Source organism: Lissotriton helveticus, chromosome 11 (genome assembly GCF_964261635.1).
Source record: "Lissotriton helveticus chromosome 11, aLisHel1.1, whole genome shotgun sequence".
Classification (NCBI taxonomy): Eukaryota; Metazoa; Chordata; class Amphibia; order Caudata; family Salamandridae; genus Lissotriton; species Lissotriton helveticus.
The window spans coordinates 620,358,466-620,430,554 of NC_136072.1; positions in this window are offsets into that span (position 1 = coordinate 620,358,466).

The window sequence follows — 72,089 nt, forward strand, 5'->3', positions numbered from 1 at the left end:
ATTCATCAGCAGGTTCGAGAAGCGCTCCCAGATAACTCTATTGGAGAGGCTCATGATCTTCGTCCTGGGGACCATGTGATGATCCGATCGTTCGAGAGATCCAGCAGCTTTGAACCAAGGTGGCGTGGCCCAGAACAAGTGTTGCTGGCAACTCGGACGGCTGTGCGAGTCACGAACAAGAAGCGGTGGGTGCATTCAACTCATTGTCGCCGTGTCTCTCCGGATCTGGTGAATCCCGCTGTGCTGTCTGATTATCGAGACATCTTGGATGCAGAGAAGAGCCCAGCCACTACGCCTAGCGAATCGGAGGGAGCCTTCCCGGACCACATTGTTTCTGGTGCAGCGAAGTATAATTTGCGGTCAAGAAAAGCAGTTGTTTTGTGCGAGACTGGTTGAGTTACCGTTCTGAGGTTTGCGAAAACGGAAGCCGAGAATATCAAGGGGGGGGGATCAGTTCTGTCCAGTGTAGCGACACCCGTCTTGAATCTCGGAGAAGAAACCAGCGGCTACCTCGGAGCTCAGCACTCATTTTATTTTTAGCTTTATTTTTGAATATTTTTTTTTTTTTTTGAGACTATGGCACCTACTATGATGAGAAACAAAAAAATTATTGGTGCTGTGATTTTTGTTTCGACTATAGTGGTAATAGCAGTAATAGCCTGGATCGTAGAACGATTGATTCCGGCGAGAGAATATTTACTGCCTACCACTCCAATCCCATCTGAACATTTTCATTTTACTCTGCCTTATCATGAAGAGAGACATAGACAGACTTATTTGAATAACAGCTTTATTCAAATTCTACATCATACCCATAATATGACGAACACTTTGAACTGTTGGGTATGTGGAATGTTGCCTGGACATCAAAAGAAAGGAGGAACTCCACTTATTCCTCTTCCGTTCTTTCATAATGGTTTTTGTAATGCTTGGTACACTCTTTTTTTTACCTTAAGATGGCCAACAAAGGGTGGACTACTTTTCCGGCTTAATAAAGTTTGTTATAATGACAGCGATGGTTCTCCACAAGCAGAAGGAACTAAATTTGAATGGGAAGAATATCGGCCGGACAATGTATCTTCACCTCGTATTTTCACTAATCAAAGAATTGCAAATATGTCTAGTTTATATGTGATTACAGTTATTGATACCAAGGCCGACCTATGTGTACGAAATAAAGGTACTATTCCGGTAGGGAAAAGTGAATGTACTACTACTCTAACATTTGACACACCAAATGGTATTGCCTTTGTAGCCTCACGAAATACTTACTTTATTTGTGGAAATAAGGGCTACCACCGTCTTCCCATAGGGTGGCTAGGAACTTGTTATATATCTTTTGTACTACCTCCTGTATTTATTGCCCCGCCCATGTATCATAACGATTTTGTGTTATATCATGATTTCATATCAAATAGAGTAAAGAGAACATTAGAAATTGATAACATTGACCAAACTGACACCTCTTTGCAGCAATATGTAGACTTTAATTTAGGCCTATTTTCATTTGTAGGTGCTGCCCTAAATAGTAGAAAAATAAGACGGCTAACATGTATTGTGGAAGCTGTTGCTAATGAAACTGCCTCTGCCTTAGGGAACTTAACTGAGGAACTCCAAATTACTAGGATTGTAACGCTCCAGAACCGACTGGTTTTGGACGTAGTATTAGCTGATCGTGGGGGTGCATGTCGCATTCTCGGTAGTAGTTGCTGTGTATACGTCCCAGATGATTCACCTTCTGTGTATGATGCCATTTCTAAATTACACAAAATTGCTGCTGAAATACATCCTGAAAATGGTACATGGACATTTTCAAATTGGTTTTGGACTTTGCTTAGTACCTGGGGTTGGAAACTATTGACTATTCTATGTATGATCATTGGAATACTCTTCTACCTTTGTTTATGTGTTCAGTGTGGCCCTACATTATGTTCTGTATGTATTACTGCTTGCATTCCGTCCAAACGAGCTATTGCCAAAAATGAGCAAATGATTAGCAAAGAGATAATGAATATAATGTTAATTAATACTGATGATGAGTATCCTGATTACTTCCGTTATGAGGTAGCTTCAGCTAAATGCTAAAAGGGCCGTCTGTCGTAATTTGGCAGTGATCAGGTTAGCATTTGCTTCAGCTACACAAACTTTCACTGTTAACTTGCCCATGTTTACGGAGGCCATTTTGTATTTCTGGCTTCCATTTTCGGTGAACGCGATGCTTCGTGGTCAGCATGCCCTTTTGTCCTTTCTCTTGACCGATGACCATTTAAATTTGCCCAGCACCTGGCTATATGGTCAAACTCGCGCATGCGTGCTCGAGCATTTTTCGAATAGTGAATGGTCACCTCTCAGGAATGTTCCCCAAACTGACCATTGATGCTAAACTCCTCCCACAAGTTGGCTGTGTTCCAAAAATGCCCTTATATGTACCTAAAATGTGTAAAGAGTATACTGCCTACCCTTTTCCGTTTCTGTCAAACTGTATAAAAAAGGCCACGCACCGATGTTCGGTGTGATACTTCTTGCATTGCCGAAGGGTGCTGTAAGATTGTACCACCACCCCATGGGGTCTTAATAAACTTGTCTTTTTGCATTTCCAGTTTCCGTGCCAACTTCCATTCTATGGTGTAGAGAGTTTTTTGCAGAGTATGTAGATCTGTTGAAACCCAATACCACACACTCACCCATGAATTGGGCACATTTTCCATAAACTCAATGCATTGTAAGACCAAGCAGCTTGTCATAAGAAAGAATGCTAAATGCGAATCCCCAGTCAAGTGGGTAGACTTTATGTGTGGCCTAACCCCTACTTCAAGTATTAAATCTCCAGGAGACATATTTCACCAGGAGCATGGCAGTGGCAGCCTTTGGTCACAGCTTAATTGAGAATGTTAAAGCCACAGAATTTACCGTAATCAGTAGATCTACCACTAATCAATCAATCAATCAGCTCGGATATGTAGAGCATGGCTCAATATCCACAAGGGTATCCAGGTGCTATGTTCTTGCTGGGATCAGTCGAAGAGCCAGGTCTTGAGTCACTTTCAAAATTCGATAGGGAGGGTGATATACGGAGGTGAAGTGGAAGGTCGTTCCAGGACTGTGTGGTGAGGTAGGAGAAGGATTGTCCTTCACTGTGGCTTTGGCGAATGTGGAGAGTGTGTGCAAGGGCAAGGGAGGCAGAGCACAGGTGTTTGGAGGGTTGGTAAAAGTTCAGTTGATGGTTGATATATGCTGATCCTTGGTCATTGAGTGCCTTGTAGGGATGTCTGCGTCTTAAATTGGCATCTTTTCTGGATGCGGATCTAATGGGGGTTATTGAGGTGGGGTGTGATGTAGGTCTGTTTTAGGGGGTTGAGGATAAGTCTAAAAGCTGTGTTCTGTATCATCTGGAGTCTCTTCAAGATATGGGGTTTTATTCCAGCGTAGAGCCAAAGCCCAGCTGGCTGGTGACTAGGGCTTGAGTTACAGTTTTTCTGGCGCTGATGCGAAGCCATCTGGAGATCTTTTAGAGCATGCAGAGGCTGTGGAAGCAGGCGGAGGAGACTAATGATTTGATTGACCTGATTTTACATATAGACCAGCTTTAAAAGAGTTTCCTGTGACTGTTGCCACTCCTGCTGTGATTTTGCAGTAATCACTTCTTGCTGTGACACCCACGTGCTGGCCCTCCTACGCTACCCTATCGGCAACACTGGTCACTATGTGAAGAACAGATTGGGTCGGTTGCAAATGGGACTGTGTTATGCTTCTAATGTATTGCGCCCAGGAAGATATTACTGCATGCTTACCTAATACTGTCTATGACATCTGGAAGTTAGCTGATAGACATGGAACAATTGATTTATCTGCTTGGTGTATTTACTCCGTTTGATGAAGTTTGTTAAAAGAGAACACAATGTAAGAAGTGACCTGTACTTTTTATTCTTAAAATACTACTATACAGTAGATGTAATGTATGTTACTTATGCTAAAATCAATAAAAATCAATGTTTTAAAAAAAAGAGCTCACCGATCTATTAACAAACCTAAATCTAGAAGGACATATAATGGAGCCCATCCACATTAAAGGACACACATTAGATCAATTATGGACCTCTAACTTTCCGGTCCACAACCTATTGGTACAGCCTTGCGCATGGTCGGATCACCATCTCATTTATTTTTTTCTATAGATGGTCTATCTATAGTTGAATCTCTGAGCAACACAAAACTATTGACCAGAAATTGGAACTGTGTTCGACTACCTGAGTTCCTCCACACGTTGCAAAATACTCTTCCGTCCACAACAAATAATGTTAATGAGCTGTAGAGAGCCATCTCCAACTGGCAATTACAAGCATGTGAGGTGCATGCTCATTACAGAGGGAAGAAAGGTCACTGAAGCGGCATGAAACCTCTAATTGGTTCACTGAGGAGGTAAAACTTATAAAACTTAAAACACGCCAGGCGGAACAGAAATGCCGGAGAAGTTATTCTTCTACAGAAAATAAAACGTATGAAAAAGCACTTACTGACTACAAGGCTGCTACCTGGGTACTTAGCTCTATTAACAAATCCAAAGATATTTTTAAAATTGTCAGAGATCTTTCTAGCCCTGACCGAATTACGCTGGCCATTACCCCCTCCCAGGTCTTATGTGACGAGTTGAACACTTTCTTAATTGAAAAAATCAAGGCCATCCAGAACTCTATCTCCACCAGCCATCTGGAATGGAAATGGAATGGAATGGAAATCACATAAGCAATATGAAAATCCCATAACGATGTCCAGCTTTTAAAATATTACCCCACATCAGCTGGTAGAACTCAGAAACAAGATACAATCTGGGTACCCCAATGACCATTGTCCTGCTAGGATACAAAAATAACTACTTTCTCATTTCCCGGCTAGCTTTTTCTCTCTCCTAAACACCTCCCTAGAGCAAGGGGTAGTCCCACCCACCTTCAAAGAGTCAGTGTTAGTCCCATTACCAAAGAAGGCTGGAGCAGACCCCAACCTCCTGAGCAATAACAGACCTATCTCGCTCCTCCCTTACCCGGCTAAATTTCTGGAGGCACATGTTGCAAAACTTTTTGCGCCTCGTCGAAGAATCTAAATTCCTGGATTTTCATCAGGCAGGTTTCAGACCATCGCACTCTACCGAATCAGTTATCTTGAGTGTCATGGATGATCTGAAGGAAGGAGCAGATAGGGGGCCTACACATGCCTTGACCTGTCCACTGCATTCAATACCGTGGGTCACTTCATCTTAGAGGACAGAATGGCAGCGGCAGGTCTGAGGGACAGGGCTCTGGATTGGGTGCTCTCATTTTTAGTGGAACGCACCCAGTCCGTTAGACTGGCACCCTTCAATTTATCTTGGGTCAATACCACTTGTGGGGTCGCTCAAGGGTCATCTCTTTCCCTCCATCTGTTCAATATAAATATATGTCCTCTGATTCAAGCTCTTCAAAAAAGGGGAGTGAAGGTATATAATTACGCAGATGACATGCAGTTGATTTTCCTGATTGATGAAACGAATGACTCCAAGGATTTATTCCACCACACTATGCTTTTCATCAAAGAGTGGATGACTCATAATTATCTCAAACTAAACTCTGACAAAACAGAGATAATTCTCTCTAACAACAGAATACAACAGTGGACACCTGCACACTGTCCAGCTGCACTGGGTACCCCACCTATACCCAAAAATTCTGTAAAAAGTCTGGGTATCAAGATAAATGCTAATCTATCCATGCAGGAACACATTAACCTGGTTTTGTCCTCATGCAATTATCAATTGAGGACCTTTAAGAAAATTAGGACATTTGTCTCCAGGGAGGCAAGCATAGCTATCATGCTTGCCCTGATAATGTTCCGGCTGGACAATGCCAACGCCATTTATTTGGGGCTCCCTGCTAATCAAATTCACAGGCTACAGCTTATCCAAAATCAAGCAGCTAGGCTAGTCTATCAGCAACCAAGACAACTGCCACACTAAGCCGCTTATGAAGCAGCTACATTGGCTTCCAGTGATGCAGCGGTCCATGTTTAAAACTGGATGCATGGTCTTTAACACACTTCAAGAAACAGGCCCCAAATTCATATCCACTAAGATCTCAAGATATTTACCCAAACGGAATCTCAGATCAGCCACTATGAATATGCTGACTATTCGGAGATTCAAGCAAAAGAGAATGGGTGGTTCTCGCTTTTCGGTACTTGGCCCCACACTCTGGAATTCCTTGCCAATAGAAATCAGATTAACACCTGAGTATACCAGGTTTAGGAAAAAACTGAAAACATGGTTATTCACGCTAGCCTACTGATAGAGCCCCGGAAGACAGCTCTCCCTCTCCTCATAGCGCCAAGAGACCATTGGTATACATGCGCTTCATAAATTCCCTAAACATTAACATAAACATGACCCATGCCCCCTAAGATTTACAACTGGCAAATCAGTACCACACCCCCTACTTGTCATCAGTATTTAATCAAATGCTTATGCAAGGATCAATTCCTAACATCTGGAAACAGGCCTGTATCCTCCCCTTTATTAAAAAGACAAACCTTGACATTAGCGATCCTGCTAACTACCCTCCAATTTTGAAACTCCGGCTTCCGGCAAAAAATCATAGAGAAAATAATCAATGTAGAACCCTCTAATTTTATTTCTGAAAATCAGCTCTTAGACCACAGTCAGTTTGGCAGTTCAGAGCAAATCACAGCACTGAGACTGCTTTGATAAAAACGACGGAAGAAATACGAATGACATTAGACAGTGGAGGGTATGCAGCTCTTATTTTGCTGGACCTGTCCGCAGCGTTTGATACGGTGGACAGTGGCCTATTGATCCACCGTCTGAATGCTGTAGGGATTAGAAGAAAAGCTCTCACTCTACTAACATCCTTTCTATCAGGGAGATCCCAAACTGTACATTTAGGTCAGGTTAAATCCTCACCGTGTACCCTGCCTTTTGCGGTCCCTCAGGGCTCCTCATTGAGCCTGACGCTTTTCAATATCTCTGTTTCTGAACTTGCTCTCTGATTCGAAGTTTTGTTTTCTTTAATAACTTTTTATTAATCATCATCAGCTTGTCCAGTACATTACAGAGGGAGTAATAAGACAGGCCACAAGTTGACAATAGATAAGATCAATCAGTACAAAATATCACTTGGAAGGTCTAGGGCGAAGGGGGGTCATCACTATCAAAGGAGAGGGGCGGCTGACATATGTCCCCACAATAGGAATTCCACAAGGCCCATACACGAGTCCACTTCTTAGGGCAGCCTCGGGCCACATATTCCGTTTTTTTCTCTGAACATTGACCAGTCCGGGTCTTTCTTCCATTCGCCCACCTCAAGAGGCTTAGATGCTCCCCACAGCTGTGGAATATTTCTCTTAGCGAGCATGAGCTCCAAAGTGACCCATTGTGTTAAGCAATCATTCAGATTTGTCAGCTCCCAAATATTCAATAGACATCTACGAGCTTCTAGGCTGAGTTGCGTGGATAATACTGTGTTAATGATGTTGTGTACTTTGCGCAAGTAGTGTTGAATATTGTCACATTCCCAAATTATATGCATAAAAGTACCCACCTGGCCACATCCCCATCTACAGTCCACCCCAGTCCATTCTCCCCATCTGTACCAGCTGGGGTCCTGTTACATAAATCCTATGGAGTACTTAAAACTAGACTAGTCAGAAGCTGGTTGGTAGTGCCACAACTCTAGGCGATGAAACGGCCTCCTGCCATTCCTTGTCATCAATCTCGATTCCATCTCTGGACTATTTCTCCTGAAGCGACTGGAGAGGGTTTGGCATATTGTTTATCAATATTTTATATATCAATGAGATAGTGTTATCCAGGATTTGACAGTCTAAGACTCTGTCCTCCAATGGGGAGGATTCGGGAAGGGTGGTACCACACTGTAGATAGGAACGCAAAGCGTGTCGGACCTGTATGTAATGGAAGAATTCTGAGTCAGCTAACTCGAATTGCTGTTGCAAGGTGGCAAATTACCTTAACATCAGTTTTGTCCCAAAGATCCCATATATGCGAGAGACCTAAAGGGTCCCATTTGTCAAACCCTTTGCTTTTCCACAGGGTACCCAGTTGTTCTGAATCCCATAACGGGGTCGCAAGAGTAAGCCTGCGATTCCATCCAAGGCTTTTAACGGCTGTGTGCCAAACATGGACTGAGTGTTTGGTGGGGCCTGTGAGATTAAAGCGATGTGGTTTGGAGTAAAGGGCTCTATTATAGTTCACACCCGAAAGGAGCCATCTCTCCATGTTAAAGCCTGGATCCCAGGGAGGCGTGTAGGTGCCATGGTTGATGGCAGCTAGATGGCCCACCCAATAATATTTTTTTATATCAGTGAGGCTAATGCCTCCGTCATACCAATTTAAGGTGAGCTTACTAAGGGAGATACATGGCTTTCCACAACACAACAAGTCATTCTGGAGCCCCTCCACCTCCCTGAAGTAGGACGCTGGGACCGGGTCTAAGGAATTCTGCAGGGCATATAAAAATCGAGGCAAAGACATCATTTTAAAAAGTGCCGCTTTTCCCAGTAGGGAAAGCGGGAGCAACTTCAAGTTGTTTATGTCCTTACACAGCCTAGTCAAGGGGGGGGAGTAGGTTCTGGGAGTAACAGAGTGCTGAGTTCAAGGAAAGAAAAATCCCCAGGTATTGGAAGCCTTCTGTACAAATTTTTATTGGGCATCCCGTCATTGGGATAGGCGGCTCTCCAGCCAAGGCGAACCACAGGGATTTACTCCAATTAATAGAGTTCCCGGAGGACCTACAGAAAATAGCAAGAATATCGACAACAATCAGGGACCGCCTCAGAGAAGTCAGATAAAGTAGGATATCAACCGCTTAGAGTGAGATGCGGTACTCCCACTCTGGGGACCAGCGCATGCCCCGAATCATCGGGTCTCTGCGTATCCAGACTGCCAGCGGTTCCAAAACAAGGGCAAACAGGAGGGGAGACAGCGGACATCCTTGCCGGGTCCCCCGACCCAACTCAAAGATGGCAGATTTTTGTTATTAACTACTACTTATGCTAGCGGTTTAGCATACAGAAGCTGTACCCATTGAATATTTTTCGGGCCAAACTCCAATTTCTCCAGGACTGCCCAAAGATATGGCCATTCAATGCAATGGTGGCATCTAGAGAGACTATTACAGCTGGTTATATGATGGAGGCTGCTCTGCCTAATACTCCATGCACCCTGCAAGTTAAGCGCTGTGTTACAATGCGGGATGAAACCAAATTGATCTGGATGGACTAGAGTCTCAATCACTGTAATCAGATGGTTGGCCAGAAGCGTAGCCAAAGTCTTGGGCTCCGCATTCAGGAGGGAAATCGGTCTATATTACCCACAGTCAGTTCTAGGTTTCCCCTCCTTATGAATAGTGATGATGGTAGTCGTCCTCTGGTATATAGGTAGGAACCCGTTTTCCCTTGAGTCCTTATACATAACCCTGAGATATGGGGCCAGCCTGTCCGGTTTAAGTTTGTATAGTTCACCTGGAAGCCTATTAGGGCCAGAGGCCTTTCCCGATCTGATGGACCTGATTGCCTTCGCTATTTCTTCATTGGATATGTTACTATCTAAAAAGTGACGGTCCTCTGCCAAGAGTTTGGGCAGCGTTATGTCCGCTAGCATCTGACGGGAGTCTTCTACGGAATAGGGAGCTGTTGAAGAGTAGACAGCGCAGAAGTGAGCAGCAAACTTGTCAACAATACCTTGTGGGTCTGTAATGGGGCTACCTCCCTCCCCTCTGAGTTCCAGCACTAGTCGGCTTGCCCATTCTTTCTTGTCCAACCACGCTAGCAGTTTCCCGGCTTTCTCTCCCACCTCATATATTTGTCCCTGCACAGCTCTTCCCAAGGCCTTTGCCTGGTCAGTCGCCAGTGCTCTATATTCATATTGTCAGAGCTTTAAATAGTGGAGTTTATTGGGTGTGACCTCCAATTCCAGGTCTGTTTCTAATTGGCTAAGTTCTTCCTTAATGGCACTATCTCTATGTGGTGATCTTTCTTCTTGCCTGAGATTAGGGTTAGGGCTTGACCCCGAATCACCATCTTGATCGCTTCCCATAGCGACTGCGGGGAGTCTACGGATCTCTCATTGTCATTAAAGTAGTTATCTATTGCTATTCGGAGTGCTTTGCGAATTTTGGGATCTCTGAAATACCACGGGTTGATGGGGCCACCCGTCCCACCTGTTTATAATCAAGAACCACGTGAAGCCAAACTGGCGAATGGTCAGAGATACCCCAAGTCAAATGTTTAATCTCATGGATGTGAACAATCTGAGATGCGGGGACCACAAAATAATCTATACGGGAGAGGCTCCCATATGCCCCGGAATGGAAGGTGTGTTGCACTGTGTTTGGGTGATAGGTCTGCCAGCCATTCACCAACCCTAAGATCTCAAGAAATTCAGGAAACCAACATGAAGTGGGGCTCATTGCTCGGGGGGTATGGCGATCTAGCTTGCTCGACACAACTGAGTTTAAGTCTCCTCCCAGTATTAACAGACTCTCTGGAATAGTCAGTAATATGGTCCCAAAATCTCTAAAGGTGGTGGCCTGTAGGCCCGGCGGCACAAATACCGAAAGGAGTGTGATGGATCGTCCCTCCCATGTGGCTGAGACCCCAATATACCGTCCTCGTTTGTCTGTCCAGGTTGCACGTACTACAAGAGGAAAGGATTTCCTTTTCATAATACCAACCCCTTGCGAACTGGAGGTAAATCCTGCATATGCCAACATTATGTAGCATCCTCTACGTAGGGCTTTGCATGCATTTCCAATGAGATGGGGTTTTTGGAGCAATACGATATCGGGGGCCTGACGTTTGATGTACTGGGGAACAACACTGCGTTTGATCTTGTCCCCCAACCCATTGACATTCCAGCTTAACAAATTAATTCCTATGTCTCTCTGAGCAGTCATGACTGATTAGGCGACATCTCTGCTCCCGTTACAGGAGTAGCGGCGTGAGTTTTGACCAGCTCTGCAGGAGTTGCTCTAGGTTTCACTGATGCAGTGAATATAACCAAAACCAAACAAAACACCCCCACCCAACAACCCACCACCCCGCTGCCCTGCACTCTGGGCCTAGAACTGCCCATTAAAAACTTGCAGAGTGCCTGTCGCCCTTGAAAGAATTAAAAGTAGAAGAAAAGGGGGAAATAGAGCGCTCCGCCTCTCATAGCACCCTCTATGTAGGGCTTTGCAAGCATTTCCAATGAGATGGGGTTTTTGGAGCAATACGATATCGGGGGCCTAACGTTTGATGTACTGGAGAACAACACTACGTTTGATCTTGTCCCCCAACCCATTGACATTCCAGCTTAACAAATTAATTCCTACGTCTCTCTGAGTAGCCATGACTGATTAGGAGACATCTCGGCTCCCGTTACAGGAGTAGCGGCGTGAGTTTCGACCTGCTCCGCAGAAGTTACTATAGGTTTCACTGATGCAGTGAATATAACCAAAACCAAACAAAACACCCCCACCCAACAACCCACCACCCCGCTGCCCTGCACTCTGGGCCTAGAACTGCCCATCAAAAACTTGCAGAGTGCCTGTCGCCCTTGAAAGAATTAAAAGTAGAAGAAAAGGGGGAAATAGAGCGCTCCGCCTCCCATTCTCCAACAAGTTAAGTGTACATCCTCATTTAACTAAGTGTGTCAAGTCTAAGAGTGTCTACAACCGTGAAGGATCAGATGAAGGAATTCCCACCCAAAACCCACCCGCCTCAGGCCCAACATACTCAGTCAGGAAAAAATGTCGATATGGCCCTCTCCTCAGGCAGGGCGATTGTTCTCGCTAGCCCTTCTGACGTGGTCTCTTAGGCTTCTCCTTCCACGGTGCTCGATCCATTCTGCCACTGCCTCAGTGTGCTAAAAAAAACAGGCGCTTCCGTCTGCTTCGACCCAAAGATGCGCTGGAAATAGCATTGAATATTTCTGTCTCCTGTCTCTAAGCACTGTGGTCCAGGAGAAAGGTTATGTCTGCTTTCTCATAGCGAAGGGGGGTCCCCCATCCTGGCATTCTGGAGGATGACATCTCTGTCCCTAAAGTTCAGAACTCTGGCCAGCATCGGCCACGGGGGAGCGCCCAGCTTGGGATTGCCGCCCGGGACCCTATGTGCCCGTTCGATGACAAAGAACTTGCTGAGGCCTTTGGGCTGGGGATGCTTCAGAACAAGGTCCTCGACAAATAGGTCAGGGGACTGCCCCTCCAATTTCTCTGGAACACCCAGGATCAGGAGATTGTTGCGCAAGTGGCCATCGTAATTGTCCAGTATTAAGTCAGTGAATTTGCAGAAGTTTTATAAATCGCGGTCTTCTCCTTGGAGCTGCATGACATCTCTGACTTCTCGTTTAGCTTCCCCAGATCCGGCTTGATGAGATTCACGTCAATAGCCATGGTGTCAATTTTATGTTCAAGAAAGATTTTGATTCCAGTGATAGCATCCATGACGTCTTTCAGTGACAACTCCTGTTCCTCCTCACATGTGCAACCCTGGGAGGCCCCTCCGGATAGTCAGCTCTGTTGTGATTCTTTGGGACCAGTGTAGAGGTCTAGTTTGTTGGTTTGTGCTTTGTGCCACCTTGAGTCCCCGGGCCCCAGAGCCCTTTCTCCGATCCATTGCGCAGCTTGGTTGTTACTTAGGCTTCTCTAGGTTACACAGGGTAGGCGTCCGCACAGGTCGCAGGTTGCACTCTGTTGTACATTGTTTCTTCATGTAATATGGTTGCCTGTTGTCTTAGTCCTTTCTTAGTGTTCTCTCATTCTCTGTCTACCACAATGCCTTTGTATGTTCTGACTTCCACCTGGAGAATTCCATGGGTGTCAGTTGGTGGTCTGGTCAGCTGGCGAGGTTTTGTACTCAGCTGTGTCCTACATTAAATCTATATGTAATCAACCTGAAGTATCCTGTCATCTGTCCGCATCAATCTACAACATTTTGGCGACGAGGATGGGATACTTCAGGTTGATTACATATAGATTTAATGTATCAATCTACAACACACTCCACGGGCTGGCGAATCAGTGGACCCACAAGCCCCAATGGTTCAAGTGTAGGGAGAGCCAACACAGTCACAGATATCCCACGGGGAGCTCACCACCACGTAGTGAAGCTGCGGGTGCAGAACCTGGTTTTAGGGTTAAGATACAAGCCTCTCTAGGCCCGGAGCAACCCCGCTCCTGGGTCAATACCGGCCCTCAGTCTTGCACTCTCTCTGTCTGCCACGGGAGGGATCCCCATCCGCCTGTCCCAGTGGCAACAATACAAAGGACCGCCTCTGCCCCAGCTCAAGCTGCTGCTCACATGGCCGCAACTCTTCCCGGGTCTATGCCGGTGTTACTTGCGTAGCTGCAACACAGTGGGCCCCCCATTCAGAACACAGTAACCACTGTCCCAAATTGCCTCAGTGGGTTGGGGGGATTAAAATGATGTGCCACCAGGCCTCGTGGTACCTTTTTAGTGCTCGCCGAGTTGAGGCCCACCTCGCGAGGACGGCACTGTACCTGAGCCCCTCCTGCCGGACAGAGCGTCGTCACCGGGCCTCATCTGCCTACGAGTCCCGGCGGGGCTCCGATGCTCATACCGTGGCTTGCAGTCCTCCAAAAGAGGTGATACACTCCAGACCTCGCGTCGGTGCCTGAAGTCCCCGGCCCAGCTGAGCCACGCCCCCGGCCCCCGCTGCAGTTCCCGTAACTTCGGTGCCAGGTGATGGATGCGGGCCGGAGCGGGCGGGATGGTGACCGCTAACATTCTGATGGACGAATCCACCCTCGAATGGTGCGGATAACTGTGCCGGATAGAAGTTTGGGAAAGGTCGGGCGACGGAGCTCTACTCTACGCTGCCATCATGGATCGCTGCTTGGCCTTGCCTCTCTGAATAGAAGTTTTAACTTGAATCCCACATCCTATGCTGATGACACCCAGCTGGTGATTTCTGCGGTGGATAAGGAAGATAACCATTCTCTAAAACTACATAACTGTATTACTGCCCTGAGTAGCTGGATGAGCAAGCACTGCTTGAAATGGATTCAAGCAAAACAGAGGTGTTACTGTTTGGTAACCTCTCTACAAACTTGGTCTCCTGCCTGGTGGCCAGGTAACATGGGCCCACGTCCTATTCCAGAAACAAAAGCCAAGAACCTAGGCTTTATCATGGATTAGAAACTCAACTTAGAGACCAAGGTGTCTAAGGTTGTGTCTTCCTCTTTTTTCACCATCAAAACTTTAAAAAAGATCCTCCCCTTTTTTCCTAGCACCACCAGGAAAATTGTTGTATCCTCACTAGCCTTGTCCAAGCTGGACTATTGTAATTGCCTATATATGAATCTTCAGGCCAGATTACTTAGGAAGCTGCAGGCGGTACAGAATGCTGCCGCCAGATTGATCCTGGATGTTACCAAATATCAGCCGATAGCGACAGGCATTCAGGATCTTCACTGGCTCCCGGTATGCCAACGAGTCAAATTTATTTTAAAGCACTCAGCATTGCTCACAAGGCTCTGCACAGAGAAGGTCCAACATTTCTTTTGAATACATTTAGTTGGTACTCTCCAAGTAAATCTCTTCAATCTGCCAATGCCTGCTTGGTTACCACCGTCAGAATCAGAAATAAAGGAGCTGAGGTGGTAGGATTTTCAGTCACAGTACAACCAGGCTGTGGAACTCTCTTCCACTATATCTGATGACCATACCCTCCCTTCTTGCATTCAGAAAGCAATTTAAGACATGGCTTTTCAGAAATTAGCTATACCTCAGTGCAGTATGTTTATGATCCTGAATGCACCAAGTCACCTATGGGTATACGTGTGCTATACAAGTTTCAACAAAATAACATAACACAACAGTCATTGACTAACAGGCTTCATATTAAATGAGAACAGTGGTTCTGTTGAGAAATTCATTTGCATTGAAGAATATATTGAATATATAGTTGTGGAAAAAAGACTTTCATGTGAATAATCTATCAAGAAAATGAATTCTAAGAAAAACACAAACAACTGACCACAGCAAGTGGGTAAAGGCAAATCTTTTATATTTGACCTTTCCGTCGGTTTGATTCTCAATGTTTTTAAGGAGCTATCCAAAGCAAACAATACATAAACAAAATGTACAGGGGGTAAGTGAGTCGGGACTGGTGACTGGGTGCTCAACAAAACATTTTTATACAATACACATACTTGTAAACATACATATAGAGACAATAATTCAATCAATAGTGTCCACTTTGAATAACATTTGTTTCAAACTAATATTTTATTTCTCTTGTTTGGTTGAAACTAAGGGGTCGATTAGGATCGCGGACGGACTTGAGTCCGACCCCAGAGTAGGAGGGAACGTCCGCATGGGCTGCGGTGTTCGCTCCGTGCAGATTAGGATGTGACCGCCAGGGTGGCGGTCACATCCTCCATCTTTAACATTGCGGCGGGTGCAGCTTCAAGCTGCACCCGCCGCAATGTTAAAGATGCATGCATCGCATTTGCGTGCACAAAGCGGCAGGCACCGCGCGGTGCCTGCTGCTTTGTTCACGCAAATACAGGGGGGTACCATAGGTACCCCCATGTGCATCCCCCACCCCCCCTTCACCCAGGGGGCCCGCAACAGGCCCCCGAAGTGAAGGTCCGTATGCTTTTCCAAGGCTGCCTCAGATGGTAAAACATATGTCATGTGAGCTAATGTGATCAGGGCTACGCATACCTTTTTAGATTAATTTCGGTCTTCAACAACAGCTGGTGGGAAGATCCGTGTAATTCTGAGGCAGTGACCTTATAGTTCACAGTGTTTAATTCTCCCTAGAGGAATTCACGCCTCAAACAATTTGGAGTTTGTCCGCTGACAGTCTCCACCTACATTGGAAGCCATCATTGTTGATACATCCACCTTGTTACAAGGTAAGCCGCCCTAAGCAGCGAGATTGATATTAATTCAAACACTGACACACACCTGAACTTGACCTGATTTATTTTACCTTATAGGCTGTCCTTCTTTCTTACAGTCTTGAGGAAGACCCGCCTTTAGATGCACAAAAGTCAGCGCATCCATCTAGGGTCGAAACATTGACGTCCTGTTTATGCATCGGCCCACACATAATCTCAACCAAACAAAAGAAATAATATATTAGTTTGAAACAAATGTTATTCAAATGGACACTATTGATTGAATTATTGTCTCTATATGTAAGTTTACAAGTATGTGTATTGTTTAAAAATGTTTTGTTGAGCACCCAGTCACCAGTCACGACTCAATTACCCCCTGTACATTTTGTTTATGTATTGTTTGCTTTGGACAGCTTCTTAAAAACATTGAGAATCAATCGATGGAAAGGTCAAATATAAAAGATTTGCCTTTACCCCCTTCCTGTGGTCAGTTGTTTGTGTTTTTCTTAGAATTCATTTTCTTGATAGATTATTCACATGAAAGTCTTTTTTCCACAACTATATATTCAATATATTCTTCAATGCAAATGAATTTCCCAACAGAACCACTGTTCTCATTTAGTTAATTCACCCAGGTTCTGAGGGTTACCCATTACTCTTAATGGTAACAGGCTTCATCTAGCACAACAATGGATTCATTTTATCTTTATCATAGTTAAAAGGAAGGGATTATGTAGCACAATAATTAAATCAAATTGGGCTGTGTAGTATTTGATAACTAATTTGTCTGTGTCACCGTAACAGCTGACCTGATATTTTGTGGGTCAATATTTGATAAACAATTATACCGTAGAAGTGAACATTATTATGAAGCATTCCGTAGTAACTAGCATGCAGGCAACAGTGACAGAGCACCCTTTCCACAAAACTGAAGATCCGTCAGCCCAATTTACACACAGGCGGACCTTATGGTTGTCAACGACGGAGACTACTCAATTGCCATCACCGACATACTACTCCTACAGCTCGATCAAGTAAGGGCTGTCAGAAGTTTGGTGATTCAACCACCCGCCTGGTTTAGAGTGAGGTTACAAAGGCCAATTTTCACTGCCCATTACAGGCAAGTAAAACATGGCTGGATTAGGCAGTGGAAACTGAAAAAGAACCCCTACACAATGACAACTCCCATGTTGTGGGGGTCATTAGTTTTTGCGTATTCAAAAATAAAATCCTACTTTGAAATTTTGTTTTTTAAAATACAAAAACATATCAAAATGTTTACGGAGAGTATTGTCATTTTAACAGTACAGTTTGTCAGACATTAAATATATTTGGGCAGATTTACAAGAACTGACGCATCTCTGAATTTTAGCAGAGATGCGTCAGTTCAATTGAGTCACGCAAAAAAAAACTTTGCGCCACCATGGATGCATCGGATTTACAATGCAGCATACTGTGGCACAAGGATTGACAGATGCATTGCTCATCTGTTGCCGTAAAGGTAACGCATTGCTGGAGTCGTGTCACAAGCAAAATACAACTCCAGCAATGCATGAGGATGCCTATTCATATTGTGCTGCATCACTTTTAACGGAGTGGAATCGTATAAGTGATGCCGTGAAATTTAGTAGATTTCACTGCGTCACTTTTTCAAAGCATTCTTGCGTCAGAACGCCCACCCTGCATACATTATACCTGGCGCAGGTATAATGTGACTCAGGGCTTTACAACGTGATGCATCTCCCTAGATGTCTCACGTTGTTAATGTGTTGCAAAGTGGCACATTGTTTACAACGCAGCGGTGTAAAAGTATTGCAAGGGGCTTGCAAATCTGCCCCCTTGAGAGGAGTCGCTGTGCCAGCAGTTGCTGCCAATGTTTAGAGACCTCTGCTGGATGGGAGGACCTCATGAATGACTGCTAAGGACCCTTAATATTGGTAGAGCAAAGTTACCTCTGTCCGCTACAGCCTAAATCAGGCCCCTGGTATTCCTAAAGTTAATGTACGCATGGATTCATGTGTAGCACCATATTGTGCTTCCCAAGAACTTCAGAGCACTTGAATGTTTGCTTCCACAACGAAACACACAGGCAGTGTATGCGACTGTAGGACACTTAGATCTAAAATTGATGATAATGCATCAGAGCAGATGAACAGGAAATAGTTTTGCTGATGGGAGGTAGCACACTAAGTACAATGCTTCAGTTAGATGCCAGAGGAAATCATTTAAAGCAATCTATTCTCATTCAAATGATCAGAAAACAGGCTGATATATTTTTAATAATAAGAAAATATGTTCAGAACAGTACAAATCGGGTTTAAAAGGGTCTTCAGGGTTTAAAAAAATGCAATTGGCTCTGATGTTGAATTAAAAAGATGATAAAGAGATATAGGCCAAAGTCACAATTTGTAGGGCCTATTTAGAGGGTGTCAGTAACAAGACACCTGCCAGAAATAGATGGATTCCTGAAAGCCAATCTTGGGGTTACCCTTTGTTAGAAACTGGGTTATAGGCAGACTGGGGTGTGAGCCCTGGTCGAGCAGCAACAATAATCGAAGTCAGGGTATGGCACAAGCAAACCCAAAATGAACCTGTACTCATCCCCCTGTTAGGTAAGGCACAGATTAGTCAGGGTTAACTTAGAGTCAATGTGTGAAGTATTTGTGCAACAGTACAACAGTGAAACCACCACCCAAAATGTATCCCACACTAGGTTATAAAACTAGAGCTTCATTTCATAAATATTGCAAGACCAATACTATAAAACTCAATTAGTAGATCAGGTGATATTGAACTGTACCTTTTTTAGAGAAAATAGCGCCAAAAAGCCAAAAGTGCCAACTGTGGATATCTGGTTGCACCGGAACGAAACAGGTCATAGGTTGATTGTTTCTGGTCAAGGAAAGGCCCTTGCCTGGCAGTTCAGGCTGGACTGTTCCAATGAGGAGCAGGGTCAAGACTGATTTGCATTGGGCATAGCGATCAAAAGAACAATGGATTAAACCAAGATCTATTGACTGGGAGTGAGTAGTTGAACAGTTTTAGCACTCTATCCATCATCTTGTTGTGTTTGCTATAAGTCAATGTTACCATGGTTTCGGCAGAAAGCACAAGCACTTTAGCACTGGTTAGCAGTTGTATAGTGTGCTGCGCCCTAAGGCCAGCAAAAACGAAGTCAATAAAAGCAGGAGGTCTGAAGGCAAAAAGTTAGAGGGGAAGCCACTCTAGGAGGCCAGGTCTAACATGCTTCCTCATTTAGTGGCAGATGAATTGCTGTTTTTCGACTAACCTTAGCCAAAATGTACATATTTTGCTAAAGGCAATTTTTACAAAATTCTCTAAAAATGTTGCAAAATTACATAAAGTTGACGCAAGGCTGGACGCTGGCCATAAAAATAGTGCTAGATCATGAATGAATGATGCAGGCCCATTCTGGGATAGGATGAGGACTCCAGCCTGCTCCTGTCAGCCTATACTCCTACTCACCTTTCTCCCAGTTTTACCATTTACTACCCCGTAGTTCTCTTTTGCTTTACTTTTTAACTTTATGTCCTGTTTCCCTGCTGGTGATAGTGCTTTTATTTTTCATTTTTGTTTAACTATTATCGGTTAGTATCACACCCCACCTGAGTCATCTCATCTTAACAGACATAATGTGGATTAGACCCTGCCCATTGGTTAACATTGCTTATTTGCTTGGTGTTCCTGTCACTCTCTTTTGTCTGCTTCTTATTCGTGTTCCACTTTATCAATCCCATTGAGCTTAGGCGCTTTACTGTGTCTTTTGATTGGCTGGGTTCTATGCTTCTACAGCTTTCTTTTCAAGCAGAGCATTTTTCTTATGAATTAAGAACTCAATGGGAGTGCATGTACTTTCCAACTGTCTCTCTCATGTACTTCTCTTTCCCTGCACTTTGTTTTTCTCTTAGTTGCCCATGTGCTGCTCCCCACCCTTATGCGTGTTGCATTTACCCTGGGGTACTTTCCCCATAGCTTGCTCACCAATGTGTTCCCCCTGTTTGTTGCAAGTTGTTCTATTTCGCAAGCTATGCCCATTTGTTTCTGTGCTTTATGGTTTTAGTTCAGATTGTCAAATGCAGAAATATTCTCTGACATAAATATATTTTCCTAAATATCTTTTACAAAAATATTTTCCCACTGGGTGCAGATTTCCTCATATCAACTTCAATAGGGCAATAGGTTTGTAATAATGTTTAGGAACTTGCATTTATTTAAGATTCTATTCTGACAATGATTTTTTTTTACAATCTAATTTACATCCTCTCATCTTTAAATTGCTCTAACAATATCATTCTGAAGCCACTTGAGGTATCTATGAAGGACCGTCCTGAGCTCGCACAGATGTGTTGATATCATACTGTGTTGCTCGGAAAGCTCTATCCTTTTGCCAGAAATGATCAACCTTTATGTGCAGCCTGTGAGAGTCCTGCTATCGAACAAGGGTTTAAGAAGCCAACAGTATGCAGATGCAAGCATTTCTATCTGACAGTCTCTTTTGGCTACATTGGTTGATTGAATGACTGCTACATTACAATCTTGGCTGTCTAATGCCTTCCTCAAACTCAACCCTCCTGAGAGGGCGCTTTTTCTCATTTCCATCGTTGTAACCAAAAACATGAACAAGGCTTGCTCTACAGAAGAATCCTGCCACTACTTTCTACAACAAAAAATTACCAGACTCTGAAAATAAAATAAAATAAATGTAAATCCGTATTTGGCAACCACATCGAAGTAAAATCACTCTTTGAGTTTCACCACTGCCCCTTCCTAAATTACCTCAACCACAGCTCTCCTGCTTTGCATTGCGTCCCTGTACTCCATGTAACTCTCAATCTATCACCCTTCCCCTTTCCGCTGTGAACCCCATCTTTATCTTCTCTCTATTGTCTTCTTTATTACCGACTATGACCCCTCCAATGTGCAGTGTACCATTGCTTTGCAGCTAGGTGTGCACCTCACAAGTCACAAGCATACTTACTCACATGCATAAGGGAAATGAAATGTAATATAGATTGTAAGAACCTAATGAACTATGTACTGAAACATAGCAGGACAATGAAGAGGGTGTTTAGTCTAAAATAAGATACAAGCATTCCAATAAATAACAATACATGAATTGATGTACAAATAAAGGTAACAATATATGGTTTTACCAACATCTTAGCATATTCTATTAAATCTGGGTAGACTACATAAAAAGAACTCCTTGCAAAATGTCTCCACACATATCTGAACCCCCATGGCAGTGGGGCATACTCTGGTGTGAGTGTCCTTATGCAAAAGCAACAATTGATGGGCAGAATGGTGGACAATGCAAACATTCACCACCAGTCACAAGGACCTTGGTTAAATCCATCACTCTTTTGCTCACCACACCACCCAGTGTGGACCCAGCCATATGCAAATCAGTCTTGACCCTGTTCCGTGTGGGAACAGTCCAGCCCGAACTGCCAAGCCAGGTCCTCCCTGGACCGGAAACAAGCATCCTTGGACCGGATTATGGGCAACACCCTTCATCAGCCAGGCTAGCTTGAACCCTGTGGTGTAGTGAGCACGGCCCACATCTGGGCATACCCTTTCCACTTAGGGTGACATATACAAAATGAACAATTGATGGGCAAAATGCTGGACAATGCAAACATTCACCCTCAGTCACAAGGACATGGGTTAAATCCATCATTCGTTTGCTCACCACACCACCCAAGTTTGGACCCAGTATTTGCAAATCAGTCTTGACCCTGTTACTTGTGGGAATAGTCCAGCCCAAACTGCCAAGCCAGGTCCTCCCTGGACTGGAAACAAGCATCCTGGGACCGGTTTCAGGGCATCACCCTTCATCAGCCCAGTTAGCTTGAATCCAGTGGTGTAGTGAGCACTGGACCCATGTCTGGGCATACCCTTCCCACTTAGGGCGACATTTACAAAAGAAACAATTAATGGGTGGAATGCTGGACAATGCAAACATTCACCCCCATTGGGTACAGGGTCAAGACTGATTTGCATATGGCAGGGTTCAAACTGGAATGGTATGGGGAGCAAAAAAACAATGGATTTAGGCCCAGATCTCTGTACTGGGTTGAATGTATGACATTTTTCTGCATTCTGTCCATCAATTGTTCTTTTTGCTGGTGTGAGCGTCCAACAAAATCCAAATCACGATTCTGTATACTGATGAAAGCGCACACTCCAAAGTCATATCTAGAAAAGTTAATTTATTTCAATAAGTGCATGAGACAAGACCGGCTAACCTGGTGCCTTTCAGTGAGACCAGCTTGATCATGGGTGAACAGCATACAACATAAAATGTTCTCATCAAACCCTCGACACACATCAACAAGGACTGTGGGAAGTAGACCTAAATACTAAACTGGTGGTTGCCATCTTGTAGCATGTTAAAGTGTGAGCAACATACAAAGAAAAAAAACCAATATTTTCTGCACAAAACAATAACAGCAAATAACAGAAAATGGCACATTTATGTAGCTAATGATCTAGTGGTAAAGATGTGTTTTCAGTCATTCACATACTGACCAGTTCTTATGATCCAAACGCATAATATAAAACTGCTGCATCCATTTTGAAAGTATTACATATCGTAGACATTTGGGTGTACATTTATTGATCTAGTTTCAGGGCTATTAACTTACCTATCTTCTTCCAATGTCGTCGACCGTGCAGATATTTGTAATGTATTTATAGGGATGAAGAGCTCAAGAGCACCTATAGCTGGAATGGGTCCTCCAGTGCCTGCAAGTAAAACATACAATGATGGATTCCTATGTCAGTTACTTTGCTTTAGTCAAATGAAAATGTGGGTATATCCACAGGATTTAGATGATTGTGCCTGTAGACACAAAATATTGTGATTTGCCCTTTAAATTTTTACTTCTACTAGTGCATTGCTCTGGCATTAAAGTCTACTCCGACAGTAGCGACTCCAGGAGGGAGTGCTGCGGGGCGGTAGGGCGGGAGGAGGGGCAGGGTGGGGTTAGTAAACTCCAATATCCGGCCGATCGGAGTTAGGTAAAGATATAAATAAATAAAACAAATTAGATTGTGCCATGCAACACCAAATTCGTTTTTTTTTTCTTTACCTAAATCCGATCGGCCATATGCCGGAGGTTACCAGACCCCAAGCATGCCCCTTCACCACCCCACCCCACAGCACTCCCTCCAGGAGCCGCTACTGTTCTCCGATATGCTGCTGAATCATCTTGAAGACTGTGGAATTATCCCAAAGATGTAGACAGAATTCCAAACTTGGACTCAAGCGATGCACAATGTAGTAGTGTTAGCTTTTGAGTGGCATGCACTACAAGAGACTAATGGGCTGTTGTGCTGTTCTCTAGTTGGTTTTTCTACAACGTTCAACAGCATAAACAGCAATTAGTTGCTGTTAGACCTGCCATTTTTGGCATGTATTTCCCCTGTCTCTTTTGCTTCTGACCTCCTGTTTTTGCCTCAGTTCTGCATTTCGTTTTTGCTGGTTTTAGAACTCTGGGTACTTTACCACTGCTGATCCATGCTAAAGAGAAAGTGCTCACTGTGTAAAATATATCTTTAATTGGCTTATCCATAATTGGAATATTTAATTTGCTAACAAGTCCCTAACATGTCCCTAGTAAAGTGCACCAGGTGTGCCCATGGCCTGTAAATCAAGCCCTACTGGCTTTGCCCCACTGATTGTGCTCCCAGCTGAGTAGCAGCGCAAGCATATCTCAGACCTTCCCTTGCAGTGTCTTTATGTGCAGTTTCAAACTGCCATGTCGATCTGGCAAGTGCCACCACTGTATGTAAGGCACCCCTAAGGTAGGTCCAACCAAGCCCCATGGGCAGGGTGCAGCGTATGTAAAAGGTAGAACATGTACTGGTGTGTTGTACATGTCTTGATAGTGAAATAATGCTAATTTTGTTTTTCACTATTGCAAGGACTATCTCTTCTTTGTAGATTATCTTTGGAGCTGCCTTGTAACATCTTGCAAATATAACTTCAAATTGGAAGATATGGAGCTTTGGAGTTTAGGGTCTCTGAACTCACAATTGAAAAACACATCTTTTAGTGAAGTTAGTTTTTAAATTGTGTGTTTGAAAATGTCACTTTTAGAAAGTAGGCCTTTTCTTGCTTCACAATTCTATGCCTCTGCCTGCCTGTCCAATCTAGTGCTGGGTTTGGTTGACAGTTGGGCTGTTTGCGCATTCACTCTAGACAGTCATGCAGAGGGAGCTGATGTGTGGCCTGCATAACCTGATGGCCATCACCAGGCTGATGTGTCTTCCTGAGCTAGAGCGGTGGGTTTAGTTGTCACTGACACCTGAATAAGGCTGTCAGGTCAGGAAAAGGCAGAGCCTTGTGCACTACAGACTTTTCTTTTGAAGTTTGCCTACTTCAAAGGCAGAAACTGGTATAATACTCGAGCTGGGATACCACAACTTCAGAACACTTCTGGACCAAAGGAAATTCTGCCAAAAAGAAGAGTTGGTTGCTGTAGGAGAGACGGACACTCTGCTAGTTGTTTGTTTTGCTGGCCTGCTGCTTGCTGCTTCTGTATTGGGCAGCGAAAGAACTGGACTTTTCTTTCTGTATCCTGCTATCAAGGTTCTCCAAGGGCTTGTGTCTCTGTGTCTCCTGTGAGGAAGTCTCAGGGTCATCAAAGACTACATCTGCAGGCCCTGTACTCCTCTGCTGGGGGTTCTGACCTGCCAGGTGGTGCCAAATCTAATTCATGTGCCCTTGGAGGTGGCTTGGCTGCAAAGAACCAAGAAAATCCATGTAGCGACTCGCAGCACCTGTTTTTTGGATGCAGCACTGCCATGCGGTTGAAAAACCAAATCATTGTTGCTGTGCAGCTGCAGAATCTTTGCAGCGAGTGCCATGGGGCTGAAAGAACACCACAACCAGATTCCCGAAAACCGCATCACCAATATCCATGATGCACGCTCCAACTCTGGCTCAGGCCCTGCTGTGCCGCTGAAGAGATCGATGCATCACCTGCTCCACAGTTGTGAAATTGATGCAGCATCTGTCCTGCCACCACCGCATCAACACAGCATGTCTGGATTTTCAATGCATCATCCCTGTGCACCAAGTTCTTCATCAACGTCGCCCCGCAGTAAAGAACCGGGGCTGTTTGTCGGGATATTGACACATCATCTCCCCTCACATCAAGTAACTGATGCACCAACTAACCTGACAATAAGGAATGGACGCACCACCTCCCCTGCACTTCAGTAAGGAACTGACGCATCACCTCCCCTGGCAGTAAGGAACCGATGCATCATATCTCCTGGTAGTAAAGAAACTGACACATTGCCTCGCTTTTCTGGCACCTCACCTCCCCTGCACCTGTTTTCATCTTTGATTTTAATGCATCTCATGTACTTTGTACTAAAAGTGATGCATCCACATATTTTTTTGAACTGAACAGTTTTTACCCTTTTAAAAGTGATATATTTACTGATGTATGTTGGATTTTTGTCGTTTTGCTCTTGTTTCATTCAGATAAATATTGTCTATTTTTCTAAATGGGTGTGGTGTCCTTTTGTAGTGTTTTCACTCTATTAATGTGTGTGTTTGCACAAATGCTTCACTCATTGCCTCTGAGATAAGCCTGACTACTCACTACTCACTCACTGACTACTTTGTGGAATTTTGCTCTTTGGCGGATGGGGTAGCCTCTGGCTCTCCCCTTGATGTGCTTCCACATAAATTCTGGAAGCTGTTCAGGGATGAACTTTTTCCCCCTCTTTATGCTATTTGTTGCCAGTCTCTCGGGACTGCCCAAGTCCCGGCTAACTGGAAGCTTGCGGTAGTCTCTCCACTGTTGAAAAAGGAATCATTGGACCCTTTGTGCCCCGCAAATTATAGACCCATCTCATTGCTCCCCTTTCCGATTAAAATCATGGAAAAAATGGTCACAAAACACCTGTCCAGTTTCTTGGAGGCCAATGACTGTCTGGACTCGGCGCAGTTCGGGTTTAGACCAGCCCATGGAACAGAATCAGCCTTGGTGACTGTTTTGAATGACCTTCGCTCGCGTGCCGACCAAGGCCGAGCAGCATTTCTTGTGCTGCTCGACATGTCGGCAGCGTTCGATACGGTCAGTCATGCCATCTTGATCAGGAGACTGGAGGAGGCTGGGGTGGCGGGCCTGGCCCTGGATTGGCTGGTTTCGTACCTTGCCAACAGACATCAGGTAGTTGCACTGCCCCCTTTTAAGTCTTCCATCAAAAGGGTTGAGCAGGGCGTACCACAGGGCTCGGCCGTCAGCCCCATCCTTTTTAATCTTTACCTCCGACCCCTGATCAAGCTTATTAAATCTTTTGGCATCACAGTCACCAACTACGCCGATGACACGCAACTTATCTTCTCTTTTGAGGGTAAGAATGCAGTGTCACAGGACTCCTTCCATCACTGCTTGGTCAGCACGGCGGAATGGCCGTGCAATAACTCCTTACAGTTTAACAGCTCTAAGACTGAGGTGCTTTATTGCTCAGCAGACCGTACTCCTCGTCCTCTTCCGCAAGATTTCTGGCCTTTAGCCTGTCAAGGCACGGTATTAGCGGCTGAATCTGTTCGAAACCTGGGAGTGACGATGGAATCTAACCTTCAACTGGACGGTTTTGTAAATAAAACTGTGTCCACTTGTATGGTGCTGTTGCGCACTCTACGGAAGATCCTCCCATTGCTCCTAACCCACGCCAGACCAGAAGTAGTGCGGAGTATCATCCTAAGCAGACTAGATTACTGCAACGCACTGCTTCTGGGGGCCCCTGCCATCTTGTTGGGCAAATTGCAGCGGGTTCAGAATTTTGCTGCAAAATCGGCACTCTCTCGTAGACGCTATGATTCCTCTTCAGCGGCACTTAAAGGTCTTCATTGGCTGCCCATACTCCAGCGCGTCGAATTTAAGGCTTTGTGCCTGGTGTTTCGGGCTCTTCGATGATCTGGGTCCGACTTCTCTACGAGAGATGTTCTCCTGGTACACTCCCCCCAGACCCCTTCGTTCTGCCTCAGCCTATCTAGTGGTACAAAAGGGGGTGGTGATGGACGGAGCCTCTGAATCAATCAAACACTCACACCCAGTCAAAAGATCTGGGTTTAATCCATCACCGTTCTTTAGCCCACTCTGCCACCCCAGTTCAGACATGGCTATATGCAAATCAGTCTGACCCTGTGCCTCATGGGAACAGTCCAGCCCGAACTGCCAAGCCATGTCTTCCCTGGACCGGAAACAAGCTTCCGAGGACCGGTTTCTGGCATTCCAGCCGTCTTCAGCCCGGCTTGCTTGAATCCAGTGGCAAAGTGAGCAAAGGACTCACGTCTGAGCATACCCAGCCACACTTATGGCGGTCAAAAGCGGTACAAAAGGGGGTTGTGATGGACGGAGCCTCTGAATCAATCAAACACTCACACTCAGTCAAAAGATCTGGGTTTAATCCATCACCGTTCTTTAGCCCACTCTGCCACCCCAGTTCAGACATGGCTATATGCAAATCAGTCTGACCCTGTGCCTTATGGGAACAGTCCAGCCCGAACTGCCAAGCCATGTCTTCCCTGGACCGGAAACAAGCTTCCGAGGACCGGTTTCTGGCATTCCAGCCGTCTTCAGCCCGGCTTGCTTGAATCCAGTGGCAAAGTGAGCAAAGGACTCACGTCTGAGCATACCCTGCCACACTTATGGCGGCCAAAAGCGGTACAAAAGGGGGTTGTGATGGACGGAGCCTCTGAATCAATCAAACACTCACACTCAGTCAAAAGATCTGGGTTTAATCCATCACCGTTCTTTAGCCCACTCTGCCACCCCAGTTCAGACATGGCTATATGCAAATCAGTCTGACCCTGTGCCTCATGGGAACAGTCCAGTCCGAACTGCCAAGCCATGTCTTCCCTGGACCGGAAACAAGCTTCCGAGGACGGGTTTCTGGCATTCCAGCCGTCTTCAGCCCGGCTTGCTTGAATCCAGTGGCAAAGTGAGCAAGGGACTCACGTCTGAGCATACCCTGCCACACTTATGGCAGCCAAAAGCGGTACAAAAGGGGGTGTCATTATTGAAACCATTAAAATGAAGGAGCTTTAGTTTATCTTGAAAATGATGGGATTAAAGGGGGTCCTTTGGCCAACACTCGTTAACCATGAAACAATGGTTCAGTCAAGGGTTGACATATAAGCACTGGGTGCCACTTTGGCCCTTAATCAGAACTGTTGTTCCTATCATATGTATAGCTACTGCCCCACCATAACAACCTACCCCTGATATATAACATTAGGTGTATTGCCTGAAGCCAGTCGCTCATCAATAATGTCACATTTGAGGATTACCAACTTTGTTTTAGATGATTAGCGTGCAGCAGGATCTCAGCACGAATCAAAGACTCTGCAGGCTGTGCAGCATAGAGGTGGAGGCAATCCATCATAGTGTGAGCAGTTGCCTCATTCGAAGAAAAAGTATAGGGATGAGCTTATATTGCCAGTACTTTCCAATTATGATATATTTATGCAATTGAGAGACATATACAAAATGGAGCTAGAAACTAGGTAAAAGGTACACCAAGAACAGGTAGTGGCCACTGTGATAACATCCTCTTCTGGAAAATCATAAATTCGCCTTCCTAAAAGAGAGTACTATACCAACTCTGGATGTAACAGTCCCGCCAGAAGCTTGAACCTCCCATTTTGGTGCCATTTTTAATCCTGAAAATATCTCTGTGGCCATACCACATGATATTTTTAGTCCTACCGACTGTGTGTCTTTGGACGTAATTACTATGAAGGAAGTCAACTCAGCTCTAGGGAACAGTGCATTAGGAAAATCTCCTGTGCCCAATGGGGTCCATGTGTATGCTTTTAAGTCACATCCTTTCCTATGGGTCCCAATCCTTTCTCAAACACAAGTGGCTAATACACAAAAACCTGGACAAAATGTGATTGTACCCATTTTTAAAAAGGAGATTAAGGGGCTGCCCTGTATCACGTTTAGATTCCTCAGTGATATTATTGGGTAGGGTGATCCTTGCTAGGCTGGAAACCTGGGAACAGAAAAATGACATTTTGACTGATGCACAATTTGGGTACTGGAAGTATATGGGCACTGTAGCACAGAAGATTAACTTGCATGTTATTATAAATAAATATACATTAGCAAGGGAGGGGCACATTTATTTGAGTTTTGCAGATCTGACAAATGCCTTCAGCCTTGTGAACCAGGCCAAATTATGGCAGGTCGTAACGGATATGGGTGCCCTGTTGCAACGCGGGTGGTGAAGAACCTAGGTACTCGACTAGATCAAGACCTAACATTAAAAGAGCAAGTAAATCAGATAGCTGGCTCTTGTTTTCATGTGATTGGATTGCTCCGAAGAGTGTTCCCGCTACTTCCGGACTCAACCCGAAAAACATTGGTCCAGGCGCAAATTTACTGACCGCTTGTTGACCACTTGCTGCACACGCCGGGCTGGGCTCCGCTGTGTGTTTTTCAGTCCGCCTTGGCCCCGCTGAGGTGTTTCTGGCCGGGCTTGGCTCCGCCAATCAGTTCCCTGACGTGGTGTTTCTGGCCGGGCTTGGCACCGCCATCCAGTTCCCTGACGTGGTGTTCCTGGCTGGGCTTGGCTCCGCCAGAGACTTCAACCCCCAGCAGCCTCTTCGCGGCAAGGACGCCGCCCACGCATTCAGGAAGCGCCGGGAGGCGCATAAAGGAGTCGACACCACTGAGTCCCTTGGGAGGCGCAAATTTACTGACCACTTGTTGACCGCTTGCTGCACACGGCCGGGCTGGGCTCCGCTGTGTGTTTTTCGGCCGGGCTTGGCCCCACTGAGGTGTTTCTGGCCGGGCTTGGCTCCGCCATTCAGTTCCCTGACGTGGTGTTTCTGGCCGGGCTTGGCTCCGCCATCCAGTTCCCTGACGTGGTGTTCCTGGCTGGGCTTGGCTCCGCCGGGGGACGCCAGAGACTTCAACCCCCAGCAGCCTCTTTGCGGCAAGGACGCCGCCCACGCATTCAGGAAGCGCCGGGAGGCGCATAAAGGAGTCAACGCCACTGAGTCCCTTGGGAGGCGCAAATTTACTGACCGCTTGTTGACCGCTTGCTGCACACGGCCGGGCTGGGCTCCGCTGTGTGTTTTTCGGCCGGGCTTGGCCCCGCTGAGGTTTTTCTGGCCGGGCTTGGCTCCGCCATTCAGTTCCCTGACGTGGTGTTTCTGGCCGGGCTTGGCTCCGCCATCCAGTTCCCTGACGTGGTGTTCCTGGCTGGGCTTGGCTCCGCCGGGGGACGCCAGAGACTTCAACCCCCAGCAGCCTCTTCGCGGCAAGGACGCCGCCCACGCATTCAGGAAGCGCCGGGAGGCGAATAAAGGAGTCGACGCCTCCTCGTCCCGCGGGACGCGCGCGGGCTCGCCCGGGAGAAGCCCGGGAGAAGGGCGGGCCGTCTGTGGCCTTCCGGGGCAGGAGGAGGCAGGGCTGGGCCACAACCCCTGGCAGTTTGGCCTATGGATTTTATCATCTCGCAGTGAGTGTTTAACTACTCGTTTACTCATCTGTTTATATCAGTTACGTTTACTGAACAAATGGCAAAATTGCGCTCTGCCAAAGCCCCTGCTTTAGTCGGGACTATGGACAATTATATGGTCAAGATGGTTACAAAGATAAATTCTGATCGCCGTCAGTCGCTTAGCCGGATTAGCCCCCCTGCTTCGCCCACAGCAGATTTTATTGCTGTAGACAACATTGACATTGATAACGGAAATGAGAGTGTTTTACCTGTTCCTCCCCTTGTTGTTTTGGACATTGACATTGCTTCTTCCCCGGCGGACATTCTTGATAGCAATGTTGTATTGTCATCTCCTCCCACTGCTGCTCCACCCTTGACCCGCCGCCCAGTTAGGGCTTGTAGAAGACTGATTAATAAGCGTGGGGGGCTACGTAAAAAGAAAACTGTAACCTCTCAGTCTGTTTGGGCAGAGGCAACAAATAATGATAGTATTGAGGGGGGTCAGGAAGCTGTGAATAATGATCAGCTTCAGCTACTCGCAGACAAAATGACCACTAAGATGGAGCTAATGATTACACCCCTAATAGCAAAAGTTGATATGGTAACAAAAGAGGTAGCCAGATTAAGCAGATTACTATCTCCTCCAGCTCAAGCGATCGCCGAAAACATTACAAATGCTAACCAGAGTGATCTTTCTGAGGGCGCTGGAGTAAACAGGAAGGGGGTTGACTACAAACTAGACCAAGTCTCTAAAGAGGTTTCCAGACTTGGGTGCCTCCTATCCACACACTTGTCACAGACCAAGCCGCCCCAGACCACTGGACCCGAGACAACTGCCACGGCAGTTGCCTCTGGCTCAAATAGCGGCAAGGGGGTTAAAGGTACATCCACGGGCCAATCTGTTACTTGTGTGAGATCTGCTCAACCTCAGCCAAAGCCTGATACCATAGCTCCCACTCTACAGAAGGAAACAGCCGCTAGTAAGGCAGGCGAAAGTAGTTTGGGGAGGGCAATGGGGAGGAAAAAACCTGTAGTTAACATACCCCCTGATTGTGCATCATACACAGTGGTTTTAACAAATGTTCCGCCAGTAGACCCAAACTCTTTTGAAGCACGAGACGAGTTGACCAGCTCATTAGGCAATAAAGTCATTGCTTGGCTAAATACATTTTGTGGGTTTCCCACCGCCTTTTGTAATGACATAATGTCAGTGCGCAGGGTTGACTGGATTGGCACCTCAAGAAAATCATGCAGAGGCGACTGTGTTATTGTAAATCTAAGACACCCGCAGCACGTCGCAACTGTTTTGTTAAGGGCGGCTTCCTTACCGGTCACTGAGGATAATATAAGTGTGCGCCCGTTGGGGTATTTTTATAATCATTTGAATATGACACTTACTCCTAATTCTTATGTTGGTCATCAAACTTCTGCTTACCCCTCAAATAGGCAGGTCTTTTTTCCTGGGATGCAACAAGAACATCAACCATCTGTGAACATGGACTCTTACTGCTATAATCTGTGTAGGCCCAACTCACAATCTCCCCCAGTTTTGCCCTTGTTTAATCGGTTTGCCCCTCTTTCATCTTTAAGTGAAAATGATTGACTGTCTACCAATGAGGGTCCCTCAAAAGAACACTGTCGGATAGCGACCTGGAACATCGCCAGTATTAGGGCTAAGGCAGGGATTGATGAATGGATCAAAATATTAAAGTCCTTTGATATTCTTGCATTCCAGGAAACTTGGGATTTAACGAATAGTTTTTCTTTGGACGGTTATACACATTTTTCTTTACCTGCTACTAGAGAAAGGGTAGGCAGACCTAGGGGGGGCTTGTTAACCTTGTTTAAATCATCTCTTAATGGGGTGTTCACACAACACAATTCTGGCTCCCAAAATTGTTTGATTGTCGAATTTAATCCTCCCTCTTTTTCGAATATTTTGTTTATTAATTTTTATAATTCCAGTCCTAATGAGGATACTAGGCAGAATCTAGATATTATTGATTCTTTTTTGTCAGTCTATAGAACAAAGGTAAATGAGTTCGAAGTTATTCTTTTAGGTGATTTTAACATTCATCCCTGCAATCAGTTATGTACAGATCCCTTAGTAGAGGGGCCTTCGTACTCCGTACTACCACACTTTGAGCATTCATCTAGGGGGGAGACCCTTGAATCTTATCTGAATGTTTGGAATCTGTACGAATCTAGTTGTGGGGAAAGTGACAGAAGAAATCCTACCTTTAAAGGTAATGGCAACGGTACTGTAATTGACTATATATTTGTGTCTTGTCAAATTTTAGAGAGGGTGGTTCACTATGGCACTATGGTTTCAGCATTTAGCGACCATAATCCGGTAGTAGCGGAGTTGTTGTCAAGTGCCTTTTTTAATCAGAGTCGGCCAGGGGGGAATAGAAGTCAAGATGTGGTGTTAAAGGACCAGGGTCGTAGATTGAAGTGGTCTTCTGTTGTACCAGAGGACGTTCTTCATGCTGTCCTTAATAGCACTGAAAATGATGTACTGACATGTTTAGATACGAGGGCATCAAACCCTCAAGTTATGTCTGCCTTTGGGAACATCTGTAAAACTATTGATATCAATCTGACAAATAAGAAAAGACAGTCTAAGCCAAGGGGGAAAAATGGTTTGATCATGCTTGTTCAAGAGCCCATTCTGCTCTGCTCAAGGCCCTTAAAGTTGTCCCTAAAGACCGCCCATTAATATTTACATTAAGATCCTTATATAAAAAAGCCTTAGAAAATAGGAAAAAGGAGATTAGGGACACTGCCTGGTCACAATTGTCTGATCCCGAGATTGTTAAAAATAGTGCTGATTTTTGGAGGGTAGTTAATCAGCCCTTTTTTTCAGACAAGGACCAAGTTTCCCTTGAGTTAAATATCCCGGATTGTGACTGGATCAGCCATTTCGAGGCTATATACTCAAGCAACCTAGCTGAAGATGTGTCAGACAGTCTTCCTCTTTCTTATGAGATGCAGGAAGTTGTTTTTGAGGTTTCTGAAGTGGAGAAGGCCATTGATCAGACCCTAAAAAACAAAGCCCCTGGGCCTGATGGAGTCCCTGCTGACTTTTTTAAAATGGACCCAAAGCTTTGGGCAAGGGTGTTGTGTGGTGTTTTTAATGTCCTAACTAGATCCAGTATCCCGGCTTCCTGGAAGGAGTCTGTAATTATTCCCGTATTCAAGAAGGGAAGTAGGGTGGACCCGGCATGTTACCGCCCGATATCTCTTATTGATTCATCAGTAAAAATCGTGGGTAGGGTCATCCTACTAAGACTCCAGTCATGGCTTGATGATCGAGGGGTTTTATCCAACCTGCAGTACGGTTTTAGAACTAATCGGGGCACCATGGACCAGTGCCTTAATCTGCAGATGCTGGTGTATAAATACACTAGGGCCAAAGATGGGTCGTTATATTTAGGGTTCATGGACCTATCTTCGGCCTTTGATCTCGTGAACCGTAATAAACTGTGGCATATTCTTGCAGATTTGGGTCTTGATCGAGCACTTGTAAATCTTCTTGCCGATCTTCACTCAGATCTCCATGCTTCCGTTAGGGTTGACCCAGGGGGGCGACGTACGAGTCATTTCAAGTCCAAAAGAGGGGTGAGACAGGGGTGCATCTTGGCACCCCTGCTCTTCACAGTTTAAATTAACGCCCTTGAATCCGATGTAAAAACGGCAACACCGGACATACCGCGTATTGGAGAGACTTGTGTCCCTGTCCTCCTGTACGCGGATGACGCGGTGCTTCTGGCCCGCACAGGACTGGGACTCCAGCGGTTACTGGATGCATTTGGGCTTTTTATGGCCTCCTTAGATCTCAAAATTAATGCCAAAAAATCACAAACTATGGTGGTCGGTAAAGGCTCACGCTGCAAGAAAGTTAAAACCTTCTACTGTAGCAACGTGGAAATGCAAAGAGTTTCGACATTCCCATACTTAGGAGTCACGTTTGAGGATAAGGGGAGCTGGTGTCCTCAAATAAGAAATAGAAATAGTGCCCTAGTAAGAACATCTTCCGCCATTCTGAGTTTCAGCAGAAGACTGGGGGCTAGGCCAGTCCCAGCCCTCATGACCATCTATAACGCAAAGTGCGTGTCTGTGCAACCTATGGCTGTTCACTATGGGGATATGGATCAATAGATTGCCTTCAGGTTTCTGAAAACAAATTTTTTAAATCAGTTTTGTCTTTACCTCAGTCTACACCATCTTATTCGGGTCATTCTGAATTGGGGGCCGATTTTATTTCAGACAAAATTCGAGTGGCCCCTTTAATCATGTGGCTTAAAATTTGGCTCAATAATGAATTATCTTTAAATCAGGCCATTCTGAAAGATTGTCTCTTACTTGACAATGCCCATAAAATTAAGTGGTTGACTTACGTTAAAAATAGCTTCAGTGCCCTGGGTCGACCGAACCTCTTTTCCTCACCGGAGTCTATATCCCGGAATGACATTGTCAGAACTAAAAGTGATATGTTTGAGAGGCTGTCATTATTAAGAGAGGGAAAGGAGTTGATAAAACCCTTGGTTAGAGCACACATTTTGGTTGCAACCTTTTCAGGTCCTGAATTTTATCTTACCCTGGTTAACCGCCCTTTTCACAGGTTTTTATTAACTCGTTTCCGCTTCAATATGATCCATCTAATATTAGGTCAGTATACAACTTGGTGTAAACCTGATGAACTTCCACCCTGTTCCTGTGATAGTTTTTCGATTCAAGATACTACACATTTTACCATGTTTTGTGGACACTTTATAGTGGAAAGGAGGAAGTATCTTGTGCCAATCTTAAACAAGCATTTACAATGCAACGGTTTCGCCTTTGCAAAAGTTAGAGCTAATGGCATCGTAAATGACAATGCCATTTATTTATATTTTTTCAAAACCAACACATAAATAAAAATGTTGTCATTTACAATGCCAATAGCTCTAACTTTTGAAAAGGCGAGCCTGTTGCATTGTAAATGCTTGTTTACCACTGGTCTGCTGCCTCAAATATGTTCTAGGCTTATTTTGTGAAAAGGGGGAGAGGGATGAAGAGGGAGAGAGAAAAAAAGTGAGAGAGAGGGGAAAAGAGGATGGGGAGGAGAGAGGTGAGAAGAGGGAGAGGGAGGTGGGGGAGAAGGGAAGACAAGCATTTACAATGCAACGGTTTCGCCTTTGGAAACGTTAAAGCTATTTGCAATGTAAATGACAATGCCATTTATTTATCTGTTTTCAAAACCAACACATAAATACAAATGTTGTCATTTACAATGCCAATAGCTCAAACTTTTCCAAAGGCGAAACCGTTGCATTGTAAATGCTTGTTTTATATATACTACTACCCAGGTCCTTTGACTTATTGGGTCTACCCCATTGTTTTCAATGACAATCTATATTTGGGCCAAGGGCCCGACAGCTCATAAAACAAAGACGAGGAGTAGGCAATGGTAGTGTATACAACAATTAGGGGTCGGAAATAATAAAATATAAACAAGCAGCGAGGGGGCAATAACATCAAATTAAACGTGTGGTAGGGTGGGCAATGATAACATGCAAGTACGTGTGGAACTGGCAATGATGCCGCATAAAACAATTAGGAATCGGGCAATAATGGCGCATAAATCAAGGAGTCAGTGGGCAATGACATCACATCACAACCGTCATGAGTGGGCGATGACATCACATAAAACAACTGTAGGGAATGGACAATAAAAAGACAAAGCAAGCAATGAGACTACATTGATATCGAAATATAAAGCAAGTAAGGAACATGCAGTGACTCACTAATAGGAATCCGGATTTGGGTTTTGATGTTGCATGAGGCGGGAGGGGCTGGGTACCAAAGTAACAAGAGATGTGTGCTGATCACTCACTGACATCCTGGACCAAACGTAAAGAATGTGAAGTAACAAAAAACACAAACAGAATCTCTTCCCTGGCACTACCATATCAGTGCTGAGGTGGCACTGATGGTACAAGAGAAGATAGTAAGTGGTTGGCACTGGATTCCCCTGAGACTTACCCAGGAGAGGAGGAGAAGAGCACCGGAGAGGAGGAGAAGAGCACCGGAGAGGAGGAGAAGAGCACCAGAGAGGAGGAGAAGAGCGCCAGAGAGGAGGAGAAGAGCGCCAGAGAGGAGGAGAAGAGCGCCAGAGAGGAGGAGAAGAGCGCCAGAGAGGAGGAGAAGAGCGCCAGAGAGGAGGAGAAGAGCGCCAGAGAGGAGGAGAAGAGCGCCAGAGGGGAGGAGAAGAGCGCCAGAGGGGAGGAGAAGAGCGCCAGAGGGGAGGGGGAGAGCACCAGAGAGGAGGAGAAGAGCGCCAGAGAGGAGGAGAAGAGCACCAGAGAGGAGGAGAAGAGCACCAGAGAGGAGGAGAAGAGCGCCAGAGAGGAGGAGAAGAGCGCCAGAGAGGAGGAGAAGAGCGCCAGAGGGGAGGAGGAGAGCGCCAGAGGGGAGGAGGAGAGCACCAGAGGGGAGGGGGAGAGCACCATAGGGGAGGAGAAGAGCACCAGAGAGGAGGAGAAGAGCGCCAGAGAGGAGGAGAAGAGCGCCAGAGAGGAGGAGAAGAGCGCCAGAGGGGAGGAGAAGAGCGCCAGAGGGGAGGGGGAGAGCACCAGAGAGGAGGAGAAGAGCACCAGAGAGGAGGAGAAGAGCGCCAGAGAGGAGGAGAAGAGCACCAGAGAGGAGGAGAACAGCGCCAGAGGGGAGGGGGAGAGCACCAGAGAGGAGGAGAAGAGCACCAGAGAGGAGGAGAAGAGCGCCAGAGAGGAGGAGAAGAGCGCCAGAGAGGAGGAGAAGAGCGCCAGAGGGGAGGGGGAGAGCACCAGAGAGGAGGAGAAGAGCGCCAGAGAGGAGGAGAAGAGCACCAGAGAGGAGGAGAAGAGCGCCAGAGAGGAGGAGAAGAGCGCCAGAGAGGAGGAGAAGAGCGCCAGAGGGGAGGGGGAGAGCACCAGAGAGGAGGAGAAGAGCACCAGAGAGGAGGAGAAGAGCACCAGAGGGGAGGGGGAGAGCACCATAGGGGAGGAGAAGAGCGCCAGAGAGGAGGAGAAGAGCGCCAGAGAGGAGGAGAAGAGCGCCAGAGAGGAGGAGAAGAGCGCCAGAGGGGAGGAGAAGAGCACCAGAGGGGAGGGGGAGAGCACCATAGGGGAGGAGAAGAGCGCCAGAGAGGAGGAGAAGAGCGCCAGAGAGGAGGAGAAGAGCGCCAGAGGGGAGGAGGAGATAGCCAGAGGGGAGGAGAAGAGCGCCAGACAGGAGGAGAAGAGCATCAGAGAGGAGGAGAAGAGCACCAGAGAGGAGGAGAAGAGCGCCAGAGGGGAGGAGAAGAGCGCCAGAGAGGAGGAGAAGAGCGCCAGAGGGGAGGAGAAGAGCGCCAGAGGGGAGGGGGAGAGCACCAGAGAGGAGGAGAAGAGCACCAGAGAGGAGGAGAAGAGCGCCAGAGAGGAGGAGAAGAGCGCCAGAGAGGAGGAGAAGAGCGCCAGAGAGGAGGAGAAGAGCGCCAGAGGGGAGGGGGAGAGCACCAGAGAGGAGGAGAAGAGCACCAGAAATTATTATTTCATTTGTTCATTTGTTATGTGCCCAGCAGGAATCTAAAATAAGAAAGCCCAGTCCCAACTGCACGTTGTTGCAGATGGAAAGCAGATAACGTCAGTAGTGGCTCGTGTTGGGAGTGCTGTGGTGCCCTCTGTTCAGCCGTATGCCATAGTTTACTACCCCCCACCCTGCTTTTCCCCCGCCCCGCAGCACTCCCACCACCGGCCGCTACTGGGGAAACATATCACTTCTAGCGACGGCATTGGAAGAAAAGGGACCTTACATTGACAATGAAGCTGTGGCCACCTCAAACAAGCCTAGCTGGATACCTCCCCCACCTACAGAGATAATCTTTCATAGGGATAAAAGTGCATGTGAAGGCTTCACACTGATGAAAGATACAAACCAACGACCATCTTCGACATCCAATGGGCTTCACCATTCGTCCATCCAGGCTCATGTGAAACCTGTCCATCCACCCCCGTCTCCCACCCCACACATGCTCTGAAGCTCTCTGTGACTATCCGAGAAGTCATGAAGGCAAAGGATCCGGAGATACCTGTGGTTGCGTATTCTTTGCAGTAGCCTGTGTGTATACAGTTAAAAAAAGGCCTGTTACCTGCCCATGGATTATGCTGCCAGGGTAGAACGAAGAGTAGTCGCTCTTGCATGGAGGGTGCACTTAGGGTGTCCCTCGACAGCAGAGTCCAGCTCTTATGAGTCACAGCTGTAAAACGGGTGTAACTACAGTGAACTTACAGGTAAACCAAGAGGCAGCATCTGATTACGAAGTGACACAATACTGCAGATGATCCCTCACTTAAAGGAGACACAATACTCTAAGTAGGGTTTCACTAGAGTGGAATACTTAAGACATCTCTGAGGGTAAGATTTCACCAGAGAAGGGACACCATAGAAGCATCTCGGGCGAATTCCCAAGGGACACAACAAAAAACTTCAAATACGGCTGCCGGCCTGAAGTGCAGGCTCGGTGTAAACACCAATCGTGCCCCGGACGACAATGATGGGAGTTATTTCTTGGCGCTGTGGGCACCAAACCTGCGTGTGAACTACTGTCAGGACCCAGCGCTGCAGTCTGATGTTGGAAAAGTAAACTTCCTGCAGCCTTCTATATCAGGACACCCAGGAGCCGCGGCGGCCAGTGCCATGGTGACTGGGCACGCTCTGAGCACCGTAAACATTGCAACATTTCTGGCCTCAACCAGTCGCTCACGGAGCTCTGCAGCTATGTATATTACTAAGATAGATGCACATGATTTTTGTTTCCTTCTTGAGTGAACGCCAGAAACCGCACTTTACTCCCTTTGTGACGCTGTTACCCCAGATGCCGAGCTACCGTAGACGTATACAGTTTGAAAAACTACCTACAAATGTAATATCTGATGATTATATTCCAAGCCAGCAACTCGTAAAGGCCAGTAGTGCTGGGGTAGCGTTGGTGACATTAGGACCCGTGATTGACACTTCTTTAGCCCTCTGTTGAAATGTATTCATAACAAGAAAATGTCCTGTTCTATCTCCAGCCCACAACCCCCACGTCTCTGTTCAAAATATTGTGTTGCTTTGTAATTCATATTGACGCGTCCAAAGTGCGCAGATATAAATTATTTTGAAAATCAGACATTTACTTTCCGCATTGTACTGTGGATGAATTAATAAAACGCGTCATGTCCCTGGCAAGCTGAGATGTACGGAATTAATAAAACAGTGTCGGTTTAAATGTATGGCTTATGAGGGACGTGTTTCAGTGTTGACTAAAGGCAGGGAAAGAAGGTGGGACCCACGGTGCATGGGGGCACAAGTGGGAGGAGCAGAGAAGGCAGGTGGAGGGCAGCGCTTGGTGAAAAGGGGGACACTGGATGGGAGGGGGGACATCAGCCAAGAATGGAACCCTAAGGAAATGAAGTATGCGACGGCTGGGAATACTGAGGAGGGTGGGGGGTGAAAAGGAAGAAATAAAGGGTGAGTCGCCGAAAAGGGGAAACTGTGTGAGCAAGCGGCGGAAGGAAGAGGGAGCGGGCAGTAAAAGAGATTAGAATGGACGAGGGGGCAGGACGGAGGGCACGGGGCAGAAGGAATCTGAAAGGAAAGAATGAAAAGCAAGAGGAAACAGAGGGCAATCAACAACTAGTAGGGGTGTTAAAGGGTGGCTTGGAAAAGAAGAGGAAAACGAAAGTGCAGGGGGGTGCGAACAAACAGGAGAAGGGTTGAACAGTGAAAAGAATAAATAAAGCAAAAAGGAGCGAATGTGGCGGATAGGAAAGGTGGGAGGAAGGAGGAATGGAAAATGGGAAATAAAAAAAGAAGGAAAGGGTGGGGGTATGAGGAAGAAGGGCATGGGGCAAGGGACTCAATGAGAACGGATGAAAGGGTGGAGGAAAGGTTGACGCGAGAGGGGGAAAGAAGAAAAATCAAGGAAGGCGGAGGGAAGGAAGAGAGATAAGATAGAAATTAGGAACGGCGGGAGAAATAGGGGGAGCGAGGGAAGAAGAGAGGAGTGCGCACAGAAGGAAGGCGCGTTAGTGGAGTTTGGGGAGGAAGGGAGGGCGGAAGCAGGGAAATAAAATAAGTGGATGAGTGAAAGACGGCGAGGCGACTAGAAGGCCGGGCCCGGCTTCCCTCTCACTAACGGCGCAATTAATCATTTTCGCAGAATTTCAATCCTCAGCACAAAAACACACATTCCACATTTTTCCTGTAAAAAAACGCAAATGACCCTTGAATAAATCCACAGTAAAAAAGAAGAAAAAAGCCAAAAGTCCGCAAACGTAAGTTGTTCGAAAGTCGCAACTTCCCCGCAGTCCGATGTCCTGATGTCGGATCCCAAGAGGGTGCGGCCGCTTCGGAGCGGTCACGCATTTCATCCTGAGTCGACGAGAGACGGAGCAGGCGCTCAGGAAGGGCGCTGGAGGCCGCGGGGGACGAGTGGAGGACGGCAGCCAGGGCGGGTGAAGGCAGGTCGGGGAAGGGACGGGCTGGAAACGCCCGGGACGCGGCCTTATATCGGCGCCATCCGCCTCTCTCCTCCTCCATCCCCACCTTTTAATTGATTTGTAATAATTAAGTTGCCTTTGCATCGATGTCTCTCGCTTGGAAAACAAGCATTAACAAGAAACAACGGCACAAAAGGGGGGCAGAGGCTTACCTAAAAGCCTCGGTAGACGCTGCTCAGAAAGCACAGCGTCCTGTAGGGATTCGGGGGCGTGCTCTCCCCTTCCCATTGGCTGGAAGGTAAAATTCCAGCCAATGGGAAGAGGAGAGGGCGTGACTTAAAAAAAGACACGGAAACGCCCCCGAATCGCGTTTTCACGGGGAGAAAGTGATTGACGCAGATGTCTTCCAATGGCTAGCCTCCATTTATGGAGCTAGCCAATGAGAGGCAGAGGCGGTGCCTACATCCCTACTAGAGACAATAGTTTTCGATCTGGGAGTGGCACTGCGTGCCCCTCGCCAGGTCGAAACCTAAAAAGGCAGGGTTTCTGCAAGTAAGACCAGCACTTCTCTATTTGCAGCTGTTAAATCATTCTAGCATTGTTTTTTGTGTAGCCAATTTTTTGGTGTGTGCGGTGCGCACCAAGAAAAGACTCATGGAGAACGAGAGATTGGCAACACTGATATGAAGTCTTTGCACCTTGCACTTTATTGGATAAATACTATCATATATTAAGAATTCTGTTGATAGCGGTATGATGATGTATTTTAGATATTTTATGACATATCTTTTCATGAAACTAATGATGATTTTAAAATTTGTTTCTCTTTTTGTATTGTTTTTATTAAATTATGATATGCGGGAACAGAAAAATGACATTTTGACTGATGCACAATTTGGGTACTGGAAGTATATGGGCACTGTAGCACAGAAGATTAACTTGCGTGTTATTATAAATAAATATACATTAGCAAGGGAGGGGCACATTTATTTGAGTTTTGCAGATCTGACAAATGCCTTCAGCCTTGTGAACTAGGCCAAATTATGGCAGGTCGTAACGGATATGGGTGCCCTGTTGCAACGCGGGTGGTGAAGAACCTAGGTACTCGACTAGATCAAGACCTAACCTTAAAAGAGCAAGTAAATCAGATAGCTGGCTCTTGTTTTCATGTGATTGGATTGCTCCGAAGAGTGTTCCCGCTACTTCCGGACTCAACCCGAAAAACATTGGTCCAGGCTTTAGTGCTTAGTCGTCTGGACTATTGTAACAGGCTACTGATTTCAGCTAATGACACCTTACTTAGCAGACTTCAAGTAGTCCAAAACACAGCTGCAAGGCTAGCTCAGAATGTACCTCCCAGATCACCATCACGCTCTCTTCTGGAAAAGCTCCATGGCTGCCTATCCGCCAACGGATTACATTTAAAACATGCTGTGTCATTCATAAAGCTCTCCATAATATGGGCCCCCCTTTTCTGGCGGAGAAGTTTATCCCCTATATTCCAGCACGTGCTCTCCGCTCCAGTAATAAATCTCTTCTCCAAATTCCCTCCATTAGGAGGGCAAGATTGGGAGGAAAGGTTCTTTCTTACCTTGTCCCTCGTCTCTGGAACTAACTTCGCGTTACCCTCAGGTTATGTGCAGAATACATCACATTCAGAAAATTGTTAAAAACTTTTTTGTTTCAAACTCAGTGAGTATCCTAAGACCATCAACCCTACATAACTGTCTGTTCGAGCGCAGAGATACTCCTTCGGGAGTCGATTCCAGCGCTATATAAACCCATAAATAAATAAATAAATAAAGGGATATTGTGTGTTTTGTCTCCCAGTTATTTGCCTCCTTGATATAATCTGTGCACTATGGTAGTAAAGGAGAATGCACTGGTTTTGGGTGACCCAGGGAATTAGATAGGGATGCGTGCTTGTGCCCCTATTGTTTTTTCTTTATATTAATGGGGTGAACTGTTTCCAGCCAGATGTGAAAGCTGATGTTCCGAGGGTGTGAGCACTGCCTACCCCTATATTGTTATACACAAATGAAGCAAAGCTCATCTCCAGGACACCAAACAGCTTTCAGTGGCTGGTTCAAAACTTTCTTATGTTTATGGGGAATAGAGACTTAAAACTAAATCTAGAAAAAACATTTACAATGGCCAGTGGGAAAAAAAGAGACCTGGGAAGAGTGTTTTTGCACAGGGACAAAAATTAGAAGAACAAAAATCTTTTAGCTACCTGGGTATCACATTCTCCCCAAAAGGTGATTGGTCTTCTCATGTGGAAATTGCTAAATTGAAATTTATATGGGCAATTATTGCAGGTTTTAACTTTTGAAAAAATAAATGGAAATATGCCCTTAGGAGAAATGATTTAGCACCATAGAAGTAAATGTTTGTCTATACCCCTGTATGGCTCCCCTGTGTGGGGTAGGGAAAAGTGTAACCTGCTGCAGGTCCAGGAAAACACTTTTTTATGGAGGCTCCTGGGCGTGCCTAGTTTGACCTCTACTTTCATAATGCACAAAGAAGTAGGCATGGAACTTATTGAACATACTCTCCATCTAAATACCTTGAAAAAATGGCTTAGTATTTGGTCAAAGGAGAATGCCAAATTTACAAGGGAGGTAATTAGGAACTGCTTGGGTTTGGACCATCTGATAAAATTCCATGGTTACAAGAATTAGGGGAAGACTTAAACCACTTAGAACCTTACAGCATATTGAAATATAGTAAATATGAAACTAAAACACTTTCTCTTAGAAAAAAAGACCGCCCGTAGACAACTCCAGTAATTTGAAAAAACTACAATTTACAGATACTGCATGGACAATATTGAACAAGGAAAACAAGAACATTTAATGGGTGTAAAAAGTGTTTATGGCAGGTTTTTGCTGACAAGATTACATTTTGTGTTGGTTCATCATCTAGTGGTCTTCCCAAAAGCTGATTTGTGGTCCCAAAATGTATCTTGATTCCCTTGTGATGGAAAGACAACACAATTGACATCACACTTCATGTTGTTTTCTAAATTTTATAGTGATATTAGAAAACTTCTAATACGCCTTCTTTTTCTGTCCAGGGGGCGGTCCACCATTGGGCGGCTCTTAGCTTTGAATTTGTTTTACCAAATAATAAAACATGTTGTATGATTATTACTTTTATTAAAATGGCCATTCGTAGGCGCAAATCATTAATTTATTTACATAATTTGCGCTGTGAAGTCAGTTGAATGGGTCAAGGGATTACGTTTAAAATCTGTGAGTCTATTTGTAACTCCGCCATTGTAGCATTTTTTAAATTGCATTATATATTAAAATAGTTATATTGCATGGCTATTTATCGACTTTTAACTGTTAAGCATATTTAGTCTGAACTGTGCAGTGCTTAGATGTTATATGTTTTCATTGTACTTCGAATCTCTTCTGAATTAGCATATTAATTCAAAGAAAGATATCTTTGACTTTGATATATCGGATTGATGACTTGGCACGAGATTGTTGAGATGTTCAATGTCACAAACCGCACTGTTTCCATGCAAGTTGTCAATTTTATATCAACTGACCCATGTGCATATCACCATGCCGATTTATATAACCACAGTTCAAGAACTGTCATTGCTCTATACTGACGTGTTTTATTTTAATAGACACTCTCATAAGTATGCTTTATATATCTAATGACTAGAACTTTTGTTATTAGAATACGTTTTTGCTATATTGATTGTAAGCTTTGTGTTAATTGATTAAAACCAAAATAAAACATTTTTCAAATACCAATATGTGGATGTAGACATTTATGCAAGGAATTGACAAGATAAAAAATAAAAATAATGAAAAAATGAGTATGAATGCTGTGCTTCAGGTGCACAGTTTTCAGTATATCAGCTTTCAGTATATACAACGATGTGGTGTGCCAGTGTTAAAATGACAATCAGGCACTCTGAAGTGTCCACACATGAACGTCAAAGTGAACTACAAACCACTCAAAAATACAAATGAACTACGTTATCATGTGGTAGCTCTTTTATGTACAAACCTGACCTGAACTACGTCTTAGTTACTAAAGGAAGATGACACAAAGTTCTCAGAACACAAAATAAGGTAACTGAAACGAAAACAAAGCACATACATTTTCTTTCTAAACTCTAGTCTGTGGAAATGAAAAATTATGTTCTTTTTTTAGAAGAAAAGCTTTTAAACTTGATGGAATAATTGAGCCTTGTTCTCTGGTAGTGGCGATTTTCAATAAATCACCACTCAGCGCATTTACCTCTCGTTGTTTTGTATGCCATCATATATAAAAGCAGGGTAGGCGCCAAAGAGTGCTAAAAGTGGAAAGAGTTTTTTTTTATGGTTCAGAATTATAGTGCTGTTTTCATAGCAGTTAAGAAAACATTATTCTACTAAATGAAACAATTCTTCACTTTAAAAGTCTCCATAAAAACAAGAAAAATATCAAAGTGGTATTTTTCGTTACAGAAAAAGCATTATCCTTGTAAAAACTAGGATTTTTGAAGCACTATCAATAGTACCTGTGTTTGAGTGTACCCAATAAGTAAGAGACAACATTTGTTCCCAATGTAAAAGAAGAGACATTTGCAATGAGCAGTTTCAAAGGCAAACCAAAGTTTTGGTATCTTATCTATTCTAAAAATTCAGAAGGGCCGCATGCCAATAGTAATTCAGCAGAATCACTTAATTGTGATAAAAAAGTGCAAGGATACAGAATACCAGCACCAGCTCCTTACTTTCGCTTAATGAAATAGGAGGCCTTCGCAACAATCTTTAAACTTTAAATAATCATGAACGCAAAAAGAATATAAAATACAAATCCGAGGGTATAGTACAAACACTGTTATTAACATTTATTGAATTTGCAGAGACATATTACCAAAAAAAGAAAAATAGAGAAAAAATCAATTAAATCATAACATCCTCCTAATTTAAAAAACATATATTTTCACAAAACAGATTAAGAGCAATGGCAGTGGAGCAGCCTGGCAGAGACAGAAAAGGCAGAAGTCTGTCCTGCCAAGAGGTGCTCTGTGGCCTGGAGACGCATGGCTGCTTAATCTACATAGGAGCATATTTATGAAAATGTCACATTGCAGAGCAAGTCACCTTGCTGCGCTGCACTGCACTGCGTGACTGGGAAAGGGCAGGAATGTATCGTATTTAAAAGAATACAGCACATTCCTGCCGTTCCCCCCACTATGTAGCCGTTTTGACTGCCTAGCGCTAATGCAGGCTCCCTTGCACCATGGTGCAAGGGTGTCTTTGTTGCCCACAGGTTGGTTCTTGTGCAGGAAGGGACATCTTCCTGTACAAAAACAAACCTGAATGGCATATTTCTCTAGAATGCAGCACACGTAGAAAGAGGGAGTAACAAGGAGAAATAAAGATATTTCTCCTTATTACGCGTCTCCTGGGAAGGCGTATCTTTTAGGCACATTCCAGGTTTACCAGTTCTGGTAAATCTAGGAATACGTCAAAAACAATTGGAGTTGCATGGGAACACCCACATAAAACCCATCAGACGCCACCCTGGTGAAGACTAAGGCAACGCAGCTTTTTTGTGCTGCGTTGCTTTAGTCAAAATGTATGAAGCCACTCCAGGCCATGCAAAGCGGCTTTGCAAGGCTTCATAAATCATATTTTTCAGTAGTGCTAAACATGTACCACATTATGCAGTGCAAGTGCGACACAACTGGCATCATGAATATAGCCCATAGTGGGTGCACAGTCTAAATATCGATTCCGAAATATCGACCTACTGTAATATCGAGGTGGAAATATCGAAGGTGAAGAATATCGAGGTCAAGAATATCATTGGACAGAATATAGACCCTAAGGCAAGTAATATCGATTTTTTTTTATATATCGATGTAAATAATATAGAAGTTAGTAATATCGATATCAAATATATTGATGTTACTAATTTCGATGAGACTAATATTATTTTTGTTTATTGTTATGTATTTTATTATGTATTTTATTATGTATTTTATATGTATGTGTTATGTGTTTTTTGTTAAGTATTTTATTTGTTTTAAATTATATGTGTACAATTTTTTATATATTAATAATGTTATTTTTAAGTTAATTTTATGTTTTAGTACTGGAGCGGGTTGTGGGTTTATAGGGGAATAGGGTGGGAAGTAATTTAATTATAATAATTTAATTATTAATTTTTAGTAATTGTAAATTAATTTTATTTAATTTTTGCGTTTAAGTTCTGTAGCGGGTTGTGGATTTATAGGGGAATTGGGTGGGAAGTAATTAAATTGTAATTAGGTAATGATTTTTTTATTGGTATTGATAATTATTTAATTTTCAATTAATTATTAACTGGTAATTAATTATTTTGATTGGTAATTAACTTTTTTTTATTTGGTAATTAATGTTTGTAATTGGTAATTAAATTTTGTAATTGGCAATTTTTTTTTAAATTGGTAATTACTTTTTTTATAGCCAATTCATATTTTTCTGTGTTAATTACTTTTTATTAATTGGAAATGATTTTTATTAATTGGTAATTATTGTTTCATAAAAAATATTTTTTGATTTAAAAATAAATGTATTGTTTACCATTTTTATATCGTTCATCAATTTTTAATTATTAATATGTTTTTTGTTTTGGAAAATATTTTAGTGTTCAATATGCATTATTTGGTAACTAATATTTATTAATAAATATTTATTGGTATTTATTGTTAATTAATGATTCAATAGTAATTATGTTTTTAATAATTATTAATGGGTATTTGCAAATGATGTAGAGTTATTTAAAAATTAAATTATTAATTATTTTATTTATAACAATCATTTGTAAGTATGTTCTATTTAACTTCTACGCTATCCACCGCTTTCCCTACTGTTGCCCTCTCTGGAGTTGGAATAGTACTTTTTACCCCTACGCTATCCAACGCTTTCCCTACTGTTGCACTCTCTGGAGTGGCAATAGTAATTTTTACCCCTACGCTATCCAACGTTTTCCCTACTGTTGCACTCTCTGGAGTTAGAATAGTAATTTTTACCCCTACGCTATCCAACGCTTTCTCTACTGTTGCACTCTCTGGAGTTGGAATAGTAATTTCTACCCCTACGCTATCCAACGCGTTCCCTACTGTTGCACTCTCTGGAGTTGGAATAGTAATTTTTACTCCTACGCTATCCAACGCTTTCCCTACTGTTGCACTCTATGGAGTGGGAATAGTAATTTTTACCCCTACGCTATCCAACGCTTTCCCTACTGTTGCACTCTCTGGGGTGGGAATAGTAATTTTTACCCCTACGCTATCCAGCGCTTTCCCTACTGTTGCACTCTCTGGATTTGGAACAGATGTGGCCGGTAGGGGGAGTACTGGCCGGGCGGTGACGTGGGGAGGGGGAGGGGCAGGGTGAGGGGTAGTAATGTATGGATTACGGACTTTAAAATGTGAGTAAACATAAAAATAAATAAAACAAATTTCATTGCACACACTGCATCACCAAATGCCGATACTGCCACTACCGTCCGCGGCTGAGTTGGAATAGTACTTTTTACCCCTACGCTATCCAACGCTTTCCCTACTGTTGCAATCTCTGGAGTTGGAATAGTAATTTTTACCCCTACACTATCCAATGGTTTCTCTACTGTTGGGCTCTCTGGAGTGGGAATAGTAATTATAAGTTCTATGCAATCCAACGTTTTTATTACTGTATTTTTTTACTTATGGATTTTGAATAGTATTTTATTTATTTAGCTATTCAATATTTTTGTATAATTTTAGATAATGAAGTATATAAATAATTGTAAAAATATTAAAAGTATATTTAATTGTTTTAATTTATTAAACATAATTATTTACTTTTTATTTATGTTTTTGTTTTATGTTCGTAAATGTATTTGGAATTTATAATATTTTTTATTAATGTATAAATTATTAAAACATATTGTTAAGCAAGTATATATTATATATTTTCTGTATATGTTTAATTAATGTATTATTGTGATATATGTATTATTTAGTCATTTTAAACATTATTAGATATTTTTAACTATGTTTATTTTATTTATTAGTGTGATTTACTTTATTTTACATTTATATTTTTACAGGGAAAAAAACGATATTTTTAACATCGATATTTTTAACATCTATATTTTTTTCCGATATTTTTGTACTTACCAATGTCGTAGATAGGATGTCGATATTCTTGCCTTCGATATTTCAGCATCTATATTTCTGTAGGTCGATATTTTTTTAGGTCGATATTTTGTCAGTGATTCCCATAGTGCTTACCAAATTGTGCAGGCAGTTTCAGATGGTTGGTAAAGGCACTCATTTTTGGGAAGTTTTCATCCTCAGGTTTTGATCAAGAGCAAGAAATAGAAAAGGAAGGAAAAAAGGAGGAAAAAAGGAAGATAAGAAAACAGTGACAAAGAGATCAAGCAGGAAAGATCCAGCAAGAGCATGACAAAGGAACAAGAAGTGAAGGATTGAAAGAGGCATATATTGAAATCAATACTGGGGAGACTTGATATTTTTCACCCCAGCATTCAATAGCACCGGTGGTGGGCTTCTCATAAAAACGTAAAGCTCCTGCACTTATTTATATAGTTATACATTAAGCACTACAGAGCACAGAATGACCAACACTTTATGAGAAACTAAAAGTACTTACGTCAGTGACTGAGATGGATGCACAATGACTTCTGGGAGGGGCGAAGGGTACCCAGGGGTACCTCATAATGTAGGGCATTTGTCAAAGTGAGTCAAAGTGAAAAGGGGTGGGGTAGAGGCATAAGAGGGTTGCAATGGGGTTCTTCCAAATAAAGCATTATAGGGAAAAAACTGAAGGAATTCTGCCAAATGCACTTTTCCCCCAAAATTATTGGAAAGTGTGTCTAAAAATAAAATTGCATTAGGTTTGCAAAAAAAGATTTACTAATACTAAGCAAAGTTTTTGAATCTTCACATCTAAAGTTAACATAAATAGAATAGGGACTCTGGGGAATGTATTTTGATTGACCCCTACCTGTCCCATTATCTATGTGACAAGCCTTTGCTAAAAAATGAGCCACATTTTTAAATGTTTTCTCTAAAAGAATCTATTATTCCCTGCACCTGTGTGTGAGAGCCTAGATTTCCTTTGATAGTTCAAGCTTCTGATGTCTCACATTCCTCAACAGATGCATATGATGGGCCTCATTTCAATAGCGGTTGGACCGCACACCGTCATGCCGTCAATGGAGGTCAGACCACCGACAGCCCTTTGGTCCGACTGCCCGATTCACAGTGGTGGGGGGGGAGGACTGCTACCTCCTCCAGGATCAGTGATCCCAACAGGGTGGCGGCGGAAGGAATTGTATTCCGGAATGGTGGCAATGCTGAGACAAGCACCGCAGTCGGGATTACAATATCCCTTTCTGACAGCCTTGTCATGTCTGGAAGATCGTCATGAAAAGACTGTTGGAGATGGAATTTGGAGGCCTCAAATAGGGCCCCCATCCTTCTTGGACCACTGTAAAGTGGCCCCGAGGGCACATGTAGTGCCTCTACTCACCTCCATGCACCGTTGCATGGAGATGCAGAAGCTGCTCCATACCACTGTGAGATGGAGCACTTTCCGACCACAAGCATATCATAATGCGTTGGTCGAACTGCTGCATGCTTGTCAGGCGGTCTCCTGACCACCGTGATAACCGTTGGCGATCCCACCATCCGCTATCATTAATAATAAGGCCCTATGTGAGAAATGGATTTATTTTCCAGATTAGATATCTTAACCCCTTCGACGCTCATGACGAGCTCAGCTCGTCATGAGGCACAGTGGGCTGTGCTCATGACGAGCTGAGCTCGTCATAACAGCTGTGGAACGCCCACGCGGGGCTAATACCCCTCCTCTGCGGGTCGTTCCATTGAGTGGGCGGAGTCATGACGAGCTCAGCTCGTCATGAGCACAGCTCCACTGTGCAGCATGACGAGCTGAACTCGTCACGAGCACCGCGACGTAGCACGCGGTCCCCCTCCGCCCCGCAGGGGAATTAGCCAAGCATGGATGGGGTTAAGCTTTTGTACATCCACTACACCCCACATGGAGGTTACACCATATATATCAAGTTGTCTCAGTCAATACCTCGTACCTAAAATGAATCTTAGGTAACATGATGACCATTAGATAGTTTTGTAGACTCAGTTCATTTTATCAGAGCATTAACTACCTACAGCCCTTTAGGTGACTTAATGCTGCATCAGATTCACGACTTGCATTCCTAATTGCAACCTGTATAGTTGTTTTCATCCTTTGGGTTATGTTCGTATCTAACAAGAGGCCATACAGTTGGTATTCTTTATTTTGTGCTTCCAAGAAGCTTTGTGTTTTAATACTCTGATTGTCCTCCTGAGAATCACCCAGTCCCCAAACACACTCACCCTTTGAGTCCCACTGGGAACTTGTAGCTCTAAAATAATAAACAATACATCTCAACAGCCAATGTGCCCATTGAAACAAAACCCAATACAATCGTAATGATGCTTGCATCGTTGCTTTCCTTAAATGTCGCAAGTATGGAAAGGAGTAGCATTGCAGTATTTCTAGTTGCTTTTTGAACTAGCCATTATCATCTATGGAAGAATGTAATTAAGTGGTATTTAGTTTCCCTGCTGTCAACAGAGGTATCACTGCCAATCCATCATTTTTTCTTAGATGCTTTCAGACCTCCAAAGTTTGCACCTCTGTTTTAAGATTGTCCAGCTGGACTTTCCAATATTATGTTTTTGATAAACATATGTCTAAATAACAATAACTTGACACATCTTAAATCTTCTTACAACCCCTCCCCCAACTCTTAGAGCTTGCTCCCCCTTTTAGAAAAGTTAATGATTGTATTTATTGTTTTTATTTAAAGTAGCCGGTCATTAGTCGTTACAAACCAATTGCAGTTGTTCAAATCATTCACATACATTAGAGCTGATGGGAGCAGTTTAAGAAGCTTTGGTGGATTATAGTTCACTGTTCTTGATTACTCGGGCAAGTCTGCAATATATAAATTAAATAATGTAATGGCAAGCACATAGCCCTATTTAAGACTGTTCTTTACGTAAATCTTACTTGTTTTGGCTTTTTCACAATGAATCTGCACTGGCACCCATGTCTCAGTAGGAAATTCCCTAATGGAGCAAGCATTCCCGGCCGAATCCACCTATCCCGATATCTGCCAGTATTGTTTCTTCCTGCTTACCCGGTCAATCATCATTAAGTAGTCTATTATTAAAATTACCATCAATACATATTTGTTGTGTGGTAGACAAATATATTCAACATGTAATCAAAAGGAGAAACGCGCTACGATAGCTGTCCATTTGTATCCCTGCTCTGTTTCTATTCAGCGTTTTGCACTTGCTAACCTTTTGCTTTCCAGATGGAGAGGGTTTAATTTTTGTAGTGTTTTTTCATTTTTATGTGATTCTGCAATGCTGTTCACTCTTTAATGATTTTGTCTAATAATGTTATGGTGTGCTTTGTGATGTCTGACAGTTTGTTATTTTTATTTTATCTTTATGCCTTTTATTGTTAAATTGTTAACCAAATAAATAATTCTTAAGGCAAGAGTAGTCTATTTAAGCAACAATACAAATCTGACAATCGTTTGGGTGAGAATTACTAATGGAGTAACATTAGCAGTTTTTTCGATACTGATTGCTCAGTTGGCAGTCGATCGTGCTTACTTTTAAATGTCAAGCAATCATACAGTTTACCCGCAAGGGTAATTAGTCTTCAGTCCAGTGGTAAATTTGTGACAAATTAAGTGCCAGGGCCTTGCTTGAAAAGACACTGCAGCCTGCACCTCCCATACCCTGCCAGCGCTGCCAGTGGCAGTGCCAACACAACACTGAACCATCGCACTCCTAAAAGTGTGACAATTCAGTCTTTTTCAGGCCACACTCATTTGTATTAATGGCATGAGAGGCCAGTATTATTTATTTTCATTGTATATTGACTTTATAAACACAGTTGTTGGGCTAATCTCAAAATTAACGGACAGTGGCACCATGTGATGGACTACCACTAGTGCCGGTGCTGACAATGAAGTGCCGGTGCCAGGCACTGAAAACCGACGGAACAAATTAAGTCACAGGGTTCTGGTCATAAATCCTTTTTAAAATATTGGCACATGTAACCACCCCTTCCAAGTCTCAAACATTCAACACCATGCTCTTTTGCCCTTAAACACGGGTAAAAGTCTGTTAGCCTCGATATTCGTTTTGATCTCAAGAACTGCAATTGGTATCCCATTAGGTCCTGATCTCATGATGAGTGTATCAACCTAATTGATCTCTGTATGTCACCAATCGTTAGAGTTGAGAGGAGCCAGATGCTATTTAATAGGGATTTACTTGTAGAGTTGTGGTACATAACATTGTTTATTAACTGTTCTACAGGTTTACTCACTTTTCCCCTGAAATCAAATCAGGTTTTCCTTCCATTTTATACTCACTTTTGGCAAACTGTTTGCCAGAATTGTTTAGAATTGTGAGGAACTGGGTTGTTGTTTGAGTGGGTGTTGAACCTGCTCAAACAAGAGCCAAAGTCCCTGTTCGGGTGGACCAAAAATGTCAACAAATTAGCCTGTGCTTAATCCTCCAGTAGCTTGGCACAAAAGCTATCAGGCTTTACTCAGAGGCAATGTGTAAGGTATTTTTGCAGCACACAAATGGTAATAAAGTAAAAACACGACCCGTGAAAAACCCCACACCAATTTAGAAAAATAGAGTAACTTTAAATGCATTCTTGGACACCAGATTGACAAAAATCCAGTCAGTAAGACCAGAGTTGTGAATTTTAAAGTTTAGGGTAAAATCTAGCGGCTGAAAGATCAAAGCGTCAACCATGGAAATCTAGTCGCGAGAGACTGGGTCTGAGTCAAAAAATATGGCGGACCGTGATGGGGTGCGAGTCGGATACAAAAATGTGGATTGGGCACGATTGGCGCTCACCTTTGGACTTAGAAGAGATTTCACCCAAAAATCTATGAGAAGGTAGAGGTTCAGCGGGGCAAGGCTGACAGCGGTGTCAAAGAAGGTGGGGGAGCCATTGGCTGAAGTCAGGGTGGAGATTATTTTTTGGGGGGATTAGTCTCTTTTTTAGAAGTCGAAAATTTCTAGCAGGGCAAGGCTGGAGACTGTACCCGGGGAGAGTTCCAGGAGGCCGATACCCCTTTGGCAAAGGACTTCTGAAAAGGATTTGCTGCTGCAGAGACTAACGCAGCCGGAACTACCACGAAGTCAGGCTGACAGGCAATGCACCTCGGGCTAATAGATGAGCAGGTTGGTCCCGGTCTCTCGCTTCTCAGAGCAGTTTTTAGCTACACAGTTTCTAAGTCCCAAGTTATTGATTCTGGCTATCCGGGAACCGTTAACACCACAACCAAGGGTCCAGGACTGGGGGGGTCAGCATTTGGGGGTTTAGAACTCCCTCAGATGGGTCGAAGTGCGGGTTCAAGATGGTTGGAGCCTTTCTGTCCCTGAGGATCGTATCAGGAGGCCAGCCAACTAGCCCTTGGAGTTATGTAGGGAGTGCTAGGTTCAGGCAGTGGGAAAAAGGGTTCAAGCAGTAGAGCAGACCTGAGAGAGTTCAAGTTAGGCTTCAGGCGTCAATGCAGTCCATTCAGGGGCAGCAAAGTAGCCTTGTGGAGTACACAGTCTGGACGAGCTACTAATATTATTAATTTGTGTACATTAAATTGCTTAGTTAATGTGTTCTGCTCAAAATAGGCAGATAGAGCCACCATGTAGTGAAATGTCATAAAAATAAGTGCTAGGGTTAAGGTTTCAATGCCAGGGCTGAGCACCGGCAAATACCAGTGTGGCAGATTCCTGTCTACCTGCCATGTAACTCTTTAATTACCACCTGTTCAAAATTATTAAATTCATTTAGGGGTCGATTCCGATCCAGTAAAATCCCCGTCCGTACGATTCGTATCCGGAGCCGTTTCCGTACGACTCGTACGGACGCCGTACGACCGGACGATTCCGATCCCGATCGTCCGACCCGGTCGCGATTCGTACGGTACACGTCGATTCGTACGGAAAAGCGCACGATCACCTACACACCGTACGGCGCGTACCCCGCATGATCGCAGGGGTACGCGCCGTACCCCTGTGATCATGCGGGGTACGTGCCGTACACCCAGCGTACATGGGGTACGTGCCGTACACCCACCTACATGGGGGGGGCGTTCCGTACCTGTTTCGGCGCAAACTCTGCGTTTACGAGTGTTTTCGGCTCCCGTAAGAAAAGGGTCGTACGGTGCGTACCCGACACGAATCGTACTTGCTGGGTCGTAAAAACCAGCCGCGAACAGTAGTGATGTCGTGTACAGCGGGTTCCGAGTGAGACTCGTACGGAGATTTGAGTCGTACGGAGTCCTGTACGACTCGTACCGAGTTCGGCTCCTGGTACGGATCGTACTTCGTCGTATGTACGGGACGTTTACGGGTACGATTCGTACGGGGAAAAAACGCTCCGTACGACGATTCGGAGCGCATTTTACCGGATCGGAATCGACCCCTTAATGTATATACTTGCAGAGCCAGTGTTTCTTGTAAAAATATTATCTTAATTTCTGACAAACGTTTTTGAGTCACTATTATCCTGCAGTTTTGTTTATTTCAGCTATATAACAGGACATCAATTTCCAACTACTATTTTTATAATGTGGATGCATGCTGTGGCACAATGTTGATCCGTAAATGTATTTATGAATCCAAGGTCCTTGGTCTTTATAATTATTTTTCTATTGTCTTGCAGTACAGTGCCTGCCATTAATGTTTTGCTAGCTATGCAAAATGCTACTGATATTATCAGGAGGGGAGAACCAAATTATGCATCAGAGGTGTCTAAATTATACAACCAGAAAAGGCAAATTATACTTTGCAATGGGGTACATTTTGTGGCAGTAATACTACCCTATTTTGCCATTTCACACATATTTATACTGTCAGAGCAAAAGGTTCACCTCATTATTATCATAAGAACACCTAAATACAGCAAACAACAGCTCAGCTGAAAGATGACCAGTAGATCTTTCCAAAGTGTCTTCTACTGTGCAGCAACATGTGTGACAATATTCGCAGTAACATTTGATTTGTTTGAGCTAGAATAATTTGTTTTGGTTCTGTAAGAAATTGGGGTATTAGTTATGATAGATCCACAATTGTCTCCTAATTGGAAACAAAGTACCCCATTGTAGCATTGTAGGCCTAGCAATCCAAATGTGCTGGCATGTAACAGTAAAACTGAATACATTTTTGTTCAATTAGTGTCTTTTATTTAAAAAGTACTTTTATTACACACACGCACACACTACATATGACACAGTAATTTACAGATATGTAAATCAGGCAGTTGCAATTAAGTAACAGCCTCATATCAAGTTTCAACCCATAATGAAACCTATAATCACAATACCACCCCACAAGTATATCATATGCAGCATCACAATATAAGTGGGTGTCATATTAAGTGAGGCAGGCCAACTGGATTTGTCATGGGTTCTCCCCATGATTAATATATTATAAGAGGCTTAAACACATATATAAGGCAAGCCTACTTGTTTTGTCAGGGAGTCATCACATTAACGCCATAACAGCAGCGTTTTTTCCGCCGTGGTGCGGGCGTTCTACAGAAAGGGAAGGGCTCCATCGGCGAGGTAATGCGTTGGCCAACGGGAGCACGGAACGGGTTAATAAATGCTTAAAGAAAAAGGCTGAGCCCAATAACCCAAGGACCAGGGCAAGAGATGTATAAAGAAAAGCAATGGTCCCTGTGGGGTAAGTGTAAGCCTCAACTTTTGTGGCAACAAAACAAAAACCATCAATAGATTGATTTCACCAGAAAGCGAAGCACAATTTCTTTCTTTCATGTTAAAACAATACATTCTAAGATATGTTTTCTTTGATGTAACAGATTAATTTGAAACAAGGTGCTCCAACGAATAATACGGCACAGTGAAAGTGAAAAGGGTGAACTGGAAGGGTGCAAGTGCTATTTGGATTTACATGCCCCAGTCTCATCTGCAAACCCCACAGACTAAGCCACTAATTGGGGGCTATGGGGGAGCCCCAAGAACCCAAAAACCCATCGGGCTCCCTGCATGATCTTCAGTAAATTGTGCGGACCGGCATCTTGCATTCTGCTCCCACCATGCAGCAGCAGCTCAGGAGCAGCTTTGAGCACTGCTCCTGTGGCAGAAGTTGCAGCATTTAGCTCCTTGGCACACCTGCCCCAGCAGACACCAGAATGTGGGTGACAAAGTATTTAGTGAACTGGTCTTTGCCTTGGGGGATGCTTTCCCTGAGGTAAAAAGAATATTGGCCGCAGCCCTATCATGGCTTCTTTTTTTTGTTGCACTGGCTACTGTGAACATGGGACCACTGAGGGCAATCCTGATTTGGGGGAGAGAAGGCCCACACATGCCCACTCCCCCATCAATTTCATTTTTTTTTAAATGAGCCACCCAGGGCCTTGGCCTTCTTCAGGGGTAGTCTTTAAAGCGAAAAGTAGAGCGACATCTCAACGTTTTTGTCATTTATTTTCTCCAAACAAAGGCAAATCTTCAAGAATAAATATCATGGGTCACACTGGGACATTTTTCTTTGCCCTTTTGCTCCTGGTGCCCGGACATAGCCAACAAGAGCATTTTCATCAGGCCTCCTGGCCTCTAAAGGGGTGCATTTAGCAGGAAGCTGGATTTTCTGGCACTTTACTCCTGCCTATCTCATTACCTGGCTCCTGGTGTTCTTCCGCAGCTGCTATGGGCATCTTGTGCAGTTCCTCCACTACTACATTCTGCAGCACACATACATAGAGGACGTAGCTTCATTGAATAGTTTTTGTGAAGGAAGTTACTCCTTCCTGCCCAAAACCTATTCTGACCACAATACAGACACCTGTGCACTATGACACTAAGGTACCTCTATTGGCACTCGGGTACACAAAGTGCAGCATAACAATGCCATTTCTTTGAAGATATGATGCAGTTCAGCTTTCTCCTGGTGATGCAATGCAGTGCAACTGCGTTGCTTAGCTTTGTCTTTCCCCTCCTTGCCTGCTTCAATGGAACCTTTTGTGCCCATGGAAGACTAGTTGGAAATCTCTACATCGATTGTTTCTCTGAAGTTACTTTTGATGGAGTGAGGTTTAGAATAATATTTTGTTCTGACTCGCAAAGTTAAACTTCCATAAAACCATAACCGTATTAATCAGTGTGTGTTGAAATATTAACCAACTTAGTTTAAAATGCATATACACAAACACGAGGGACTAATTTATGTGCTCTATGTTGCATTTGCAAGTGCGTTGAAAATAATAAACTAACCTTGTCTATTGTCTTTGTCAGTATTAAATGTGGCTGTTAAACTAAATGACATGTGCTTATTTTGTGTGCTTATGTTATGTCTTTTCGTCTTTTATGTGGCATCAGCTCGTGGAGAATTCTTTGCGGCCTAAATGAAGATGGTAGATACAAACGCGCTGCTTTGTGTGCTTCAGCCAGGTAACATAGATTAATGGGTTAATAATTAGCAAAGGGGGTGCGTAACAGAATGGGTTTCAATACTTTAATTAATTATTGTCTTGTGTTTGTTTGAATACTAGTTTCCAAGGGAGAGGCTTAAGGCCTAGCGTTTTAAAGATGGTGTTTAGAATCCTGTCCAGAGTGGAGCCTTGCACGTATTCAGAAGTGGAAACTTTTACCACATCGACAGTTGTCAAAGAAATACAGATGAATAACTTGTGCAAGACGAGCTGTGAGAGTGACAAATTCAAGGACAGGATGCGGCAAATCTGCCAAGCTAAGGAAGTAACGGACTGTTACTCGTAAAATGTTGCATTTCCGAGGAAGCCAAAAGACATGTATTTAGTTGGACAATGGAGTCAAAGAAAAGGCTCGATTTTGGTATGGAAACATGATGAGCTGACATGGACTGACATCTGTCAGCCAATGAGAACACTGGATGGCGAAGAAAATTATACAATTTAGTGAGATTAGCTAGACAGAAAAGGTATAAAACGTTGTCCCACGGGTAGGAGGGTGCTCCTCACTTTCCAGATCCCGGGTGACGTGATATGCTGTCGGACTTCTTGCTCACGTAAGGATAGCAGAGATAATTGGTTTTTCCTTTCTAGGTGGAGTGAGAATAGTCAGGGAAATAGCTATAGGGAATGGAAACTGTTATTAATTAATATTCATGTTTTCTGAATATGCTTTGAAATGTCAGACTAATTGCTCGTTCCTCATTAAAATGCTGCTATTTTGCTAATAAAATAATGATTTATTAAAGAAAATGCTCTTTCTATGATTAATAAAGTTAATAAAATTAGATTTTGAAACGACAAGCTAGTCTTGTTTATTCATGGTCTAGTTACCATTAGATGATCCATTTGCCTTAGTGACTTAATTAAATGATATATGTTTAAAAAACCATGGTAAGAAATGATAAACTGCAGTTACAATAAATATGTAAATAGATTGTGAATAGTTCTGATTAATTAGGTCACATGATTCAGTTGCCCAAAATTTGTCTTGTTGGTTTATGGGCCTTGTGAGTGATTTATGATTAATGCTGAGTATCATGGTGTTGGGTAGCGTTGCTGAGACAGATTTTCTATAGGGGCGCTGGATCAATTCCTTGGTAGCAGAGGATGGTTGCTGTGGTAATTGTCATGCTATATGGTAATTACATAGGATCGATGTTTAACATATGTTAAATTTGTTGAGTTTGTTCAATTGTTATTTGTAGTCGAAAGGTTTTTTCCAGCAGTGGGAAAATTCCTAGTTGTGCCGGCAAGAGTAGTGTAACAGGTGAAGTTGCACAGTGCATTTGTTCTGTTTCAAAAAAGTGGTATTGTCATATATCACTAGTGTTGTGGTCGTACAGCACAAGTTTAGGGATTCTAGGTGTGCTTGGTAAAATGTATAGTGAGGATTGTCTACGAAATTGTAGCTTTTGAGTATAGGGACTTGGAGCCTGTTTTAAAACTCACTGTGAAAAGAGTAGTAGAATTTATCCAAGCTTGAGTGAAGGGTAAGGAAGTGTTGTCTAATCTTACTGGCGAGAGAAGATTTCTATGGTTGGTTAAAGTCCTACCAAGATTCATGTATACATGGTTAGGGTTTCTTCCGTTTGAATGTGCGTAAATGATTTTGTAATATACGATCAAGTTTAACTTTGAATTGTCACTATATGTGCATTCGGAGAGAAACGAGTTCGTTATTACCTGCTAGAAGGGTAGAGTAGCCTTACTTTATCGACGAAACTAAATATTCTGTGAAAATAGCGTCATCTATTTCACGCGAAAGAATACTTGAGTGACTGTTAAATCTATCACTTTATTTTAGCGAAACAGACAAATGGTTTGTTTTTCTGGAGTTACTAACTGAATTCCATTGAAAAGTTTTTGTTAATATGGCGCTGTGAAAATATTTTGTGAAGGAGGGGTGAGCTCAAGGAGCGAGAGACGAGAAGCTGCAGCGGCAGTGGACGTCACAGGGTCTGCGCTGTGATTGGCTAACATACGTCACAGCAAGCGCGCTGATTGGTTCACGTGACTAAGACGAGCTGACAGTTGATTGGTTGTGTTTCTATTGGATGAGCAAGGTGGTGACGTAGCTTAACCTGATTGGCTTGTTAGTGAGTTTTGCGCACGGATTGGCTGGTGCAGCGGAATACCAACTTCCTTGTTACGATCTTTACTGAAGCAAGGGAAACAGATTTAAAACATGGATTATTATTATATTAAACAGAAAAAGAAGCTTTCATGGTTTCAGAAATTGAAAAATAAATTGAAATCTGACAAGAAAATTGAAACACGAGGTGGAAAGTTACTTCATAAGTACAAAACACATGCAGCTTATATGCAAGGTGAATATGGTTATCATACTTGCCTTTGGATTGACAATTGGATGGATTATACCAAGAATGATGGTGTTTTAGCATGGCCGGAAGATGGATCGTTTAACATTAAGGTTATGAAAAACTTAAGAGACAAGATGATGACTCTTGAACCAAAGCCTAGACCTACACAATTTGAGGCATTAGCTGAATGGGAGGATGAGATGTTTGAATTAGAGCGAGAGAACAAAGGTATAACAAGAGGTACCAGATTAGACATTAATCGGGAAACTCATGAGGATAGAATGCGTCGATGGAGACGTAGTGCATGTGATGGTCTGTATCCAGCGAGATTTGGTGAGGCAACTAGTCAAAATAATGTTCAAAAGAAAAATTATAATGCTGAAGAAAGTGATTTAGAAGATCCAGTTTTAGAAGAAATGTATATTACAAAACAGAAACAGACTCCTTATCAACCAGTTTGTACATGGTCTTCCCCGATGGTTCCTCCAGGAACTACTCCAAGTGCTCCTCCTAGAGAAATTATTGATGAGGCATCACCCAGATTATATCCGAATAATGCAAAAACTCCTGAAAGAGTAGAAACAAGATCTAGTTCCAGTATATCTGGTGAAAACAGAAATTATGCTGAAACCCCAGTTCGTAGAAATGAAGCCCCAAGAAATGTAATGAGAACAGAAGGTTGTGGGGAAATGCCAAATACTTCAGAATATTTTCGAACAAAAGATGAATTAATACAGCAGTTAACTAAAAGCATGGAAGCAGTAACGATACCAGTAACGATTGGGCCCGTTCAACCAGTATTTGATTAAAGAGAAGTTAGACACTCAGCTTTAACTATTCCATTAAATGCAGAAATTCAGAAAGTAGCTGAAAAATTGTATTCAGATTTAACAGAAATTCATCGAGATAAAGCAATGATGCCTGACTTAACTTTCAATCAAAGCTCTTCAAATAAAACTCCGTCTGGTGCAGAATCTGATTCTGGAACTCCGGAAAAGAGCATTAATAAAATAGATTTAACGCATTCTCCACAAAGCTCAGAATATAAATTACTTGATGTTGCAAAACTGAAAGCAGATTTGGAGGAATTAATTATTGGCACAATTGGATCTGACAGTTTAAAGCTATATCAGGATGATGAATTATTGTTCATTTGCAAAAGCATTCAATGGAAAACGAAAACCAAGTATGATCTATAAGAAGAAATGGCTGCTGAATTAGAAATAGATTTAAGCAGGCAGAAAAATGTGCAGAAACATTACAGAGTGGATTTTTCTGAAAAAGACATTGAGAACATGAATACCACAGGAAGAATAATTCACATAAAAGAATTAATTGTTTTCCTAAAAAGATTAGGTGAATTAAGTAAGAAGAGAGTAAAATGGACAAAGAAAAGAGAGGAAGACAGACGAGAAAGAGGTGAAGTAGCAAATGAGTTTCCAATGAGAGAAATAGCTGGTGGTGGATATGTGCATGTTCCTTGGCCAAGACAGGATATTTTACTGTTTACAAATGATTTTCCTCGGCTGAGAGAAAAACCTGTGGAATGGTATCGTTAGGTAGACAGGTTTGTTAAGGTTTCAAAAGTTCTGTGAATTGATCTTGATGGATTCTTTGACATTGTTGTCCCATCGGATCTTTGGACAGAATGTAAAATTTCTATAGATTGGCCCAAAGAAGAACCTACTCGAGATAGAGTAACAGGTGCTCCTTCAGCAGATGTTATGAATCTGTATGATAAAGTAATTTTCTGGTTAAAAAACAAGATTTCCCCGAAATAAGTTGATTGGGTTAAAATAGATAGAACAAATCAAGAGCCAAAGGAATCAGTACACTCATTTTACGAAAGATTACTGCTGGTATTTAAACAATACAGTGGTTATGAAAAATTAAGTGAGAAGGATATGAGCCATTTTATTTACAGGTTTGTTTATGGCTTAAGACCTGAAATTGGTGAAATGATTAGAAATGGAATAGTTGGCTGGAAATCACTCTCAGTTGATGACATTTTGAGAAAAGCAAAATATTGTAGTGTTGAAATAGATGCAAAAACAGAAGAAGCTAAAGGAAAAAGCTATGTGGGCACATAGCAACCCAAGAAAATAAAAATGTTAATCAGAATCAAGGAAAATTCGAAGGTAATAAGCCTAGATTGATGGGTAATATTGAAGAGTTAAAGCAGAAACTCCCATGTTTTAATTGCGGCGAAATTGGACACTGGAAGCGCGAATGTAAAAATCCGCCTGGAAATTTTAAAAATGCATCATTAAATCCACAGACGCAGAATGAGATAAATCTGCAGCAACAGCTACAGCGACAGGAAGTGAATCAGCAGAGTCAGATTCCACTACCGCCACTTCCAAATTGTGTAAATGTACAGAGATACAATACCGAGACGGGATTCTGCGGAGGTGAACAGGTAAACAGATCACCAAAAGTGAATGTGTCAAGTGTTTCTCAACAGTATTTGTTGAATGAAAATGGAGGGAGTGATTCTGATGATTACTTATGACGGTGCCTGAGAGAGGAGGAAGAGTGTGTGCTTGGAGCCACTCTTGAGGTAGATCAGGCTGGTCCATTTGTAAATGGTAAGGTGAATGATGTAGAAATCACTTTTCTAGTGGACACTGGTGCTACCCGTTCTACTGTTAGATCAGTGGAAATAGAAAACCTGCCTCTCTCTGGTGACACCATCCAAGTAGTTGGCGTAGCTAATCAACAAATTAAAACAGATTTGACAGTACCAGTTAAGGTTGAAATTGGTAAATTTAAAGACAAGCATAGATTTGTAGTCTGTAACAGCAGTCCTGTAAACCTGTTAGGGAGGGACATCCTCTGCAAGATGAATTGCAAGATATATTGCTCACCGGATGGTATTGAGCTTCAAACACAAGAAGAGGATGGGTTGTACAGATTAACAATGCTAATGGTTGAGGCAGAGGAAAGTAAATTATTTCCTGTATTTGATAAAAATGATCTACCTGAAGAATTAAAAGAGACAGTCAATGCTAAAATTTGGGATCTCTCAGGAAGTGAAATGGGTTTGATGAAAAATGTTGACTCAGTTAAAATTACAGTAAAGCAAGGAGTAGATTTTCCAAACATTCCTCAGTTTAAGATGAAGGCAGAAACTATTGAAGGTGTCATACCTGTAATTGACAAATTCATAAAACAGGGTGTTTTAAAAGAAATTGAGAGCAGTCCATGTAATTCACCGATTATGAGAATTAAAAAGCCAAGCGGAACTTTCAGGATTGTTCAAGACCTGAGAAAGGTTAATCAGATAGTTGTTCCATGTTGCCCAGTTGTAACAAGCCCAGCGGTAATTCTTTATCAGATTCCGCATGATGTATGTATGTATGTATTGGCATACTTGTATAGCGCATTATGCAGAATGGTATACGGTCATAGACCTTTGTAATGCATTCTTTACTGTTTCATTGCATCCAGAAAGCCAACAAATTTTTGCGTTCAGGTTCCAGGACCGTATTTTAGCATGGTGTCGTATCCCTCAAGGGTATACAGAGAGTCCATCTATTTTTAGTCAGTTGCTAAAGAAATCCTTGGAAGATTTAGATTTACCTGGAAAATCGACATTAGTGCAGTACATTGACGACCTCCTTGTGGCTGCAAAAACACGAGATAACTGTGTAACAGATACCATTACTCGCTTAAATCATTTGGCAGATGAGGGACATAAAGTGTCTCCTGCAAAATTACAGTTTTGCAAACAAAAAGTAAAATATCTTGGTCACAGAATTGCAAAAGGAATCAGGCAAGTGACAATTGAGAGAATGAAAATGATTCAGGGAATGCAACCTCCAAAAACACAGAGACAGGTCAGAATGTTTCTAGGAATGGTTGGTTATTGTCGCCAATGGATTAGTGGATTTTCAGTAATTGCAAAAGCACTGCAGAGACTGACAAAGCAGATATAAAAGATCCGATTATTCTAACAGATACTGAGTTAGAAGCTTTTGAGCAGTTAAAGAAAAGTTTGTGTGAAGCTCCAGCATTGGGTATGCCAGATTCTGAGAAAGAATTTGAGCTGTATTGCAGTGAAAGGGAAGGATGTGCATTATCAGTTCTGATTCAAAGACATGGAAAACTGAGAAAGCCAATAGCCTATTTCTCAGCAGTTCTTGATCCTGTTGCAAAAGCATTACCAGGCTGCTTAAAAGCAGTAGCTGCAACTAGTGTAAGCCTTGAACAAAGTGAAGGAATAATAATGGGATTTCCTGTGAAAGTATATGTACCCCATTCAGTTGAAATTCTTCTTACCAGAAGCAAAACACAGCACTTGACAAGTAACAGGTTAACTAAATATGACAAAGTTATTCTGATATCAGATAACATTTCGATAGCAAGGTGTGTGAATTTAAATCCTTCCACATTATTGCCTGATGGTACGGTAACAGAAATCAGGAATGAGAATGATATTGATCATGAATGCTTGGAGGTTTTAGAATATTGCACCAAACCTAGGCAGGACATTAAAGATGTGCCTTTACATGAATAAGATTTTGTTTATTTTGTTGATGGTTCATGCTTGAGAACGGATGAAGGTGTTCTGAGAGCAGCATACTCTGTCTGCACAGTTGCAGATGTAGTGGAAGCCTCCTGTCTCAAAGGAATTCATTCAGCTCAAGTAGCAGAATTGATTGCTTTTATTCATGCATGTAAAAGAGCAAAAGAGTTAAAGATTACCATAGTGACTGATAGTCAGTATGGATATGGCGTAGTCCATGACTATGGCCTGCTCTGGTCTCAAAGAGGTTATTTAACTTCTGCGGGAACTCCGATCAGGAATGCAAAATTGATCAAGAGGTTGATCGATGACATTCAGCTACCAGAGAAAATTGCTGTCATGAAATGCACAGCGCACAAAAAAGGAGAGGACTATATGACAAAGGGCAATAACTATGCTAATGAAATTGCGAGGTTCTGTGCAAAGAACAATATGTCAATCAATCGGGAAAAAGACAATGAACATGTTTTGAACTCACTTATGCTAACATCTGTAGTTGAGACATGGCAAGGAGTTAGTGATTTACAAGATGAGGCAATGATGAGGAAAAAGACACATGGTTAAAAGCAGGTTGCAGACAGCGAGAAGAAGATGAGATTTAGGTTTACAAAGATGACAGACCAGTTATGCCAAATAGCATGATTGCTGACATGGCTCGAATGTATCATGGTCCAGGACATATTGGAAGGGATTCAATGATTAGGTTGTTTAGGCAAACATGGTACAATCCAAAGTTCAGACTAATTGCAGAATCTTTTTGTCAGAGATGCTTGATCTGTCAGCAGATCAACCCAAACAGAAAAACTGTTGTGAGCATGGGAACCATAGGACAGGAGGGTGGTCCTTTTACCAGATTGCAGATGGATTTCATTGACATGCCACCCCATAGCAAATTGAGATATGTTCTAGTGATAATCTGTCTGTTTTCAAGATGGGTGGAAGCTTTCCCAATACGTCACAATGATTCATTTACTGTTGCAAAATTGCTTTTAAGGGAGATCATACCTAGGTACGGATTTCCAGTGACGGTCGAGACTGATCGTGGAACACATTTTGAAAACAGATTGTTAAAATTAATTTGTGAAGCACTGAACATAAAGCAAAAGCTTCATTGTGCTTACATACCTGAAGCATCAGGTGTTGTTGAGCAAGTAAATGGCACAATCAAGAATAGAATAGGTAAAATGTGTCTAGCAACAGGAATGAAGTGGACTGACGCACTTCCACTTGGTTTGATGTCTTTGAGAAGCACTCCTGATAAAAAGCCCCCATGAAATTGTCATGGGCAGAGTCATGAGAAAAGCATTTGTACCAGTTGGTAAATTAATGAGTATTAATGATAGCGTAATTTTGGAATATTGCAAGAACCTTTCTGACGTCGTGAATTCTGTGTTCCATCAGGTGGGAACAGATGTGATTACCAAAGAGAAGGAACAAGCTCATGGTCTGTTACCAGGAGACTGGGTGAGAACAAAAATTCACCGAAGAAGAAACTGCCTAGTACCAAGGTGTCAGAAGGCAAGACAGGTGATACTTGTCACACCAAATGCAGTACAGTGCAAAGGATTGAAAAGATGGATTCACGCTAGCCACACTATTCGTGTGCCAGCTCCTGAAAATCCTGATGAAGGTGATACTACAGCTGATTCAGATTCAGTAGAAGAACCTGAAAGAAATCCAGATCCTGAAGATCGACAAGAAGGTCGACATCTGTCCCATACCAGTGGTCTGGGAGATTGTAGTAAGCTTTGTTTCCACAGACAAAATAAATTGCAGGGAAAATTGGATCTTTACCACCTTTAAATCCCCAACCCCCTAAGATCTGATAAGTATCTTCGCATTGACTTGCACCACAAAATAATTGTCAAAAAGCGTGTTGTCTCTTCTAATACAAAGCTTTCCACTAACAGTGACAATGATTGATTTTGTTCCAATTTAAAGTTGAAATCTGTTTTTGGCATAAGGCTGAAGAAATTGTGTTAGGTGACACAAGGTCGAAGAAATTGTGTTAGCTGGAAAAACACATTTGATGTAAGACATAAGGTCGAAGAAAAGCTGTTAGAAAGTAGGGTTTTCTTTAAAAAAAAAAAATTAAAACAGGGGGGTGTGCATATTTAGAAATTACATTTTTTATTTTTTATTTTTTTCTGTGAGGCTCTTGTTTCAGAGTAAAGATGCCTTATACAAATAACAATTCAAGGTGTTCAATCTTAAGGAGATGTTGCAAAATGTTTTCTATTTGTGTAATCATGTTAATTTTGGTTTGGTTAATTTTAGCTGTCATTTTTCCTTTTGTATTTGACAAAGAGATGTATAAGTCTAATATGACTAGTAAAGCTGTGCCTAAACAAGATAACCATGATGTAGTGGGCAAGACTAACAGAGTTATTGAGCACAAACCAGACATCCACCAAGATAGACCTGTTGGTGATTTTTCTAGTAATACTTTTTCAAGACTCTTATCTGAGTATGTTAAAGTTATGGATGTCAAGGATTGTTACATTTGTGTGAAACTACCCGCTTCTGTTTCTGAGGGGGTTACATATAATATGCTTCCCCTTACTTATGGCATCACCTGCAGCGTAATAGCTAGTCTGTTTTATCAAACAGGTCGTCTAGAGTACTATTATTCAAATTATGACGAAATGTTTGCAAACTTAAAGGTTGATAAAAGCTTGAATAAGCATAAACAAGCTAAACAGATGAGGGAATTTTCCATTGTAACTAATGAACTTACTTATGAGTATGCTTTTAGAAATAATTTAACATGCAAGCTGAGAACTGAAGAGAAATCTTTCTTAAACTTAGTTGAAGAGAGAAGAGCAATTTATAAAAGAAATGAAATGCTGAAACAAACCAAATCTAAGTTTTGGCAGATTGAGGATGAGAAACTCAATGGTAGAACTGAAAATGTTGCTATTCACATAGATAAACCTGTTAGTGGAAAGCTTTGTATTAGAAGAGACAACACGCTTTTTGACAATTATTTTGTGGGTGCGAGTCAATGCGAAGATACTTATCAGATCTTAGGGGGTTGGGGATTTAAAGGTGGTAAAGATCCAATTTTCCCTGGAATTTATTTTGTCTGTGGAAACAAAGCTTACTACAATCTCCCAGACCACTGGTATGGGACATGCTATGTTGGTTTAGTTTTCCCAAAGATGTTTCATGTAGACAGAAATGTAAAGGGTTCATTTGAAATTTGCAATCATCTGAATAGATATAACAGAGAACGTTTTTCAGAAATTTTGGGAGATAATTTTGGTGCAGTAATACCTTTTGTGGGTATAACCCTGAATGCAGTTAAAATCAGAAAAATGTCAACAATTGTTAACAGATTGTCTACTGATACTGCAAGTGGATTCCAATTGTTCGACACTGAACTTATTGCCATGAGATCGATGGTTATGCAGAACCGTCTTGCCCTTGACATTCTGCTAGCTAAAGAGGGAGGAGTTTGTGGAATTTTACATGTCCAGCATTGCTGTACATATATTTCAGATACGAGCCAGAACATTGAGATGTATATTAAGAACATTACAGAATTACATTCAGAAATTGTACCTTTGGAAGAGGAAGATTTTTCAGAACGTTTGAGCAAAAGATTTGCAGCAATCAAAAACTGGTTTCAAGAGATTGGTAGTTCAATTTTAGGCAAAATATTGTGTCCTATAATTAGTTATAGTTTTTGTGATACTTTTGCTAAAAATTAGTTGCATGCTACACACAAGAAAGAAGTATCTTAGGGAGAAGAAAAGAATCTCTAAGCTTAGAAAAGAGCAAGATAAAGAAATAGAATTAGAGGAATTTCGTAGGTCACAATATGAGAGTTACAAACAAACAGCTGAATCAAAGGTTTAGAAGTACTAACACAGTGATTGTTCAAAACATGTTCAAGGGTTTTTAAATTTTTGCTGAAAAATTTGGGTGTAGTTTGGTGATTTTGAAATCACTAGATGAGGGAGTTGATGAAGCGAGGTTTAGAATAATATTTTGTCTGACTCGCAAAGTTAAACTTCCATAAAACCATAACCGTATTAATCAGTGTATGTTGAAATATTAACCAACTTAGTTTAAAATGCATATACACAAACACGAGGGACTAATTTATGTGCTCTATGTTGCATTTGCAAGTGTGTTGAAAGTAATAAACTAACCTTGTCTATTTTCTTTGTCAGTATTAAATGCGGCTGTTAAACTAAATGACATGTGCTTATTTTGTGTGCTTATGTTATGTCTTTTCGGCTTTTATGTGGCATTAGCTCGTGAAGAATTCTTTGCGGCCTAAATGAAGATGGTAAATACAAATGCGCTGCTTTGTGTGCTTCAGCTAGGTAACATAGATTAGTGCGTTAATAATTAGCAAAGGGGGTGGGTAACAGAATGGGTTTCAATACTTTAATTAATTAATGTCTTGTGTTTGTTTGAATACTAGTTTCCAAGGGAGAGGCTTAAGGCCTAGCGTTTTAAAGATGGTGTTTAGAATTCTGTCCAGTGTGGAAAAGTGAATTTTGCCTTGCCATATGTGCCTACGTGTTCCCCATCCTATGATATATGTGCATGATCGATATGCATATATCCCCCTATGATCGATTAAAGACACAATTATAGTTGTGTCCGACTCTAGTATGCCAGTTTCCAGTTCTCGTGAAAGCAACGAGTATTAGGCCTATGTTGTCACGTTTTACAGTGTGCACGTTAGTTCATTGAATTGTCCCCGTTTCTAGGCCTCAAAAGGGCCCGGACACCAGATTCAAGCTCCAGTCTCCTGAACCCACTCCGAGGAGCGATACAGCCCCCACCTGCATCCCTGACCCTTCACTTACTTCCTGCCAAGCAGCGCGGTGCCCGGCCTGGCTCTGCCTGCCTGTCTGCCAAGAATATGTTATGCTTCCAGTTATCAGTCCAGCTTTCCTTCTCTGCATTCCTAAGCCACTGAACCGCATAAACAGTTTCAGCTATAGTCTAGTCTTTCTGTCTCCATGCAAGAGAAATACTGTATTAATATTCATAGAAGATTCATAGCACACGCAATACATGTAGAATATATGCATGCACCAGCCTTAGTGTCAAGTAGCCTTTGCCCTGATAACTTTTAGATTCTATCAACATGTACTCCAAACACCAGATACCAGATATGCTATAGGTACATGTCGTCTTGACACTGCAGACTTTAGTCTCCTCTTCTAGTGCAGAAGTCATAGCCCCCAGTTCTCCCTGGTAACACGTCATTGCTCGTTTGCGCGCACCACTAGGTTAAAGGTCCCAGCTGCTCAGGTAGCCCCCTCCATGTTTCCGCCCATTCATGACTCTTCTATGACGTTTCACATCACATGTCTAAGTGCACGCCCTGTGCACGCCTCCTTCTTCCACCCATGTGTTCTTATCTTATGTTTGCCACAAGTTACGCCTACTGTATGTAATGTATTTATTTATTTATTCATTATGAAGTTTATAGAGCGCACAGCTACCTCCGACGGAGGTGTCCCGGCGCTAAAATTACATGATTATCCCCATAAAGAGAAACCAGAATCATATCACAAAGAGGGACTGAGAAAGCGATAATTTGATTTGATCGAGCCCGATCCTATCGCTTAGTGAACAACCAGGTCTTAAGTTTGCTGCGGAAGATTGGCTCAGATTCACAAAACCTGAGGTCAAGGGGGAGACTGTTCCAGAGCTTGGCGGCAGTGACGGTGAAAGATCTGCCGCCAGTCCGGGACAGCTTGAATCTGGGAACCGTCAGCAGACGCAGTTTATTGGATCTAAGATGTCTAGCTGAGACAGAAATTTTGAGACGCTTTCTCAGGTATAACGGGCCAATTCCATGTATAGCCCGAAATGTCAGGATCCGAATTTTAAAATCAATGCGTCGTGGAATGGGGAGCCAGTGAAGCTCTTCACGGTAGGCTCTGACTGAAGTACGGGCAGGGATGTTACCGATAAGCCGGGCCGCCGCATTTTGGACTATTTGCAGGCGATCAATAAGGTAGAGGGGGACACCTGCATATAGACTGTTGGCATAGTCTAAATGGGTGGTGATAAGAGCCTGAACCACAGTTTTACGTGAAGATTGAGGGAGGAAGGGGAAGATTTTCCTGATCATACGTAATTTGGAGAAGCAGGACCCTACTACTTTATAGACTTGAGCTCTTCCAGATAACGAGTTGTCGAACGTGAAGCCGAGGTTGCGTGCTGCCTGCACAGGAGTAGGAGGGGGATTCAGGATAGAAGGCCACCAAAGGATTGCAGGAGGGGGAGATTTCTTACTGAAGAAAAGAACCTCCGTTTTATCGGTGTTAAGGGCAAGATGATTAGCTGACATCCAGGTACAGATGTTACCAAGGCAGTTTCTAAAATTGGAGAAGAGGGAGTCAGAGTGGTCTCGAAATGAGAAAATAAGCTGAGTATCGTCAGCATAAGAGACCACCCTGACCCCCCACGACTCAACTACCTTGGCCAGAGGGGCCACATAAGCATTAAACAATAGTGGACTCAATGCGGAGCCCTGGGGCACTCCGCATAAAAGGGGTTTGTCCTCGGATTCAAAAGGGTGCATCATAACCCTTTGAGAACGACTAGACAAAAAAGAGGTAATCCAGGCCAACACTGTCCCACCAACCCCTAGCTGTTGTAGGCGGGTGGTAAGAATTTTATGGGAGACAGTATCAAAAGCAGCGGATAGGTCGAGGAGGACCAGCATGGCCTCCTCGCCCCTATCCACTGATTCCCTGATGATTTCGGCGACTTCAAGCAGTGCA